The sequence below is a fragment of the Musca domestica genome, unplaced genomic scaffold (assembly GCF_030504385.1).
Source record: "Musca domestica strain aabys unplaced genomic scaffold, Musca_domestica.polishedcontigs.V.1.1 13, whole genome shotgun sequence".
NCBI classification, from domain to species: domain Eukaryota; kingdom Metazoa; phylum Arthropoda; class Insecta; order Diptera; family Muscidae; genus Musca; species Musca domestica.
Window position 1 is genome coordinate 7778756 of NW_026712172.1, and position 72089 is coordinate 7850844.

Here is a 72089-nt window from a genome sequence, read left to right on the forward strand (position 1 = left end):
AAAACTTTGCTGTGAAAAAGATCTGCCAATAGAACTTGAGTCGAACCTGGAGAGTTTCTAGTGTATAATTCGCATATGCTAATTTGCAATAAGTTCGAAATATATACTACTTTCCAGAGAACGGCCCTTGTAAGCCATCATCCACACAAAATATGCCTGATGAGCCGCTTAACCAACGGCGAAACGCGTCGCATAGTGGTGAGTGTGTGATAGTGTCTATCTGGCTTTCCTTTTCACTGCAAATTCCTGATCATTAAGCTCGTCTCGAAAGAGAAAACAAACACATAAATCATAAAACATATGATCTTCGCCTTAACAAGGCAAAACTCAAAAATTCAGCCGAGCCTGGCTGTGGGATTTGAACCGCGGACCTCGGTGTGCAGCCAACTAGAAGTTGCCGTCTCTACGTTCAGAGCCATTAACCCGTCTTCCTAAAGCAGCACTAAAACAAGTGTATGCATTAGAAGCAATGTAGTTGTTGTGGACAAAAAATCCATCACTACAAAAACAAAACTTTGCTGTGAAAAAGATCTGCCAATAGAACTTGAGTCGAACCTGGAGAGTTTCTAGTGTATAATTCGCATATGCTAATTTGCAATAAGTTCGAAATATATACTACTTTCCAGAGAACGGCCCTTGTAAGCCATCATCCACACCAAATATGCCTGATGAGCCGCTTAACCAACGGCGAAACGCGTCGCATAGTGGTGAGTGTGTGATAGTGTCTATCTGGCTTTCCTTTTCACTGCAAATTCCTGATCATCTCGAAAGAGAAAACAAACACATAAATATATTTTCTTTGGGGTTAATTTCTGGTACAGCCAAAGCACGAAATTCTTCATCAATCATTTGAGTTGCTGCATTGTTATCGTTTACGTTAAATGTGGCGTTGTATTCATCTTGTATTTGTAATAAGATTTCATCAAGTTCGCCTTCCGTGTATAACTCAAATTGTTGCCTATTTAATTCTATAGTTTCCTTTAAAGCAAGACATAAACTTTCATTGTCGTTCTGTAACAAATCATCTGCTTCATTTCTCCAGGGCAAATACAGCATTACCGTTGAACGAAAGTAATCTTCTCTGTTTGCATCGACATTGAACTTTGGAAATCTTACAATAGCCGCATTGTTTCTTTTATATACGTATCCCGAATTATTTTTTAGTCGAAGGGGAGCGCCAACTTGATCTAAATTTTTGTCATCGTTCTCAAAAAAAAATCATCTTCTTCCTCTTCATTGGAACGAGATTTTCTCAATCTTCGTGAATATGTGTAATACGATGCAAAATAAGCCAAACATATATTTTCTAATATATCTGGACGTTGTATGTAATGATCCAGAATGTTAGCTTTGAATATATCAGTTGATTCCCTTTCGAGGTTTTGCAGTTCTTGCCTTGATTTTAGCATCCGCACTCGTTTTTCGGGTGGGAAAGTATTCACATAAACCTCTGTAGTACTACATTGCGACATACTCATACCCAGTATATTGTAAGATGCCTCTTGAGCGGACACTTCGGAGGCGTTAATAAATTTGTGTCCTATATGCTGAAATCTCTCTTTGACAGAATAATTTCCCTCTCGTATTTCATGCATAGTTTCTTGCAGTAATCTGGAAACACCCCTATTGGACTTATTTATATAATTTACAATATAAGTGAGACATGCATATGCATCTAGAATGAATTGTATGTCCATATTCGATTTTGAATTGTTAGGATTCTTGGATTGAATGCATTGATGGATCTGTCTTTGAATGTCCTTTTCAGAAATATTTGGGGCTTTTTAATTGAAGATCTTAGTGCTAAAATGTATTCGTCCCTATTTAAATTAATTCTTCTGTCAGATAAGAAACTGTCAAATTTCTGAAATTCATTAATATCTTCATCTGAAAGATTTGCGTTGAGCAATGTATGAATTTTGTCAAAATTATCTTTGTGTATCTTCAGTATGTCGAGATCTGTGCCTTCGGACAGTGGAAACAGTAAGTCTGTGGCTGGCATTGGAGGGGGTGGAATGTAGAAACGACAAAACTTTTGACCCCTTATTTCTCGTTAACATGATCTTGTGTGATTGTGACGTTGGACGTTAATAATACTTTCGACATTTCTAATATTAGAATCTGTTGAAATGAATTTATCCACAAACTCTATAACGGGTGGGAAAGATGTAGTATCTGATATATTTAACTGAGGTGCATTGTTCAGCCAATATATGCCATGCAAATGTGGAAATTCTCGCTGCTGAAACTCTATTCTCCAACAATATTTAATAACGTTACACTCATCGAATATACCACCATAAGATTTGAAATATTTGAATAAGTGCCTAATTCGCTGATCAAAATATCGAGAGCATGTGATAGGGTCCTCCCGTATGAGATCATACTTTCTTTGTGTAGAATAGGAATTGGCTTCTTCCTCCGAAATCTCTGTTCCTTCTTTTACAAGAACTACAATTAATTCTGGCCATTGAGATGTTATGAAAAACGTAGGTAATCCAAATTGCCTAATCATTGACAAAACTTTTTTCTTTTCACTTTCCCAGTGAGCTGGTGAAGACCGAATGCCCTTCAGGACGTGATACCCGTCATCATGTTGAACTAAATTTTGAACAAACCGCTCGTCTAATACATCTGCAGCTGTAAATTGTCTGGCTCCCATTTTTTTCTCAAACACGTTGATATTCTATTCTTAATACGTGAAAATTCTAGTTTTTTATATGAATACAAAACTTTATCCACTCGTGCGCAACGCCTATCAAATCGTCGAACCTCAGACTTTATTACTTTCCCAACAGTGGCAGTGCAATTCCTTTTGATACCACAGTAAATGGTAGGGTAAGAAAGTTCTTCGGAATCCTCATCAAGCAGCATGTCTAAGCGTCTTTGTCCTTCACCAGGGGCTATTGAAATACGTTGTAAGGGTATATTTTCCGCAGCTTGATTATCTAATAATGTTTCTTGTGGATTTAGCTCTTGAACTTCATCCTCTAAAACATTATTATTTATCAACTGAGAAACCAAGTCCTGATCATGTACATTCGAAACAAAAGGAATCTGCTCAGCTGAATTCATATTACTTAGCCATTCACTTAAAATTTGAATGTTATGTTTTCTATACAATTCCGTATTCACTAGGTATGAAGCTGCCTGAAAAATTTTGGCCGGGCGGATTGTTTCTGTCATAAAACTGTGTTCATAGGCAATTCTTCGCTTCAGATATACCTGAACCACTTCAGTCTAATCCGTTGATCGTGGAAGAACATTAACAGTTGTTGCCAAGTGAATAGGCACATTGACCACAGCACCTCTTACGGCACATTGACGGTTGTACCCAAGAGAAACAATTCACATAAACGGAATTCTTGGGGAAACAAATCTTTCTTCTAATGGTGTCAAACCACTTAAATCATGTGGGATGTCTGGAAAAGATAAGCCATTTGAAAGACAAATGGTAGAATTTTACCGCCACTAACAATCTTATGACTAGTATTACAGAATTTGTACTTATCATTAGCGCCGAATGGAGTGCTCAAGAGTGTTTCTTTCTTGTTCTAGCATTCGGTAGGATTCATCCTCTCTATGATGTTGATGACTTACTGCATCACGCTCTCGTTCCAAACTCTGGTATCGTCCTGTCTGCGAATGGCGTGCTGAAGCGTGTTCCTTCCTTGTTCCATCAATCTATAGGCTTCATCTTCTCTATGCTGTTGGTGACTTAAGGAATCCCTTTCTCTTTCGAATTGCCGGTAATTTTCATCCTGCCGATGAACTGCATGTTGGGAAGTGTTACGTAATTGTTCGACTCTTCTATTGAATGAAGACCTCCTCCTTTCTCGAGGATACACTCTATCCCTCGCACGCTCTTCTTCCCGAAAGTCTACATTCTGTCTTCTTGTAGGCAATGCACTTGCGTTTCTTAGCAGATCCATGGGATTTCGTTCACGATAGCTATTAACACGAGATGCAGTCAACCGTTGACGCTGCTGAGCAGATTGTTTGCGTAGTCTAGGCATATCACTGTTTCTTCGACTAAATTTATTTAAACACTGTCCACACACTACTCGCACTTCTTAAAATTAATAATAATAACATTTAGTTAGTTAGATATTTAAGCGAACCACCCACATACCAATTACATATTTTGTCTACCTATGGAATACTATATTTAATATATTGCTACCTGTTTTTGCTATATTGGTATTTAAAATAAACATCAAGGTGCAATATTCAGGTAGAATATACCTTTTAGGAAAACAATCATTATTATAAAATAGTGTAACAAGTTAAATATTTTCATATAATCAAACAAGTAATAAAAGCGTATTTATTGGAACAAACAAGGTAATAAAAGTTTATTTACTGAAACAAACAACGTAATAAAATGAGCCCTTTATGAAATAAATATTTGCAAATTTACCTTGCAGAATATTTAATATTTTACCGTTATATGGGAGATATACGATATTGTGGACCTATGTAGACAATTCTCTTCCAGGGTGTAAAGAACTCATTGTGTGGGTTCACATAATTCCATTGAAAATGTGGTTAAAATCATCAAAATAACGAATATCCCCGGGTACAGTTATCGGGCTGATTACGGTATCGTACACCTATATAGACAAGTGCCTTCCAGGGGGTAAAAGACTTGTAAAGAACTCATTGTGTAAAAGTTCAGACAATTCCAATAATAAAAGTGGCTAAAATCAATCAAATACCGAATATATGAGGGGACCGTTATATGGCGACTATACGATATCGTGGACCTATATACATAATCCTCTTTCAGTGGGTAAAGTACTCACAAAGAATTCCTCGTGTAGAATTTCAGACAATTCCATTGAAAAATGTGGCTAAAATCATGAAAATAGCGAATATCGGGGGGTACCGTTATATGGGGGCTTTACGATAACGTGGTACTTTATAGACAATTCTTTTCCAGGGGGTAATGTACTCACAATAAACTCCTTGTGAGTATTTTCACACAATTCCATTGAAAAATGTAAAAATCATGTAAAACCATCAAAATACCGAATATCGGAAGGTGCCTTATATGTGGTATATACGATATTGTCGACCTATGTAGATAATTCTCCTTTAGGGGGTAAAGTACTCACAAAAAACACCTTGTGTAGAATTTCAAACGATTCCATTGTGGCTAAAACCATAAAAAAAGAATAATGGGGGTACCATTAACTGAGGGCTATTCGATATTGTAGACCTATATAGACAATTCTATTTCTGGGAGTGAAGTACCCACAAAGAACTCCTTGTGTAGAATTTGAGATGATTCCATTAAAAAATGTGGCTAAATCAAAAAATACCGAATATCTAAATCGTCTTAGAATTTTACGCTGATCAAGAATATATATACTTTGTTGGGTCTAAATGATTATTTCGATGAGTTACAAACGGAATGACGAAGTTAATATACCCTCCATACTTTTTTGGTGGAGGGTATAAAAACAAGCATCATAATAAGAACAACAACAATAATGGAAGAAATAGCGGCGTCAGTAACTGTACCCAGAAAAAACAAGCCAGTTTCAAATGCTTCAATTGTGGCCGTCCTGGACATTAAGCTGCACAATGTAGAGACAGAAATCCAAAAGGAGAGAACAAAAGAGAGCCAAATAGAGCATTTTCAATATCGACGGAGAGCACACTCAATAGAAAAGTATGGTGTACTGATAGCGGCGCGTCTGCTCATTTGTGTTGTGACCGAAGCATGTTCAATAAGTTTGAAGAGCACTCGGAGGAGATTTTGCTCGCAGGTAACAACCGAATTCGATCGGCAGGCAAAGGAGATGTTTACATTAAACAAGCTGACAACACGCTAAAAGACGTACTCTTCATTCCGTGCCTGCAATGTTATTTTATTTCGGTTGGATAGCGGTTAGCTATGGTTGCGTTGTAAGCTTTACAAAGAAGTCCGTGACGATCACGAAGGGAACCAGCCGAATGCTCGAAGCGAAGAAGATCGGAAATTTATTTTTGTATGGTGCTAGTAGCAGCGAAATGTTCTTTGCTTGTAATGCGACTGATGAAGTCATGAAATGGCACAAAAGGTATGGACACACGAATTTTACAAGTTTGCGGCAGTTGGTAAACAAAGAAATGGTGGCAGATTTGAAACTGCATGTACATGAAGGTGTCGAATGTACCATTTGCATGCAAAGTAAATGTACAGTTAGATCGTTCCCAACATCGGAGAATAGATCGAGAGAGCTATTAGAAATTGTGCATACCGATGTGTGTGGGCCAATTAACACAAATTCATGTGGTGGTGCCAAATACATACTCACGTTCATCGATGATAAGAGCCGTTATGTCTGTGTGTACTTCATGAAGGGCCAATGAAAGTAGAGAGATGACGATAAGATTGCAGAAGCCGCAGCTAAGAGAGCACCTGGAAGACAGAGAATTGTACGTAGTGGTCGACCAGGTAGGCCTGCAAAAGAATTCAATACCGTGAATTTTATGTGCTCCGAGAAAGTTGTAGTACGGGAAACGATCTGGTGAATATGCGCAATATTGGTGGGATGCGATGGAAGCCGAGCATCAAACGCTTATTGATAACAACACATGGGATCTTGTGGAGCTACCTGAAGGGCAGAAAGCAATTGGTTGCAGGTGGGTGCTTGCTTTTAAGAAAATCAAGAACGGCTATATTGAGCGTTTCAAAGCAAGGCTGGTAGCCAAAGGTTGTGCGCAGATACGCAATTTTAATTACACCGAGACCTTTTCGCCCGTAGTCAGCTATGAATCAATACGAATGGTGTTTATTTCACACCTAGAACAATTCAAGAAAGGGAAGGGGATTAGGGGGCAATAAATTAATATTCTTGTGTACGAGCGTTCTTGTGTGTGTAGTAAGAAAACAAATCCTAGTAGTTTATGTTGTTACTAAATAGACATAGAGCAATCCAACATACATTTTTGAGTTGCGGTAAAAATGACGTGGGGTTAAATAATAATGTTTGACTTGTGTGTCGAGGTCCAGGTTGACTTGACAGGCAGAAGTTCTGTGTAATATTTACATTTAATCGTAATCGAGACTGCTGTTAGTGAACACATAAACTGAAAATTATTGCGATATGTCAATGATGTCATTTGAAAAGTATTTTATGCTACAAAATGCTTTTGATGATATGTTATATATGTTATAAGACATTTAAAAAAATTAGAAATATAATTTAAAAAAAAAAAAACATTTTTAAACTGTTCATAAAGACATGAATTGTTTGCAGGGGGAAGAAGAAAATACTAAAATAAATGCATTTATCAAGAGTATTACTAAAATATGTACATTCATTAGTTTTACATTTCCCAGAAAAAGAAAAAAAATGACGACACCCGCCACACATGTGCTTTCGTCGCTATCTTGTTGACGACTAAATAAAATGAATAGAAAAATCTTTTCTTCCAGTGTTATTTCGTCGCTCTCACCAATACTATTACATTGGGCATCTATGCTTTAAACAACTGTTTGAGTAGGAAGACTTTTTTTATACGTGTGACCAGAAGAGATTTCTTTTCACACGCGTGGGAACTAGAGCCAACCCAAGTGACCATTTTGAGTAAATATTGTTACATAGGAATGTTTACATATACGACCCTATCTAGGGAAAAAACATTCAAGCGTTTTTTCTAATTTTGTTTGTGTGTTTTTATTGATTGTGGTTAAATGTGCAGTATTATTTTCGAATGTTTTTTTTTAATAGTACAACATCAATAGACCGATCCCGGTCCTGTTGAAAAAGACTTGTATGCTGAAGAAAAGTGGCGTTCTTTTCTGCTGAGGTTATTGTTTTTACATACCTCACAGTTTTTTTTATCAACCCTTTATTTGTTTTTGCTGTTTTAACTAGAAAATTACGAGTGTTTTCTTTTCACACCTGCTTCAATAGGAAGACATTTCAAAGTTATTTTTAAGATGTGAGACTATTTTAAAGATTGAAATATTTCTTTCGTAAATATCATAAATTTTCATGAAATCATGTTTTTAATAATAGGTATCAAATTATCCATATGTGTATGCTAGTGTGCATTATTGTTGTAAACTGAAATGATTTTTTTCCTTTATTTCAAATGAAAATCTTCATTTTCTGTTGAGACTTCGACGAAAAACCACACTGCCTACAAATTTTTTAAATTTGTTCTCTGAATAAAAAAAAGGAAAAAAATCAAAAATGAATTCGATGGGTTTTAAATGCAATATTTGCGCTGTAGAATTTGTTAACAGCATGGAATATCAAAAGCATTGTGAACTACATAAGTTATGTAATTTATGTAATCAGATGTTTATAAATTCTCAAGCATTAGAATTTCATTATGGAACTCATCACAATCAGCAACAACAAGGTCAATATAATTTTGAGCAATATCGTCATGCTGGACAATACAATAATCATGGGCAATATAATTATTCTGGAAAATATAATCAACAACTACAATCATATCAAAATAATCGCTATCATCCATATCTTTTACATCAACAACGGAAGAAAGAACTTCATAGATCACAGCAGCAACAACTTGATCAACAACAGGAACAACACAATTTTCATCACCAACAATATCAAACAAACCAACAACAATACAATATTAATGAACAACAGTCGCAATATCACCATCATCAGCAAATGGAAAATATCGAAGGAAATGAGCAGCAACACTATAACCAACAACAATATCAAACCTCTCAACAACAACAAATGGACAATCACAAAGGAAATGAACAAAATATTCAACAACAGATGTCTGAAAGAAAGAGGCAATCATATGTCTTTATGTATTGATATTCGTGCAACATAAATGTGCGAAAAAATCTGTGGTTTAATCACTGTAGAACAAACTCTCACAAAGAAAAAAGTTGTACCGTTATTGATCCTAGAATGGTATTGATAAATAGTGGTTTTCAAAATCGCATTAAAACTTATCAATATAAGTGCGAAGAAACTACAATCAATATTGATGACTTCTTTTCGAAATCTAAAGATGCAATAACAAATATGATTAAACATGCTGTGGAAACGTACGCAGTTTTAAAGTTTAATATAGAAGTCGTTGTTGAATATGCAAAAATATTTGAGGATGAAATCAAGGTTGTAAGCATGGGGCATATAAACAAAATGAGTCAAATAACGCTCTCAGATGATGTTGACGAAATATTCAATACACATGCAGATTCTATAAAGAATAAGAGGTCTGAATTTCAAGAAAGGGATTCTGGATGGGCTCTATCTAAAATATTGTGGCTGGAGTTGAACCTAAATAAGTCTGTTCCAATTAAAGGATCGCAGTATATAAATACTCCTAAATCGTTGCGACATAAAAAAGCGTGCTGGAACTTAAAAAATAACGATAAATTCTGCTTCAAATGGTGTTTAATTGCAGCAATGGATAGTACTCCGAATAGAAATCCAACAAGGACTTCATCATACACAATTCCGGACATAAAGGCAGAAAAAATCACCCTCCGAAATGGTGTTACTCTCAATTTCGAAGGAATGAATTTTCCAGTTGAGCTGAAAAATATATCAGAGTTGGAAACCAACAATCCAGAGATAAGCATAAATGTATTCGGATACGATAAAGAAGTTGTTGGACCCTTATACTACACAAAAGCGGAAAAGGCGAATCATGTGAATTTAATTTTACTGGCGGAGGCAGATAAGGCTCACTTCATATTAGTAAAGCATGTTTCAAGGTAAATATAATATAAACAATGTATCAATTTGTGTATTTAACATGTTGGTTTCTTTCAGATTGATTAGGAGTCAGCTTACTACTTATAGAAGAAAAATATCAATTTGTAATAGCTGTTTCTACTGCACCCCCAGAGAAGATCTTATGATTATTCACAAAAAGTATTGTAGTCGTGTCGTCACAAAAATGCCCACAGTTGAGGAAAGTATTTTAGAATTTTGGAACTTTAGAAAACAAATGGACGTACCATTTGTTATTTATGAAGATTTTGAATGTGTTTTAGAGACTGTAACAGCAGGTGGGGAAAGAATTAAGAAGCATATTCCATGTACATATGGATTCAATATTAAATGTTAATTTGATAGTAGTTTAGATGTATATCATCACTATACTGGTGAGGATGCAGCTCAGAAATTTATAGAGCAATTAGATGTTTCCTGTAGAGAAATTTATAATAATTACTTGTCTCTTAATACGCCAATGAAACCGCTATCATCTATCGAGCAAAGTATATTTGACTCAGCACTAAATTGCCATATTTGTGATAAAAATTTATATGATGATAAAGTTCGTGATCATTGTCACGTAACTGGTAAATTTAGAGGGGCAGCTCATAATGTATGTAACATTAATTATACGGTAGCACAATTCATCCCAATATTTTTCCATAATTTTTCAGAATATGATTGCCATTTGTTTGTTAAAGAGCTTTTGACCACTATAGAGCGAAACACCACCATAATTCCTCTAACAAAAGAAAAATATATTTCTTTATCGCATACGGTGAATATGAATCCTTATGATAGACACAAGACGTTTGAATATAGATTTTTGGATTCAATTCGTTTTATGGCTAGTAGTTAAGATGCTTTAGCTAGCTACTGTACAGATGGAGATATGTTATCTATTGGAAAACATTTCACCAATGATAATGAATTCACTCTCATGAGGAAAAAGGGAATATTCTGTTATGAATATTTAAATTCCTTTGAGAAGTTGAACGACACTACTCTACTTCCAATCGAGTCATTTTATAGTACATTAAGTGATAAAAGGTGCTATATAGAAGAATATGAACATGCTATAAAAGTGTGGCAAACATTCAATTGTAAAACTTTACGTTATTACATGGAGTTATATTTAAAGGCTGACGTTCTACTTCTTACTGACGTTTTTGAAAATTTTAGAAAGTCATGTAAAAATGTTCATAAGTTTGATCCTTGTCAGTATTATACAGCACCGGAATTATCATTTGATGCTATGCTCAGGCAAACAAGAGTAGGTCTTGAATTATTAACCGATCTAGACATGTTTCATTTAATTAAGAATGGTATTAGAGGCGGTCTGACACAGTGCTCAAGGAGGTACACTAAAGCGAACAATAAATATATGAAAAATTTTGATCAAAACTCTCCATCAAGTTATTTATTATATATTGATGCGAATAATCTCTACGGTTGGGCTATGAGGCAATATCTCCCTAATGGTAATTTTCAATGGGTCAAAAATGAAGATATAATAAAAGATGCTAGACAAATACAGAACTTTAAGGCAAATTCAAACATTGGTTACATATACGAAGTGGATCTAAGTTATCCAACAACGTTACATGATAAGCATAATTATTTGCCTTTCTGTTCTGAAAACAAAAAAGTTGGGGGTTCAAAATATGACAAGCTGATTGCCGATTTTGATCCAAAGAAATCGTATAGCATACATTATATGACTTTAAAGCAATGCTTAGATAATGGTCTGGTTTTGGATAAAGTTCATCGCGTAATTTCCTTTGATCAGTCTCCATGGTTAGCTTCATATATAGATAAAAATACTGAAGAAAGACAAAAAGCGGCCAATGATTTCTTAAGGAATTTATTTAAACTTTTCAATAATGCAGTATTTGGAAAAACTATGGAAAATATAGATAAACGGAAAGATATAAAGTTAGTAAATCATTGGGAAACAACTAACCGAAATAAATTAGGAGCTCAATCTTTGATAGCTAAACCCAACTTCCATAGCGCTACACAATTTTGCAATGATCTTTGGGCAATCCAAATGGAGAGACTCTGTGTAACTTACAACAAACCTATACATTTAGGGTTTTGTATATTGGAATTAGCAAAATGGAAAATGTATGATTTCCATTACGGTTATATGAAAAATAAATTTGGTGAGCGCGTAATTCTAAATTATATGGATACGGATTCATTCATATATACTATATATACTGAAGATATCTATGAGGATATAAGAGCAGATGTTGATCAATACTTCGATACGTCAGCTTACCCTGAGGATAATGTGTATAACATAACATATTGTGGAAAAATTATGCTTGAATTTGTTGGCTTAGGCTCAAAAATGTACCCGTATACGGTAGATGATGGCGTGGAAGTTAAAAAAGCTAAAGGTGTAAAAAAATGTGTCATTAGGCGATATAACATAGAAGATTATAAGAATACTCTATTTAATGAAGTCATAGTTAGTGATACCATGTATACTTTTAAATTTATACAAATGAGTTATCTAAAATTGTATTAAGTTTTAAAGATACTAAAAGAATGGTTCGCCAAGATAAGGTGAACACATATGCTTGGGGTCATGTAGCTATAGAGCGTAAAAAAAATTTACAAATCCATTGAATGAAGCAACTGATATTGATAATTTATTTTTTAGTTAAGATTAATGTATTTCACATATATGTATATGTTTATATTTATATAAATAACGAAGAAATGAATAAACAATATAAAAAATATTTTTAAAATGTATTTTTTTTCATTATTAAATTATCAATTAATTAATGAAATGAATTAATTAATGAAATAATGAAATTAATAGAATATTACAACATATTTCGAACAATTCCATTTAAAGGATTATAGTCGATTAATCGATCATGAAGGATTAAGCAGTAAGCAGCTACACCAGCTGGAATTTGTGAATTAGTTTCAAATTCCACTTGAACATCTATTGGACCGCTTTTGACTACTTCGTTTTGGTGGCTTACATCAATTAGAACAATTGGGTTTTCTTTAAACTCTTCCCAAGATAATATTGGTTGTGGTTCCCTTAAAAAGTAGTTTTGTTGAAATTTCGCATACATATCGTAAAGTACGGCATATCTGTTTTCATCAAACTTCAGATTTAAATCATCGTACGGATATGCTTCTGAATTCAAATGAACTTTCACGTTTACCAAATTTAAGTGAATAAATTTTCCTTCTTTTTCTAGGGCGAGTAATATAAAGCGTGGACGTTCTCTATTAGTCGACAATTTTACATTCCAATGACATTTAGTTGCATCCTGAAACGTTGGATTAAATTGACAATCCCAACTTCGAAATGCAATAGGAAGAGGTTTTCCAATATTTATTATTCTCATAATCTGCAGCTTTGATGAATCTGCTAAGCTTACATGAGGTATCCTCCATGTTATATTATTTATTTCTACATTTAGGTTCTCGTTCGAATCGGTAGAATAACATGCATTTTGATTACTCGGACTACGCAGCATAATAAGATCATTTTTACTATTTAATATTACTTTATTATAGTCCTCTGCAAACCCCAACAGCATTTTAAGTGGAATGCAAAAATTAAACATGTTCCTATTTAAATCAGCACCATTAGTCCATCCAGCATTCTTCATAATATTACTCTCAACACTTGTAAGAGAAACAAAATTTTTATAGTGCTCGATGCTCCTAAAATAGCGTGTACGATCAATTTCGATACCATTTAATTCATATCGTATTTCATCAAATAAATATGCTACGCAGTTATTACGTAAACGAGCATTAGCCGTTAGTTTTCGGTCTGATGATGTTATTACACCTTCAACGTAGATGTAACTCTCACTTGGCAAGACATATAAATCTCGATTTTTGGCAAGACATATAAATCTCGATTTGAAGAAGATCGGAAATTTATTTTTGTATGGTGCTAGTAGCAGCGAAATGTTCTTTGCTTGTAATGCGACTGATGAAGTCATGAAATGGCACAAAAGGTATGGACACACGAATTTTACAAGTTTGCGGCAGTTGGTAAACAAAGAAATGGTGGCAGATTTGAAACTGCATGTACATGAAGGTGTCGAATGTACCATTTGCATGCAAAGTAAATGTACAGTTAGATCGTTCCCAACATCGGAGAATAGATCGAGAGAGCTATTAGAAATTGTGCATACCGATGTGTGTGGGCCAATTAACACAAATTCATGTGGTGGTGCCAAATACATACTCACGTTCATCGATGATAAGAGCCGTTATGTCTGTGTGTACTTCATGAAGGGCCAATGAAAGTAGAGAGATGACGATAAGATTGCAGAAGCCGCAGCTAAGAGAGGACCTGGAAGACCGAGAATTGTACGTAGTGGTCGACCAGGTAGGCCTGCAAAAGAATTCAATACCGTGAATTTTATGTGCTCCGAGAAAGTTGTAGTACGGGAAACGATCTGGTGAATATGCGCAATATTGGTGGGATGCGATGGAAGCCGAGCATCAAACGCTTATTGATAACAACACATGGGATCTTGTGGAGCTACCTGAAGGGCAGAAAGCAATTGGTTGCAGGTGGGTGCTTGCTTTTAAGAAAATCAAGAACGGCTATATTGAGCGTTTCAAAGCAAGGCTGGTAGCCAAAGGTTGTGCGCAGATACGCAATTTTAATTACACCGAGACCTTTTCGCCCGTAGTCAGCTATGAATCAATACGAATGGTGTTTGCGTTGGCAGCGGAATATAAACTTCATCTTCATCAGATCGACGTATCAACCGCCTACCTGAATAGTGAATTAGATGAAGATGTGTATATCACACAGCCGGAGAAGTTTGTAAACAAGAGCTATCCCAATCACGTGCTAAAACTGAAGAAGGCGTTGTATGGTTTGAAGCAGTCCGGCAGACAGTGGAATCGTAAGTTGAATTCCATATTAAACAACATTGGATTTTATGCCTACAAAAGAGAGCCGTGTGTATACGTAAAAAGGGATGGCAAGAAATTAAACATAATTGCAGTGTACGTAGATTACATTCTAATTGGATGCTCAGAGCTGAATGACATTGAACTCATCAAAGGGCTGATAGCACAAAGAGTGTAAATTGTCGACAAAGGCCCTGTAAATCATTTCCTGAGTATGGAAATTGAAAGAGAAAGCCCAACAAGTCCAATTGCTGTGAGTCAACGGGAGAATATCAAACATTTGCTGCAACGTTATGGTATGGAAAATTGCCGAGATATCGCAACGCCGTTGGAACCAAATCATCAAGTGGCGTGTTTTGATGAAAAGTGCAGGAAGGCGGATCAACTCGAATATCAGTCGCTTATTGGATCACTGATGTATTTGGGTATATGTACAAGGCCAGACGTAATACATTCAGTAGCAAAGTTATCTCAGAGAAATTGTGATCCGCATGTAGAGTACTTTACAGCAGCGAAAAGAGTGCTGAGATATTTGAAGAAAACGATCGATATACAACTCAGGTATGAAAGGACAGGCGAGCCAATGCTATGTTGATGCAGATTGGGGTGGAGACGCAAGTGATCGGAAGTCGTTCACAGGTCACACAATTATTTTGGCTGGAGGAGCAATTTCGTGCGAAAACATCAACGGGCACCTTTGTAAATGGTTATAAGAAAGGGAAGGGGGTTAGCGGTAATAAGTTATGACAAGTTCGGATCGATCTAGTTTTAAGTGAGGATTTATTTCACACCTAGAACAATTCAAGAAAGGGAAGGGGATTAGGGGGCAATAAATTAATATTCTTGTGTACGAGCGTTCTTGTGTGTGTAGTAAGAAAACAAATCCTAGTAGTTTATGTTGTTACTAAATAGACATAGAGCAATCCAACATACATTTTTGAGTTGCGGTAAAAATGACGTGGGGTTAAATAATAATGTTTGACTTGTGTGTCGAGGTCCAGGTTGACTTGACAGGCAGAAGTTCTGTGTAATATTTACATTTAATCGTAATCGAGACTGCTGTTAGTGAACACATAAACTGAAAATTATTGCGATATGTCAATGATGTCATTTGAAAAGTATTTTATGCTACAAAATGCTTTTGATGATATGTTATATATGTTATAAGACATTTAAAAAAATTAGAAATATAATTTAAAAAAAAAAAACATTTTTAAACTGTTCATAAAGACATGAATTGTTTGCAGGGGGAAGAAGAAAATACTAAAATAAATGCATTTATCAAGAGTATTACTAAAATATGTACATTCATTAGTTTTACATTTCCCAGAAAAAGAAAAAAAATGACGACACCCGCCACGCATGTGCTTTCGTCCCTATCTTGTTGACGACTAAATAAAATGAATAGAAAAATCTTTTCTTCCAGTGTTATTTCGTCGCTCTCACCAATACTATTACATTGGGCATCTATGCTTTAAACAACTGTTTGAGTAGGAAGACTTTTTTTATACGTGTGACCAGAAGAGATTTCTTTTCACACGCGTGGGAACTAGAGCCAACCCAAGTGACCATTTTGAGTAAATATTGTTACATAGGAATGTTTACATATACGACCCTATCTAGGGAAAAAACATTCAAGCGTTTTTTCTAATTTTGTTTGTGTGTTTTTATTGATTGTGGTTAAATGTGCAGTATTATTTTCGAATGTTTTTTTTAATAGTACAACATCAATAGACCGATCCCGGTCCTGTTGAAAAAGACTTGTATGCTGAAGAAAAGTGGCGTTCTTTTCTGCTGAGGTTATTGTTTTTACATACCTCACAGTTTTTTTTTATCAACCCTTTATTTGTTTTTGCTGTTTTAACTAGAAAATTACGAGTGTTTTCTTTTCACACCTGCTTCAATAGGAAGACATTTCAAAGTTATTTTTAAGATGTGAGACTATTTTAAAGATTGAAATATTTCTTTCGTAAATATCATAAATTTTCATGAAATCATGTTTTTAATAATAGGTATCAAATTATCCATATGTGTATGCTAGTGTGCATTATTGTTGTAAACTGAAATGATTTTTTTCCTTTATTTATTTCAAATGAAAATCTTCATTTTCTGTTGAGACTTCGACGAAAAACCACACTCCCTACAAATTTTTTAAATTTGTTCTCTGAATAAAAAAAAGGAAAAAAATCAAAAATGAATTCGATGGGTTTTAAATGCAATATTTGCGCTGTAGAATTTGTTAACAGCATGGAATATCAAAAGCATTGTGAACTACATAAGTTATGTAATTTATGTAATCAGATGTTTATAAATTCTCAAGCATTAGAATTTCATTATGGAACTCATCACAATCAGCAACAACAAGGTCAATATAATTTTGAGCAATATCGTCATGCTGGACAATACAATAATCATGGGCAATATAATTATTCTGGAAAATATAATCAACAACTACAATCATATCAAAATAATCGCTATCATCCATATCTTTTACATCAACAACGGAAGAAAGAACTTCATAGATCACAGCAGCAACAACTTGATCAACAACAGGAACAACACAATTTTCATCACCAACAATATCAAACAAACCAACAACAATACAATATTAATGAACAACAGTCGCAATATCACCATCATCAGCAAATGGAAAATATCGAAGGAAATGAGCAGCAACACTATAACCAACAACAATATCAAACCTCTCAACAACAACAAATGGACAATCACAAAGGAAATGAACAAAATATTCAACAACAGATGTCTGAAAGAAAGAGGCAATCATATGTCTTTATGTATTGATATTCGTGCAACATAAATGTGCGAAAAAATCTGTGGTTTAATCACTGTAGAACAAACTCTCACAAAGAAAAAAGTTGTACCGTTATTGATCCTAGAATGGTATTGATAAATAGTGGTTTTCAAAATCGCATTAAAACTTATCAATATAAGTGCGAAGAAACTACAATCAATATTGATGACTTCTTTTCGAAATCTAAAGATGCAATAACAAATATGATTAAACATGCTGTGGAAACGTACGCAGTTTTAAAGTTTAATATAGAAGTCGTTGTTGAATATGCAAAGATATTTGAGGATGAAATCAAGGTTGTAAGCATGGGGCATATAAACAAAATGAGTCAAATAACGCTCTCAGATGATGTTGACGAAATATTCAATACACATGCAGATTCTATAAAGAATAAGAGGTCTGAATTTCAAGAAAGGGATTCTGGATGGGCTCTATCTAAAATATTGTGGCTGGAGTTGAACCTAAATAAGTCTGTTCCAATTAAAGGATCGCAGTATATAAATACTCCTAAATCGTTGCGACATAAGAAAGCGTGCTGGAACTTAAAAAATAACGATAAATTCTGCTTCAAATGGTGTTTAATTGCAGCAATGGATAGTACTCCGAATAGAAATCCAACAAGGACTTCATCATACACAATTCCGGACATAAAGGCAGAAAAAATCACCCTCCGAAATGGTGTTACTCTCAATTTCGAAGGAATGAATTTTCCAGTTGAGCTGAAAAATATATCAGAGTTTGAAACCAACAATCCAGAGATAAGCATAAATGTATTCGGATACGATAAAGAAGTTGTTGGACCCTTATACTACACAAAAGCGGAAAAGGCGAATCATGTGAATTTAATTTTACTGGCGGAGGCAGATAAGGCTCACTTCATATTAGTAAAGCATGTTTCAAGGTAAATATAATACAAACAATGTATCAATTTGTGTATTTAACATGTTGGTTTCTTTCAGATTGATTAGGAGTCAGCTTACTACTTATAGAAGAAAAATATCAATTTGTAATAGCTGTTTCTACTGCACACCCAGAGAAGATCTTATGATTATTCACAAAAAGTATTGTAGTCGTGTCGTCACAAAAATGCCCACAGTTGAGGAAAGTATTTTAGAATTTTGGAACTTTAGAAAACAAATGGACGTACCATTTGTTATTTATGCAGATTTTGAATGTGTTTTAGAGACTGTAACAGCAGGTGGGGAAAGAATTAAGAAGCATATTCCATGTACATATGGATTCAATATTAAATGTTAATTTGATAGTAGTTTAGATGTATATCATCACTATACTGGTGAGGATGCAGCTCAGAAATTTATAGAGCAATTAGATGTTTCCTGTAGAGAAATTTATAATTATTACTTGTCTCTTAATACGCCAATGAAACCGCTATCATCTATCGAGCAAAGTATATTTGACTCAGCACTAAATTGCCATATTTGTGATAAAAATTTATATGATGATAAAGTTCGTGATCATTGTCACGTAACTGGTAAATTTAGAGGGGCAGCTCATAATGTATGTAACATTAATTATACGGTAGCACAATTCATCCCAATATTTTTCCATAATTTTTCAGAATATGATTGCCATTTGTTTGTTAAAGAGCTTTTGACCACTATAGAGGGAAACACCACCATAATTCCTCTAACAAAAGAAAAATATATTTCTTTATCGCATACGGTGAATATGAATCCTTATGATAGACACAAGACGTTTGAATATAGATTTTTGGATTCAATTCGTTTTATGGCTAGTAGTTAAGATGCTTTAGCTAGCTACTGTACAGATGGAGATATGTTATCTATTGGAAAACATTTCACCAATGATAATGAATTCACTCTCATGAGGAAAAAGGGAATATTCTGTTATGAATATTTAAATTCCTTTGAGAAGTTGAACGACACTACTCTACTTCCAATCGAGTCATTTTATAGTACATTAAGTGATAAAAGGTGCTATATAGAAGAATATGAACATGCTATAAAAGTGTGGCAAACATTCAATTGTAAAACTTTACGTTATTACATGGAGTTATATTTAAAGGCTGACGTTCTACTTCTTACTGACGTTTTTGAAAATTTTAGAAAGTCATGTAAAAATGTTCATAAGTTTGATCCTTGTCAGTATTATACAGCACCGGAATTATCATTTGATGCTATGCTCAGGCAAACAAGAGTAGGTCTTGAATTATTAACCGATCTAGACATGTTTCATTTAATTAAGAATGGTATTAGAGGCGGTCTGACACAGTGCTCAAGGAGGTACACTAAAGCGAACAATAAATATATGAAAAATTTTGATCAAAACTCTCCATCAAGTTATTTATTATATATTGATGCGAATAATCTCTACGGTTGGGCTATGAGGCAATATCTCCCTAATGGTAATTTTCAATGGGTCAAAAATGAAGATATAATAAAAGATGCTAGACAAATACAGAACTTTAAGGCAAATTCAAACATTGGTTACATATACGAAGTGGATCTAAGTTATCCAACAACGTTACATGATAAGCATAATTATTTGCCTTTCTGTTCTGAAAACAAAAAGTTGGGGGTTCAAAATATGACAAGCTGATTGCCGATTTTGATCCAAAGAAATCATATAGCATACATTATATGACTTTAAAGCAATGCTTAGATAATGGTCTGGTTTTGGATAAAGTTCATCGCGTAATTTCCTTTGATCAGTCTCCATGGTTAGCTTCATATATAGATAAAAATACTGAAGAAAGACAAAAAGCGGACAATGATTTCTTAAGGAATTTATTTAAACTTTTCAATAATGCAGTATTTGGAAAAACTATGGAAAATATAGATAAACGGAAAGATATAAAGTTAGTAAATCATTGGGAAACAACTAACCGAAATAAATTAGGAGCTCAATCTTTGATAGCTAAACCCAACTTCCATAGCGCTACACAATTTTGCAATGATCTTTGGGCAATCCAAATGGAGAGACTCTGTGTAACTTACAACAAACCTATACATTTAGGGTTTTGTATATTGGAATTAGCAAAATGGAAAATGTATGATTTCCATTACGGTTATATGAAAAATAAATTTGGTGAGCGCGTAATTCTAAATTATATGGATACGGATTCATTCATATATACTATATATACTGAAGATATCTATGAGGATATAAGAGCAGATGTTGATCAATACTTCGATACGTCAGCTTACCCTGAGGATAATGTGTATAACATAACATATTGTGGAAAAATTATGCTTGAATTTGTTGGCTTAGGCTCAAAAATGTACTCGTATACGGTAGATGATGGCGTGGAAGTTAAAAAAGCTAAAGGTGTAAAAAAATGTGTCATTAGGCGATATAACATAGAAGATTATAAGAATACTCTATTTAATGAAGTCATAGTTAGTGATACCATGTATACTTTTAAATTTATACAAATGAGTTATCTAAAATTGTATTAAGTTTTAAAGATACTAAAAGAATGGTTCGCCAAGATAAGGTGAACACATATGCTTGGGGTCATGTAGCTATAGAGCGTAAAAAAAATTTACAAATCCATTGAATGAAGCAACTGATATTGATAATTTATTTTTTAGTTAAGATTAATGTATTTCACATATATGTATATGTTTATATTTATATAAATAACGAAGAAATGAATAAACAATATAAAAAATATTTTTAAAATGTATTTTTTTTTCATTATTAAATTATCAATTAATTAATGAAATGAATTAATTAATGAAATAATGAAATTAATAGAATATTACAACATATTTCGAACAATTCCATTTAAAGGATTATAGTCGATTAATCGATCATGAAGGATTAAGCAGTAAGCAGCTACACCAGCTGGAATTTGTGAATTAGTTTCAAATTCCACTTGAACATCTATTGGACCGCTTTTGACTACTTCGTTTTGGTGGCTTACATCAATTAGAACAATTGGGTTTTCTTTAAACTCTTCCCAAGATAATATTGGTTGTGGTTCCCTTAAAAAGTAGTTTTGTTGAAATTTCGCATACATATCGTAAAGTACGGCATATCTATTTTCATCAAACTTCAGATTTAAATCATCGTACGGATATGCTTCTGAATTCAAATGAACTTTCACGTTTACCAAATTTAAGTGAATACATTTTCCTTCTTTTTCTAGGGCGAGTAATATAAAGCGTGGACGTTCTCTATTAGTCGACAATTTTACATTCCAATGACATTTAGTTGCATCCTGAAACGTTGGATTAAATTGACAATCCCAACTTCGAAATGCAATAGGAAGAGGTTTTCCAATATTTATTATTCTCATAATCTGCAGCTTTGATGAATCTGCTAAGCTTACATGAGGTATCCTCCATGTTATATTATTTATTTCTACATTTAGGTTCTCGTTCGAATCGGTAGAATAACATGCATTTTGATTACTCGGACTACGCAGCATAATAAGATCATTTTTACTATTTAATATTACTTTATTATAGTCCTCTGCAAACCCCAACAGCATTTTAAGTGGAATGCAAAAATTAAACATGTTCCTATTTAAATCAGCACCATTAGTCCATCCAGCATTCTTCATAATATTACTCTCATAGTGCTCGATGCTCCTAAAATAGCGTGTACGATCAATTTCGATACCATTTAATTCATATCGTATTTCATCAAATAAATATGCTACGCAGTTATTACGTAAACGAGCATTAGCCGTTAGTTTTCGGTCTGATGATGTTATTACACCTTCAACGTAGATGTAACTCTCACTTGGCAAGACATATAAATCTCGATTTTTGGCAAGACATATAAATCTCGATTTGAAGAAGATCGGAAATTTATTTTTGTATGGTGCTAGTAGCAGCGAAATGTTCTTTGCTTGTAATGCGACTGATGAAGTCATGAAATGGCACAAAAGGTATGGACACACGAATTTTACAAGTTTGCGGCAGTTGGTAAACAAAGAAATGGTGGCAGATTTGAAACTGCATGTACATGAAGGTGTCGAATGTACCATTTGCATGCAAAGTAAATGTACAGTTAGATCGTTCCCAACATCGGAGAATAGATCGAGAGAGCTATTAGAAATTGTGCATACCGATGTGTGTGGGCCAATTAACACAAATTCATGTGGTGGTGCCAAATACATACTCACGTTCATCGATGATAAGAGCCGTTATGTCTGTGTGTACTTCATGAAGGGCCAATGAAAGTAGAGAGATGACGATAAGATTGCAGAAGCCGCAGCTAAGAGAGGACCTGGAAGACCGAGAATTGTACGTAGTGGTCGACCAGGTAGGCCTGCAAAAGAATTCAATACCGTGAATTTTATGTGCTCCGAGAAAGTTGTAGTACGGGAAACGATCTGGTGAATATGCGCAATATTGGTGGGATGCGATGGAAGCCGAGCATCAAACGCTTATTGATAACAACACATGGGATCTTGTGGAGCTACCTGAAGGGCAGAAAGCAATTGGTTGCAGGTGGGTGCTTGCTTTTAAGAAAATCAAGAACGGCTATATTGAGCGTTTCAAAGCAAGGCTGGTAGCCAAAGGTTGTGCGCAGATACGCAATTTTAATTACACCGAGACCTTTTCGCCCGTAGTCAGCTATGAATCAATACGAATGGTGTTTGCGTTGGCAGCGGAATATAAACTTCATCTTCATCAGATCGACGTATCAACCGCCTACCTGAATAGTGAATTAGATGAAGATGTGTATATCACACAGCCGGAGAAGTTTGTAAACAAGAGCTATCCCAATCACGTGCTAAAACTGAAGAAGGCGTTGTATGGTTTGAAGCAGTCCGGCAGACAGTGGAATCGTAAGTTGAATTCCATATTAAACAACATTGGATTTTATGCCTACAAAAGAGAGCCGTGTGTATACGTAAAAAGGGATGGCAAGAAATTAAACATAATTGCAGTGTACGTAGATTACATTCTAATTGGATGCTCAGAGCTGAATGACATTGAACTCATCAAAGGGCTGATAGCACAAAGAGTGTAAATTGTCGACAAAGGCCCTGTAAATCATTTCCTGAGTATGGAAATTGAAAGAGAAAGCCCAACAAGTCCAATTGCTGTGAGTCAACGGGAGAATATCAAACATTTGCTGCAACGTTATGGTATGGAAAATTGCCGAGATATCGCAACGCCGTTGGAACCAAATCATCAAGTGGCGTGTTTTGATGAAAAGTGCAGGAAGGCGGATCAACTCGAATATCAGTCGCTTATTGGATCACTGATGTATTTGGGTATATGTACAAGGCCAGACGTAATACATTCAGTAGCAAAGTTATCTCAGAGAAATTGTGATCCGCATGTAGAGTACTTTACAGCAGCGAAAAGAGTGCTGAGATATTTGAAGAAAACGATCGATATACAACTCAGGTATGAAAGGACAGGCGAGCCAATTAAATGCTATGTTGATGCAGATTGGGGTGGAGACGCAAGTGATCGGAAGTCGTTCACAGGTCACACAATTATTTTGGCTGGAGGAGCAATTTCGTGCGAAAACATCAACGGGCACCTTTGTAAATGGTTATAAGAAAGGGAAGGGGGTTAGCGGTAATAAGTTATGACAAGTTCGGATCGATCTAGTTTTAAGTGAGGATTTATTTCACACCTAGAACAATTCAAGAAAGGGAAGGGGATTAGGGGGCAATAAATTAATATTCTTGTGTACGAGCGTTCTTGTGTGTGTAGTAAGAAAACAAATCCTAGTAGTTTATGTTGTTACTAAATAGACATAGAGCAATCCAACATACATTTTTGAGTTGCGGTAAAAATGACGTGGGGTTAAATAATAATGTTTGACTTGTGTGTCGAGGTCCAGGTTGACTTGACAGGCAGAAGTTCTGTGTAATATTTACATTTAATCGTAATCGAGACTGCTGTTAGTGAACACATAAACTGAAAATTATTGCGATATGTCAATGATGTCATTTGAAAAGTATTTTATGCTACAAAATGCTTTTGATGATATGTTATATATGTTATAAGACATTTAAAAAATTAGAAATATAATTTAAAAAAAAAAAACATTTTTAAACTGTTCATAAAGACATGAATTGTTTGCAGGGGGAAGAAGAAAATACTAAAATAAATGCATTTATCAAGAGTATTACTAAAATATGTACATTCATTAGTTTTACATTTCCCAGAAAAAGAAAAAAAATGACGACACCCGCCACGCATGTGCTTTCGTCCCTATCTTGTTGACGACTAAATAAAATGAATAGAAAAATCTTTTCTTCCAGTGTTATTTCGTCGCTCTCACCAATACTATTACATTGGGCATCTATGCTTTAAACAACTGTTTGAGTAGGAAGACTTTTTTATACGTGTGACCAGAAGAGATTTCTTTTCACACGCGTGGGAACTAGAGCCAACCCAAGTGACCATTTTGAGTAAATATTGTTACATAGGAATGTTTACATATACGACCCTATCTAGGGAAAAAACATTCAAGCGTTTTTTCTAATTTTGTTTGTGTGTTTTTATTGATTGTGGTTAAATGTGCAGTATTATTTTCGAATGTTTTTTTTTAATAGTACAACATCAATAGACCGATCCCGGTCCTGTTGAAAAAGACTTGTATGCTGAAGAAAAGTGGCGTTCTTTTCTGCTGAGGTTATTGTTTTTACATACCTCACAGTTTTTTTTTATCAACCCTTTATTTGTTTTTGCTGTTTTAACTAGAAAATTACGAGTGTTTTCTTTTCACACCTGCTTCAATAGGAAGACATTTCAAAGTTATTTTTAAGATGTGAGACTATTTTAAAGATTGAAATATTTCTTTCGTAAATATCATAAATTTTCATGAAATCATGTTTTTAATAATAGGTATCAAATTATCCATATGTGTATGCTAGTGTGCATTATTGTTGTAAACTGAAATAATTTTTCCTTTATTTATTTCAAATGAAAATCTTCATTTTCTGTTGAGACTTCGACGAAAAACCACACTCCCTACAAATTTTTTAAATTTGTTCTCTGAATAAAAAAAGGAAAAAAATCAAAAATGAATTCGATGGGTTTTAAATGCAATATTTGCGCTGTAGAATTTGTTAACAGCATGGAATATCAAAAGCATTGTGAACTACATAAGTTATGTAATTTATGTAATCAGATGTTTATAAATTCTCAAGCATTAGAATTTCATTATGGAACTCATCACAATCAGCAACAACAAGGTCAATATAATTTTGAGCAATATCGTCATGCTGGACAATACAATAATCATGGGCAATATAATTATTCTGGAAAATATAATCAACAACTACAATCATATCAAAATAATCGCTATCATCCATATCTTTTACATCAACAACGGAAGAAAGAACTTCATAGATCACAGCAGCAACAACTTGATCAACAACAGGAACAACACAATTTTCATCACCAACAATATCAAACAAACCAACAACAATACAATATTAATGAACAACAGTCGCAATATCACCATCATCAGCAAATGGAAAATATCGAAGGAAATGAGCAGCAACACTATAACCAACAACAATATCAAACCTCTCAACAACAACAAATGGACAATCACAAAGGAAATGAACAAAATATTCAACAACAGATGTCTGAAAGAAAGAGGCAATCATATGTCTTTATGTATTGATATTCGTGCAACATAAATGTGCGAAAAAATCTGTGGTTTAATCACTGTAGAACAAACTCTCACAAAGAAAAAAGTTGTACCGTTATTGATCCTAGAATGGTATTGATAAATAGTGGTTTTCAAAATCGCATTAAAACTTATCAATATAAGTGCGAAGAAACTACAATCAATATTGATGACTTCTTTTCGAAATCTAAAGATGCAATAACAAATATGATTAAACATGCTGTGGAAACGTACGCAGTTTTAAAGTTTAATATAGAAGTCGTTGTTGAATATGCAAAGATATTTGAGGATGAAATCAAGGTTGTAAGCATGGGGCATATAAACAAAATGAGTCAAATAACGCTCTCAGATGATGTTGACGAAATATTCAATACACATGCAGATTCTATAAAGAATAAGAGGTCTGAATTTCAAGAAAGGGATTCTGGATGGGCTCTATCTAAAATATTGTGGCTGGAGTTGAACCTAAATAAGTCTGTTCCAATTAAAGGATCGCAGTATATAAATACTCCTAAATCGTTGCGACATAAGAAAGCGTGCTGGAACTTAAAAAATAACGATAAATTCTGCTTCAAATGGTGTTTAATTGCAGCAATGGATAGTACTCCGAATAGAAATCCAACAAGGACTTCATCATACACAATTCCGGACATAAAGGCAGAAAAAATCACCCTCCGAAATGGTGTTACTCTCAATTTCGAAGGAATGAATTTTCCAGTTGAGCTGAAAAATATATCAGAGTTTGAAACCAACAATCCAGAGATAAGCATAAATGTATTCGGATACGATAAAGAAGTTGTTGGACCCTTATACTACACAAAAGCGGAAAAGGCGAATCATGTGAATTTAATTTTACTGGCGGAGGCAGATAAGGCTCACTTCATATTAGTAAAGCATGTTTCAAGGTAAATATAATACAAACAATGTATCAATTTGTGTATTTAACATGTTGGTTTCTTTCAGATTGATTAGGAGTCAGCTTACTACTTATAGAAGAAAAATATCAATTTGTAATAGCTGTTTCTACTGCACACCCAGAGAAGATCTTATGATTATTCACAAAAAGTATTGTAGTCGTGTCGTCACAAAAATGCCCACAGTTGAGGAAAGTATTTTAGAATTTTGGAACTTTAGAAAACAAATGGACGTACCATTTGTTATTTATGCAGATTTTGAATGTGTTTTAGAGACTGTAACAGCAGGTGGGGAAAGAATTAAGAAGCATATTCCATGTACATATGGATTCAATATTAAATGTTAATTTGATAGTAGTTTAGATGTATATCATCACTATACTGGTGAGGATGCAGCTCAGAAATTTATAGAGCAATTAGATGTTTCCTGTAGAGAAATTTATAATTATTACTTGTCTCTTAATACGCCAATGAAACCGCTATCATCTATCGAGCAAAGTATATTTGACTCAGCACTAAATTGCCATATTTGTGATAAAAATTTATATGATGATAAAGTTCGTGATCATTGTCACGTAACTGGTAAATTTAGAGGGGCAGCTCATAATGTATGTAACATTAATTATACGGTAGCACAATTCATCCCAATATTTTTCCATAATTTTTCAGAATATGATTGCCATTTGTTTGTTAAAGAGCTTTTGACCACTATAGAGGGAAACACCACCATAATTCCTCTAACAAAAGAAAAATATATTTCTTTATCGCATACGGTGAATATGAATCCTTATGATAGACACAAGACGTTTGAATATAGATTTTTGGATTCAATTCGTTTTATGGCTAGTAGTTAAGATGCTTTAGCTAGCTACTGTACAGATGGAGATATGTTATCTATTGGAAAACATTTCACCAATGATAATGAATTCACTCTCATGAGGAAAAAGGGAATATTCTGTTATGAATATTTAAATTCCTTTGAGAAGTTGAACGACACTACTCTACTTCCAATCGAGTCATTTTATAGTACATTAAGTGATAAAAGGTGCTATATAGAAGAATATGAACATGCTATAAAAGTGTGGCAAACATTCAATTGTAAAACTTTACGTTATTACATGGAGTTATATTTAAAGGCTGACGTTCTACTTCTTACTGACGTTTTTGAAAATTTTAGAAAGTCATGTAAAAATGTTCATAAGTTTGATCCTTGTCAGTATTATACAGCACCGGAATTATCATTTGATGCTATGCTCAGGCAAACAAGAGTAGGTCTTGAATTATTAACCGATCTAGACATGTTTCATTTAATTAAGAATGGTATTAGAGGCGGTCTGACACAGTGCTCAAGGAGGTACACTAAAGCGAACAATAAATATATGAAAAATTTTGATCAAAACTCTCCATCAAGTTATTTATTATATATTGATGCGAATAATCTCTACGGTTGGGCTATGAGGCAATATCTCCCTAATGGTAATTTTCAATGGGTCAAAAATGAAGATATAATAAAAGATGCTAGACAAATACAGAACTTTAAGGCAAATTCAAACATTGGTTACATATACGAAGTGGATCTAAGTTATCCAACAACGTTACATGATAAGCATAATTATTTGCCTTTCTGTTCTGAAAACAAAAAAGTTGGGGGTTCAAAATATGACAAGCTGATTGCCGATTTTGATCCAAAGAAATCGTATAGCATACATTATATGACTTTAAAGCAATGCTTAGATAATGGTCTGGTTTTGGATAAAGTTCATCGCGTAATTTCCTTTGATCAGTCTCCATGGTTAGCTTCATATATAGATAAAAATACTGAAGAAAGACAAAAAGCGGACAATGATTTCTTAAGGAATTTATTTAAACTTTTCAATAATGCAGTATTTGGAAAAACTATGGAAAATATAGATAAACGGAAAGATATAAAGTTAGTAAATCATTGGGAAACAACTAACCGAAATAAATTAGGAGCTCAATCTTTGATAGCTAAACCCAACTTCCATAGCGCTACACAATTTTGCAATGATCTTTGGGCAATCCAAATGGAGAGACTCTGTGTAACTTACAACAAACCTATACATTTAGGGTTTTGTATATTGGAATTAGCAAAATGGAAAATGTATGATTTCCATTACGGTTATATGAAAAATAAATTTGGTGAGCGCGTAATTCTAAATTATATGGATACGGATTCATTCATATATACTATATATACTGAAGATATCTATGAGGATATAAGAGCAGATGTTGATCAATACTTCGATACGTCAGCTTACCCTGAGGATAATGTGTATAACATAACATGTTGTGGAAAAATTATGCTTGAATTTGTTGGCTTAGGCTCAAAAATGTACCCGTATACGGTAGATGATGGCGTGGAAGTTAAAAAAGCTAAAGGTGTAAAAAATGTGTCATTAGGCGATATAACATAGAAGATTATAAGAATACTCTATTTAATGAAGTCATAGTTAGTGATACCATGTATACTTTTAAATTTATACAAATGAGTTATCTAAAATTGTATTAAGTTTTAAAGATACTAAAAGAATGGTTCGCCAAGATAAGGTGAACACATATGCTTGGGGTCATGTAGCTATAGAGCGTAAAAAAAATTTACAAATCCATTGAATGAAGCAACTGATATTGATAATTTATTTTTTAGTTAAGATTAATGTATTTCACATATATGTATATGTTTATATTTATATAAATAACGAAGAAATGAATAAACAATATAAAAAATATTTTTAAAATGTATTTTTTTTTCATTATTAAATTATCAATTAATTAATGAAATGAATTAATTAATGAAATAATGAAATTAATAGAATATTACAACATATTTCGAACAATTCCATTTAAAGGATTATAGTCGATTAATCGATCATGAAGGATTAAGCAGTAAGCAGCTACACCAGCTGGAATTTGTGAATTAGTTTCAAATTCCACTTGAACATCTATTGGACCGCTTTTGACTACTTCGTTTTGGTGGCTTACATCAATTAGAACAATTGGGTTTTCTTTAAACTCTTCCCAAGATAATATTGGTTGTGGTTCCCTTAAAAAGTAGTTTTGTTGAAATTTCGCATACATATCGTAAAGTACGGCATATCTGTTTTCATCAAACTTCAGATTTAAATCATCGTACGGATATGCTTCTGAATTCAAATGAACTTTCACGTTTACCAAATTTAAGTGAATAAATTTTCCTTCTTTTTCTAGGGCGAGTAATATAAAGCGTGGACGTTCTCTATTAGTCGACAATTTTACATTCCAATGACATTTAGTTGCATCCTGAAACGTTGGATTAAATTGGCAATCCCAACTTCGAAATGCAATAGGAAGAGGTTTTCCAATATTTATTATTCTCATAATCTGCAGCTTTGATGAATCTGCTAAGCTTACATGAGGTATCCTCCATTTTATATTATTTATTTCTACATTTAGGTTCTCGTTCGAATCGGTAGAATAACATGCATTTTGATTACTCGAACTACGCAGCATAATAAGATCATTTTTACTATTTAATATTACTTTATTATAGTCCTCTGCAAACCCCAACAGCATTTTAAGTGGAATGCAAAAATTAAACATGTTCCTATTTAAATCAGCACCATTAGTCCATCCAGCATTCTTCATAATATTACTCTCAACACTTGTAAGAGAAACAAAATTTTTTATAGTGCTCGATGCTCCTAAAATAGCGTGTACGATCAATTTCGATACCATTTAATTCATATCGTATTTCATCAAATAAATATGCTACGTAGTTATTACGTAAACGAGCATTAGCCGTTAGTTTTCGGTCTGATGATGTTATTACACCTTCAACGTAGATGTAACTCTCACTTGGCAAGACATATAAATCTCGATTTTGTATTGTAATTCTAATTTAATCATTATTCTTAAAAGAACGAATGTAGGGTACATAGCTGTGATAATCTTTTTTGATTATGCTGTCATCAGAATACGGTGCGTCTTCAACATTAAGTATTTCAGACATTTCCTTTAAGTGTAGTTTAACGGATTTCAAAAATTTTTTATTTTCCTCCGTCAGTCCTCGTGTTTTAGGTTTGATAACCTTTATAGGAATGCGAGACTCTTTCTGTGTTTTAATATATTTATTATTTTGATACAGGTCTCAAATGTAGCCGAAGAGTAGTTTCTTCACCGCGAAAATTAATCACGCGTTGTTCTTGATCAGTAATCCAAATTTTTAAGCAACTTATTTCTTTCACATTCACAGGTAAATAAATAAAATTACGAGGTATTTCATCTATTTTATATCCAGGAGAAACATTTATTCCGAATTCATGTAAAGTATGTACAGTTGTATTATTCATATATGCTCCCGTAGTTATATTACACTGGATTTTAATTGCGTTTACTCGCAAAATATTTACTGGGAGTTGTGAGCAATGTCTTCTACCTGGTGGTAAGATACCGCCCTCGAATCCAAATAGTAAGCTTATAAAGCTGTAGTGTGTTGTTATTAGCTACAATTTCACTGGATTTTGTATTGTTTTCGTTTTTATATGATGTTTTAATATAGTCAGCTATATCCTCAAGTTCATATGAACCAATAGGAATCTCTATTATTTGTCCTCCAATATGAAATAGATTATTATCATAATCAACAGTAGGTATAGAATTATATGAATGAAAATCAATTAAGGCACACTCATAATCTCCTATCACCTGAATTGGCGAAAAATAATCTGCCGTTAAAACGGATGATTTTCCCGTTAGAGCCAATGTTATTGACATTATGAGTGCTTGTTTATAAACTTAACTTTTTTCTTTTTTTTTATAATATATCATTTGTATTTATCCATGAGTTATGATGGTTTGTAAACCCCAACCATTTTACATATACCTTATCACCTTTTGATGTTAAGACCTTTTCTACCAGGTACGCATTTGGGAAACGCGTATGTTTAATTTCTTCGTTATAGAATCCTCCCTTGATAGGATTAGCCTCATAATCCTCCAAAATATATGTCACAGGATTTGTAATTTGAATCGATTTTATGCGAAAGATTAGTTTGGTGTATAACCCTTTTCAAATATATTTTTATATTTACTTATTCGAACATAATCTCCAACACGATACTTTGGTTTAGGAAATGTTTTAATGTGGTTGTAAGTTGAATCTAGCAAAATTTGTTCATTGCTTTTGGTTACATCAATGGGTCGCATATTTATAGTTCCATGTTTAGTTCGATTGTATTCATGAATCAGCTTTCTGTAGATATCAATCCAATGATATGTACCATTATAAGAAAATTCTCGAAGCATTTTATTTTTTAGGGTTCGGTTAAATCTTTCAACAATTGAGGCTTTCATAACACTATATGTAGAATAATGATTTATTTCGTATATATCTGCTAACTTCTTAAAGTCTTTGTTAAAAAACTCTTTTCCATCCGTTTGTAAGTTTTTAGGCACTCTGCCAGCAATCAAAATGTTTTAAATGCCGCGCATACATCTTTCGCGCTTTTTGTTTTAATCGCTTCAGCCCAGGCATATTTTGAGAAGGTACCAATAACAGTTAGCAAATATTTATATCCTTTATTAATGGTTGAATAAAGGCCCATTTCAACCAAATCTGCTTGCCATTTACTATAGTCCTTCTTCCCATATTTATTTATTAAGAATTTTATTCAATATAATACTGTATGGCATTGACATTGGCGATATAATGCTCTTATCATTTCCAAAATGTTTTATTTCCTTTTTTTAGGTGATTTATTTCATTAAATAAATTTCTTATCTCTGATATTTCTCTTCTTAATATTTCTTGTGAATGTAGGATTTTCTTTTGTACAAAAGCTTTGTTGACTGCGTCGTTGTCCGGCGTCAAGTTTTTATTTTTTTTTATTTTGGATATCGAGGTTGTAATGCTGGTCAATATCAATTCCAAAAACTTTTGAAGCATTTTTTCTCAAATTGAGTAGTGACCGAATTTATCGACGCTCATTGCATAATTGATACTTATTGCCCCCCGTCAGTATATTATATTGTTTTCTCTTAGCTCTTCCATTATTGATATTATTTCATTGTCCTGATTTGTATGACCAGCATTTTTGGAGGCTATTAATAATTTTAAACGTTCAACCAACTCATTTGGATCGTTCCAATAAATATAATTTGGTTTCTTTAGATTAACGTTCATTAATCCTTCACCTGTGTGAGTTGATTGAAACAGTTTTTTTATAATCTTTGTATACTTCGGACCTTTATTACCTCTAATTTGTCCGGTTGATTCATAATTTCTCCGGTGTACACACGTATTCTCTAGAATTTTCTTATATATATCTAATTCAAATTTATCAAAGCCAGTAGGAGTTTTGTGGAACAAAAGATTGTATGGACCGCTTGATAAGGCCCATGTTTGATTCCCAATTTTTATTTTGTCATCAACAAAGTACATTTTACTGATACCGAATTTCCAATCACCATTTTCGTCTTTCTGGGGACCGTATATATTATCGTATGTATTATTTTTAAATAAGGATGTAAGACTTTCCACCCCCTTCTTATACTGCCAATCTTCTCCTTTCTCCTCCTCCTCCTCTTCAGAATAGAATGTTTCATCATCGACATTAGAGTCATCTTTATGTTCACTTTTGACAACAAAGTCCTTTTCTAGTTTGAGTTCGTTTTCCTTTTTAATATTTTTTTCATTTATCGATTTTTTTGCTTCATTTAAATTTAAATGTGATAATTTAACCACATCATTTGATGGTTTTATAATGGGTTTAAATGTATACTGTAGTCGTCTTCCGATGTCATCCTCTCCTTTCTTAATAGATTGAAATTTTTTCCTCAGAAGACTCCTTGATTTAATGAGTTCTTTTAAATCATTCTCATCCATTGTTTTTCTTCCAGTCATTATTAAGATTTTTCAACAGAACAGAGGTAATCGTAAACTGATCGGCTTATGGTAAACAGATCGCTTTGTAGGGTAGGAACAGCAGAGTTTATGTAAACAGGGCGGTTTATTATAAACAGGTCAGTTTGAAACAGAATCGGTTTACAGTAAACAGGTCAGTTTGAAACAGGGTCGGTTTATTATAAACAGGTCAGTTTGAAACAGGGCGGTATACAGTAAAACGGTCAGTGTGAAACAGGAGCGGTTTATAATAAACAGGTCAGTTTGAAACAGGTTCGGTTTATAATAAACAGGTCAGTTTGAAACAGGGTCGATTTATAGTAAACAGGTCAGTTTGAAACAGGGTCGGTTTATAATAATCAGGTTAGTTTAAAACGGACTGCTTTCAAGGAGAACAGGTCTACTCTGAATGTGTTTTTTTTTTTTTTTTTTTTTTTGAAGCGTGTTCGATTGAATATTGTTGTGCTTTATTCGAGATATTATAAAGCACTAAATATGAATGAGGACGTTAAATCCATTTCTATAGCGACCGTTAGTTATGGTATCATCTTTACTTATAACCAAAAATCCATATTTATCGCTCCAACATTCTCTACATATAGCAGTAAACTTGTTGAATGACATATCGCCTCCAATGTGCTCATTACAAATGTGTTTCATGTTGATATTATCCTGTTTGAAAGCTATTATGAAGTTGGCATTATCTCTAATAAGATGTTTCGGAATTCGTGTACATGTTTGACATAAATAGAAGGAGTCTATATTTCTATGTCTACCCATACAAAAGTATGCGCGTATATTGTTTTGATTTTCACAAGCGACATCATCAAAGATCATTATCGAATTTTCCTCCGCCTCATTTGGTTGTAGAACGTCATTGTTTTCAGCATATGTGTGAAATCTCATTCCCTTAATGGGTGTAATTAACTCTTCCAAATACTTATATTTTGGTTGTTGAAGAGATTTTGAATATAAGTATATATTTTTAAATTTTAATCCGTTAGGGCTTTCAATTAAACTAATCAGGATTACAGCTCTAATGGAATTAGGTAATAAGGGACTATGTTTACGTCTATCGTTGTTACGATTATTAAAATCAAAGTTTTTCACATTAATATTCGTATCTTGTTTCACCAAACGCATTTTGGAGACTGTGTATTACTTTGAATGCTTCATAAAATTTATAAGATTTTTTTCTTTCAGATTACTGATTAACATATAAAATGGTTGTTTATTATAAAAACTTAATTAATTATAAACGAATCATTCGAGGAAGAGGACTATTGAATAACACTATTGACGCACTACCATTCGAGCTTCATTTAACTGGATATGAATTTTGTGGTCCCGGTACAAAATTGGAAAAAAGATTGAGAAGAGGCGATAAAGGAATAAATGGTTTAGATTCAGCTTGCAAACTACATGATATTGAGTATTCCAAAACTAATGATATAAACGCAAGGCATAAAGCGGATCAAGACCTAGCTGAAAGGGCTTGGCAACGAGTGCAAGCAAAAGATAGTAACTGGGGTGAAAAGATTAATGCTTTTTTAGTTAGCAATACTATGAAGGCTAAATCAAAATTAGGTATGGGTATAACTAAAAATGTTGAATGCAGAAAAAAGCTATTTTCTTCGATTGTTAAAAATGCAACTTCAATCCTTAGAAAGGTGAAACCACGCGATATTAATAGTGCCATAAAAATTGCTCGTAAAACAATAGGGCAAGCATTTAAGGGTAAAAAATCCAATATAATTATTCCCAGGGTTATACGAGTACCAAAAATTGGAGGATTTCTTCATATAATACCAATATTAACAGCACTGAGTGCTGTAGGTGCATTAGCTACAGGAGGCTCATCAATAGCGAAAGCAGTTAACTCAGCCAAGAATGCTCAGAAGAAACTTGAAGAAAACATTCGTCATAATAAATCTATGGAGAACATCGCCATTGGTAACGGCCTTTACCTCAAACCATTTAAAAATGGGATGGGTATTGTATACAAAAAGAAATCTTGGACAAAAAACTTCTAAGTCAGCTACCCAATAGACCTTTAACGGATAGATATTAAATTGTTTGGAAAGAAATATATTCCAAATTTTAGTGGAGTTTACATGCGGGATAAACTACCTTATAATCCACGTAACATAGAATCTGGAATTATAAATCTTGATTCTCATAATAGACCTGGCACACATTGGGTAGCATACTATAGAAATAAGACGAAAAAACTATATTTTGATAGCTTTGGTAATCTTCAACCTCCCTTGGAGATATTAAAATATTTAGGAACAGATGTATCTTATAATTATGTAAGAAAACAAAAATTTAATACATTTAATAGTGGTCATTTATGTTTAGAATTTTTATTGAATAAGAATGTTTCTAATTTATGTAATTAAAAAATATATATGTATTCTAGTCTAATGATAATTAAATGTAAAAAAAAAAGTTTTGAATTTTATTTAATATGAAATATATTAATGCACTAAAATTAATAATGATATAAGTGCTAACGCTGTTATAAAAATGCATAAGCATTTCAAGCTATTAAATTTCATAGATAGTTTTGTTTCTTTGAAATATAAATCTTTTGAAACATTATATTTATGCATTCCACATACATCATAACTTCTTTCTGGTAATAAACTGTTAAATTCGCTTTCACATATCGGTACATTATTGGTTTTACATCTTCTGATAAGAGGACAGCTGCTAGACCAACGCATATGTTCAGCAAGGGGTAAATCTGTTTCTTTCCAAGATATTTCAACTCGACAGAAATAGCATATAACTCTGTCAGCTTCGCCAGTATAATAATATCCAAACATTGCCATCTCGCTGGTGTTAGAATTTTTTAATGACCATGATTGAAATGTCTTTAATCGTTCATTTTCTTTATGGAAATACTTTTCTATGACATTTGGCGTTTTTAAATTTCCAATATTGAACCGATACATTTTTAATGGTGAGAGCTAAATTACGTACTAACTTTCTTTTACGGTAGAATTCAGCATTTATAGAAAAATCTATCATTACTACATAGCATTAAATAAAAATTGGTGTTGTTTTAAAATATATATTTCTTTTATTTACTTAATCTATGTGTTTACATTTTTTTTATTTCTATTCATGTATTAGATGCATATTGGGAGTAAAAAAACTCTGTTGGTAATATGTGTTGTAACTCCAACTTATATGACATATTGTCATTCCCTTCATGCAAATGTGTTTTTGTGATTGAAAATCCTCCTTGATTTAATTGTGTTATGGAATCATCTCCTAGGGAAAGGAATCTTGCAGGCAGATATATTTTAATTGCTCTATATTATTAGAAATAGACGAAATTAAATCTAGTAATAAATTATTTTGTTGTGGCTCAGAATCATTTCCGTTTGTCTCTGCACTGAATTGTATCAGCCATTCATCATCATACTGAATGGCTACCAACTGCTGTCCGTTTTCAAAGATCTCGTCTGCTTGACTTATTTCACCACCACGGTCATCTTCTATAGGATTAGAAGTGTTCAATATGTCTTGGGGAAGGAGGGGGGATAGTAATCAACAACACGTTGATAGACTTCTTGTGTTGTCTGATCTTTCTCGCAGGGCTCCCCAGAGAATGCTAAAAAGTCCTCTGACATATCACCTGATAAAAATATGTCATTTATTATGTGGAGGTCTTCATCAATTAAGTCTCCAATCCTTTCGTCCTCACGGAATTCAATCGAATCTCCTTCATTACAATTAAGCCCGCATGTAGGGGCTTCTTCATTTCTTCTGGCGACTCTCTCGTTTTCTTTTTTTAAATATTTTGCCACCTCTTCATCCACATCAAAGTCCTCAAAAAACTCTGCGTCACTCCACTCGCATTGTGAAAATTTCCTTGCTGCCATTATTGTATACGAAGAATGTTTTTGAAGACTGAATGACTTTCTACAAATTGTGCGCTGTTTTAAACGTCCTAGACGAAGCATTATTTCCGATAAAAACCCTGAATACAATTCTAATCTTACATTTTCATTTATATTATCTCAACATTGTATCATTTACAATTAGAATTTTATCCTATCAAATAAGGATAAAGCAAGTAACTATCCAACTGTAAATATAAACTAGGACGATTAGGATGAAGCACACAAACAAAAGTGGAAAAACACTTGAATGTTTATCCGTAGGCACAATCGTATATATAAACATTCTTATACAACAATATTTACTCAAAAATGGTCACTTGAGTTGACTCTAGTTCCCACGCGTGTGAAAAAAAATCTTTTCTGGTCACACGTCTAAAAAAATGTCTACCTAATTAAACAGTTGTTGAAAGGAGTCACTAGTAATTTTCTAGTTAACAACAACGTAAACAAACTGTAGGTGTGAAGAAAAACCTCACACACAAGTCAAACAAAATTATCTAACTCCATGTCATTTTTTACCGCAACTCAAAAATGTATGTTGGATTGCTCTATGTCTATTTAGTAACAACAAAACAACTAGGATTTACTACACACAACTCGAACACAAGAACATTAATTTATTGCCCCTAATCCCCTTCCCTTTCTTGAATTGTTCTAGGTGTGAAATAAAACCTCACTTAAAACTAGATCGATCCGAACTTATCATAATTTATTACCGCTTACCCCCTTCCCTTTCTTATAACCCTTACACAGAGGAGTTGTTTTCTTACTACACACAAATCGTACACAAGAAGATTAATTTATTGCCCCCTAATCCCTTTCCCTTTCTTGAGTTGTTCTAGGTGTGAAATAAATCCTAACTTAAAACTAGATCGATCCGAACTTGTCATAACTTATTACCGCTAACCCCCTTCCCTTTCTTATAACCCTTTACACAGGTGACCATTGATATCCCCCTCCCCTTATCTCATTTACGAAGGTGCCCGTTGATGTTTACCCCCCCCCTTATCTTATTTACACAGGTCTCCATTGATGTTTACCCCCCCTCCCCTTTTTCTTATTTACCTTATCTTATATTACCTGAGCCAGATGGTAGACCTCACATATACTAGTGAAGTGCTCCAGCAGGAGACAGCGGGTGTTGAATAAGAATGAATAAGTTTGTCTCCGCACTGAATTGTATCAGCCATTCATCATCATCCTGAATGGCTACCAACTGCTGTCCGTTTTCAAAGATCTCGCCTGCTTGACTTCTTTCACCACCACGGTCATCTTCTATAGGATTAGAAGTGTTCAATATGTCTTGGTGGAGGAGGGGGAGATAGTAATCAACAACACGTTGATAGACTTCTTGTGTTGTCTGATCTTCCACGCAGGGCTCCCCAGAGAATGCTAAAAAGTCCTCTGACATATCACCTGATAAAAATATGTCATTTATTATGTGGAGGTCTTCATCAATTAAGTCTCTAATTCTTTCGTCTTCACGGAATTCAATCGAATCTCCTTCATTACCATTAAGCCCGCATGTAGGGGCTTCTTCATTTCTTCTGGCGACTTTCTCGTTTTCTTTTTTTAAATATTTTGCCACCTCTTCATCCACATCAAAGTCCTCAAAAAACTCTGCGTCACTCCACTCGCATTGTGAAAATGTCCTTGCTGGCATTATTGTATACGGAGAATGTTTTTGAAGACCAAATGACATTCTACAAATTGTGGGCTGTTTTAAACGTCCTAGACGAAATGTTGAAATTCAGAGTGACAATCAAGGAGCACTACACCTGGTTAAAAACCCTGTACATCACCCACGCAGTAAACACATCGATATAAAGTATCATCACATCAGGGACTTATATGAAAATGGATTTATAAAATTAAAGTATTGTAGTACTATTTCAATGATAGCAGATATACTTACAAAGAACTTGAGTAAAATAAAACATGAAAATTGCTCTGAATTACTAGGACTTAAATGTATATAGTAAAATAAGTATATGTATATAGGATATAAATTATAGTAAATATTTTCATTGAGGAGGAGCATTGGTAATTGGTAGTCATAAGTACGCTAAGAATGCAACCCTGTATAACAATGTAAATATTTATAAACATGAACTGTCTGCTAACTCCGTTTTGAGTTTGAGTTGCAAATAAACTACTGAAGAGAAAAGACGTGCTTGTGTTTCATTTCCAATACTGTACGTCCAACACGACGAGAGGAACACAAAAGAAAATGTAAACAAACATCTCGTTTCTGGTTGCTAAAAGCAAATTTGCCGCATATCATAAATGTCATAGCGCCTTAAAGGCCAATTTTGACATTTGATGGTGTCACAAAGGTTGATTTGTTGCAGCAATTCGCCGATGCGAGTACCTGATAAAACCACCTTACGCCATCCAGAACTAGAGAGAGGGTGAGAGTGCGACAGTGTAAGAGACATATGTTGGAAACTCTACTCATAAAAAATACTCCTACATCGCAACCATGATCGAAGTAAATGGCCCAGCTATCAACTCATCTGAGTTGAAAAAAACATACAGCAAGCTATTCGAAATAAAAAAATTACAATAAAAATAAGTTTAATTTTTAAAAATAATGTTATTTGTATTTATTTAAAAGATTATACAATGAGAATATCCAAAATTTGCAAAATGAAAAGGGTTATTTTTTTCCGTCCCTTAATGATGGAAAAATGAACACTCTGTCAAGTGAAGTTTACACCCACATCACAGGTGTGTCCGAATCACTTTAGTATGAAACATGTGGTTAAATCGTTAAACAAATATAAATAGATTATTGCCTATCGCTGTTTCAGAATACCGACCACCACTGAAGAACATAAGTTATACTTCGAATTTGCGATATTTTGATGTGGATACATTAGCAGAGTCAGAGTCATCAAATTTTTACAGAAATAATCAGAGAACTCAGAAGAAATCGGCAATTGAAAATGTTAACGGAAATTTAATTTAAGTAATTAGCATTTTGGTCAAGCAATATTTCATTTTCACAAGTAATCCTTTTATTGCAATTAGTAACGCCTTTGTGGTTAATTGCATACTTTTTAGAATTATTACTAAAATAAGGAAATATTTTCATTAAATAGTTAAATACTAATTTAACTTATCTCATTTAGAAAAGCGATGGTTGCCGAATCCAACTAAACCAGAAGAGAAGACATTTATATTTGCGGATGATCCTCATTTATTAAAACTCGCAAGGAACATATGAATAATGATTGAATAATACGATTGTTAGGTCCAAAACCTTGGAACACAAACACAAACAAAACGGATACATCAATAACTTTTAAATTGACTGAAGAACGAAAATTCAATTTCAGTAACACAAAAGCTAAAGCTAGCGTTTCAGTTATTTTCAAAAGATGCTACTCTTTAGGTTTGTATAATTGCAATGCAGAAACAGCAGAATTTATTCAGATCAGTGGTTCGATGTGCACAATGAAGAATCGAGTACGTTTGGTATAACAAGAAAGGTAAATTGGTAAAATATAAATACATGACTTCCGTAAAAATTTATAGGACCCTTAAAAAAACCCAAAGAGATATCTTATGTCGAATTGTTTCAGAAGCCTTGAATTGTTTCTGAAAGGTATACTTATACCTTATATTGCAATTGAAAGCTCTATGAATAATTAAAAAAGTATGATATTAAGTATATATTTGCCAGACGGCCTGGATCAGAATACGCTGGAACATTTCTTTGAGACTAAACTGAGCAAGGTTGCTCGCAATGATCACCCTCTCCTCAAGATTTAAATATTGGATACGAAAATACATACTGTATTAAAATTATTATTATTGTCTTTTCAATACGTAATACTGAATTGCTTCCTGGCACGGGTGACGCTGATGCTACCGAATGAATCAATGCAAGCACGGACGACACGCCTATTTTCAACCAAAGTCTTTCCTACATAGGCCCCTCTCAAGATGATGGTTAGGAGGAGGTTTTGACTCAGACACCCGAAGTCGCGGGTATAAGTGAAACGGACATTAGTGGTATTGGTGTTCTTCAGGACAGGATTTGGATGTAAAAGACGAAAGTTGAATCTTGAAGAATTATATTTGGATATGTCACCAAAGGAAAGCAAACACAGTAAACCTCAAAAAAAAAAAAAAAAAAAAAAAAAAAGACCAGGAAACGCAGACCGACTAATATGCAAGTAGAAGTGGAAGGACATTTCCAGCGCCGTTTGTGTATTCCAAAGCTGTATCGATGGTGCAATAAATTTGTGTAAAAGAAGGAATCTTATGATCATCTCTTGAATTCATGCGTCAAGTAAATTACATTTCGTTAGATGATAAATTATGCGTTTTGTCATTTGACGAAATTAAAGTTACGGAAGCTTATGAGTACGACTTGCATAATGATATGTTACGGAAACCGGCAAATTATGTGCAAGCCATAATGGTCAGCGGGATTAAATACTCTTGGAAGCAACCACTGTTTTATGACTTAAATATTAATTAAATAATATAATGATTTTTTATCTTATTCCATTTAGAAAAGCCGTGGGGAAGATACGGTATTTATATTCGCGGATGTTCCACATTTATTAAAACTCGTACATTGGTAGATTTGATGAAACATAAACAAAATGGATACATCAAACATTTAAATTGACTGACGTCTTTCAGTCATCCCAAAGTTCACTAGAAACTTAAGTTTCAGGAACACAAAAGGAGAAATTAGGGTCTCAGTTATTTTCAAGTACAGCAGTCATAAGAAGACGCTACTCGTTAGGTCTGGATATTTACAATGCAGTGTAAATATCCAGTAAAATATATTGGAATATTCCATTTAATTCCATTTAAATTTATAGGAGCCTTTTGAAAATAAATTGGGAAACCAAAGAAATATTTTAGGTCGTATGAGCAAATTAATGTCGGTTCCAATTATACCCAACAAAGGAAGCCTTGAATTGTTTCAGAAAGGTATACTTATACCTAGTAGCGCTATTGAAATGCTCTATAAATACTAAAAAAGTATGATATTAAGTATATTTTTACCGGACGCCTGAATCATAATACATTGCAGCACTTCTTTGGAGCTAAACGGAGCAGGGGTGGTCTCAGTGAACACCCACTCAAGATTTTAAATATCGCATCCGAAAATACGTAATGGGCAAATTATTGTATACCCCCTTCAATTTTCAAATAAATAAGTATATATTGTCTTTTCAGTACGTAATACTGAATTGCTTCCTGGCACGGGTAACGTTGAAGCTGATGCTACTGAATGGATCAATGCAAGCACGGATGATACAACTATTTTCAACCAAAGTTTTTCCTACATAAGCCCCGGGGGACTCAGACACCAGAGGTCCCCGGTATAACGGATATTACTGGCATGGTCGGTGAAACGGATATTAGTGGCATGGGCGTTCTTTAGGAAGATGCTTTAGATTTATAAGACGAAAATTAAAGCTTGAAGAATACGAATGTCACGAAAATTCGTTTACTTGGATTGATCAGGTGTCAAAGTGATCGCAAAAAAACCATCAGAAGCATTCCTTTCGCGTGTTAAAATGATGGAAATACTTCTAAATAAATTACATGGGTGTGTGATACCCTACTCATCTAATCTGCGAAAACAGTTAGTGGACTAAAGAAAGCATCGACTTGGCCACCCATGCTAAGGAATTAGGACAAGATAGGACAAGTCGGGCAGATTTGCTAACCCAGTAGCAGCTGTCTCATTCCGAGTTGGGCAGTGGCAGAGTAAGTGCTCCACCGTCTCAGTTTCCTCCTCGTCCTGACAAAGCCAGCGTTATTCAGTGTCAATCTCTAGATCTATTTACTCTGATCCGCGTCTTTCCAATTCATCAGCCGATTTATTGCCAGATATGTTGCACTGTCCAGGGACCCTACAGAGTTTGGCAAACGACTTAACGTTTCCAGAGCATTCCTGCAATCCAGAACTGCCATAGATTTGATTGTAAAAGAATTTAGAGCCTTCAGGGCCGTTTGACTATCAAGATATATAGTAACCGGTCCATCCAGCTCATTGATTATGTCTGTCAGCAGCTTTACGGCCTTTCTGACAGCCAAGATTTCTGCCTGGAAAACGCTGCAGTCGTTATTTTGTTTGAAGGAATTTTGGATACTTAGGCTTTCACAGAAGACCCCAGCTCCCATTCCATTTTCCATCTTTGACCCATCAGTATAGCAGCTATACCATTTAAAAGTGGAATGTTGCGGGTCCAGACGTCTCTATTACGTATATGGATATCGAGTAATTCAAAGCTTTGCCTGGGTGATATATAATCACTGGCTATAGCCTGATTTCCTATGTTTTTCACATACTTGAGGACTGACTCATTTATGCATATTAACTAAGTAGTATAATCTTTTTATTTTTATTCAAGGTATACATACTTTTTACATATTAATACACCTTGAAAATAATGACATTATGATAAATTCATATGTATAAATATACACGTAATTTGCTGTCTAAAAATGAATGTTAAGCCAAATTTGACTATATTTTTGTATATATCTCGGAGTGATCTTAAAACCGGAATGCAGAATTCTACCACTTTTATACAAAATTTTATATACAAAATTTAGTACTTTTCGTACATGTTAAAGTTCCCATTTGAAAATCGTGTCACTATTTAAAACACATACACCAATCCTTATACCAAAATTTACATTTCTTGCTTTATTTCAACATTCCTACAGAATTTTGTAATTTCGTACACTTTATAGTACCGCTTTCCAAATTCGCCGCCTTATAAAACTAAAATTCATATATTATTCATATTCAATTTATACAGTATAGTACTTTTCGTATCTTATTTTACTAATTTCAAGAACGACCTCTTTCTATATTAAATTTCAATATTCCACCTTTATCCATTGACTCAATACCATATTTTACCAATTTTAGTACAGTTCTTAAGTTCAGTACACACTTCCAATAATTTAAATTTCCAAAAATATAGTACATCTATATCTTCGTTTGACTAATACAAGGGATTCATAGAAACCGTGCAATTTTGAACAATCTTAAACAGATTGCAAATATTTAGCCTTGTTATTCTCCTCTATGGCTTCGTTTGTGGGTTGCAACCTGGTTTGAATGGATCCGTATTGTTCAAATCTATCGGGAAACAAATCACGCACAAAGGTAAACCTAAACAACTTTTATGTATTGGTATCGATTTTGGTGATGCAAGCCAATGTATTGGTATCAGCAATGTGAACCACAAACACCCTCACGATATCAGCGACGGAAAGTCAATCTGGGATCCTTTGTATTCTTGATTTTGATCAAGGAATCCAGCACCAAGGGACCGCATTCACTCCAATTAATCTGATAAGTTTGCATATGGGGTTCATCTATTTTTGTTAGCTGCCCGAGATGAACGCACTACTGATGTACAGCACCAGTATGGCTCGACATTAAAATGACTTCGTTCACCAATATCTCAATAATGATACATTGAAATTGACAAAAATAAAATAATTCCTTTTTCATCTTGTTTTTTTTTTTTTTATAGACTATCGCAGCAGCTGTTACATTACATTGACAAAGTGAAGAGAACCAGACCTTCAAAAAACATTTTAACAGTGTTGGCGACCCTGTTGTGATTAGTGTCAAAAAATTGTTGTGCTCCGTGCTTTTGAAAAAAATTATTAGTTATATGTTTTATTGAATTAATTAATCTGGTAAAAAAGTGTATTAAAGTGTTCAATAGTGATTTTGTAACCCAAAGTGATAATTGGTGTAGTGTTTTAAAATCTTGTTTTGTCTTTTAAAGTAATATCAATTTTCAAATTGTGTAGTTTTACATTCTCCTTTTATCCTCTTTCTTTTGTTACATTAGCTAATTAGTTGTTGTAACATATCGTCTTGTTTTGTTTGTCATCTCATAAGAGTTGCCAACATTTAAAAAAAGAATAAAATAAATAAATAAAAAAAAAATCCAGCTACAGATCTAATCTTGAAAAATATAGTTGTAACTTGTGTATTAAAAAAGAAATAATTATAATTAAAATAAAAAATGTCGTGCCCTTTTGAATTGTGTAATATTATTGCAGAGGATGAATTGTGTGTTACCTGTTGGTTTTTTCTTAATCAATGGCATGCAAAATGTGCTAGGATTAATGCAAAAGTCGTAGACACAATTAGAAATAATGTTGGTGTTCGTTGGTGTTGTGTGCAATGTAGGAAACTCTCTGCAGACTTTTATAATTTTGTAAAGGATTTGCAGTCGGAATTGACATCGATGAAAAAAGATTTTTCCTCACCATCACTCCGATTTGAGAATTTCTCTACATTGTTTGAGAAATACCAAGAATTAGATGAGTTTGTGTCGTCACCGTCAGTTTCTGGCCAAAAACGCAAAAGGGCTGCGAAAAAGGCACCAACTAAGGGAATGCCTAGTCGCAAAGCAATAGTTTCTGTGGAGAACACTGTTCCCCAAACGGTTTCAGTTAATATCACTGATACAACTGAGACTGGACGTGAACAGTCGTATGCCAGTGTTGTTACACACCCAGTTCCGGTAGATAACAGCGGTATAGGTAAAGGGGTAAATAATCCTGAAGTTATGAGTATTGATAGTGAGGTTTCTAAGAAAACCTCACAATCTACTCGTGACATACAGAAATGATCACTTCCTTCACTTATCACTAGTGATCGTCCTGAGACTGCTACTGGCAAAACTCAACCTGTCCAAAGATCATTGTTTATGGCTCCCGCCATGAAAATGATATTTGCAACAAGGTTTGCGCCAGAAATAACGGCCGATGACATAATCTATTATATAAAATCAAAAATTGAGGGGGATTACTTTTTGAGATGTTATAAGCACCGATCTGCATTTTCTGAAAGTAGATCTTCTTTCAAAATCGTTGTGCCTGAAAATGTTTTTGATCTAGGCCTCGTGATGGATCCAAAATTAAATTTTAATAGCCATGTAATAACAATGGTAAATAAAGCAAATGGTGTTTTAGGTTTTGTTAAACGGTGGGCCAAAGAATTTTCTGATCCATATATAACAAAACAGTTATTTACGTCTATTGTTAGACCTATATTGGAATATGGTTCTGTTGTATGGGATCCTCAATATGCAATATACTCAGATAAAATAGAATCCGTGCAAAAACAATTTCTGATATTTGCCTTACGAGGTTTACATTGGAATAGTGATTTTGTTTTGCCTTCTTATGCTAGCAGGCTAAAATTAATTAGATTGCCTACACTTAAAAGCAGACGTATTATGTTGAACTCCATGTTTGTACTAACAATATTAAATGGTAATATACCTTCAGATTTCCTAATAGACTGACTTAGCCGGGTAAGAAATAGTAACTTATAACTTGGGTGATAAGTTCATTTTGATAGGAAGCCTCTGGGGTTTTTTTTTTTGACAAAGAACATGGGGATTTTCTCCATTTGTATTTTTACCATTAAGAATGTACGAGAACAAAACATATATAAAGGTCTAATTTCACATAATATTCTACCCAAGGGTAATTGGGGTGAATGTTAATCGGGCAGACGAGAGGCACATAATCGGGGTTTACACTAAAAGAGCTTCGTTGATGTCCAGGTCTTCAGAGACGGCTTAGTATTCCTTCGGGTTCGCAACTCACTGTGGATATGCTCGGGGGCCAATGTCTACCTGCCTTTGCAGTTGGATCGGAAATCGTCATCCCACTGTGTTCGGGTTTAGCTATATGGGTCGTCTTCAATCGCTAGAAAACTATTATAATTTGCCCTGCGGTTTATGACAACCTTTAACCCACTTCCAATGTTTGAGTTATTATACGGTAAAACGACTAGAATATAGTTTTTCGCTGATAAAAATATATACGGGTAGGCTACAAAAAAAAAAAAAAAAAAAAAAACAAGTAAAAAAAGCAGTAAGTTCGGCCGGGCCGAACTTTGAATACCCTCCACCATGAACAGTATTAAACTAAATGGAATAATTAGTTTAGCTCCACCGCCACGCCAAGGCTTATTCCGGGGAGGAGTAGAATATGTTAATTGTTGTATCGCATTTTATGGTGAATAAAATGTACTAATTAACATAAACCGAATGTAGTATATCGTTATGTTACTCAATATGAATTTTATGTTTCGAATAAATACATTTTTATGATCATGCATAAAAGTATATCCGAAACTTTGACATATTTTACAAAAATAAAAGGGAGAATTTAAATTTTTGAGCTTTGCCTTGTTAAGGCGAAGATCATATGTTTAGAATTTCATATTATATATTAAATATTTGTACACGTTTTTCCCTACATTGCGATTACTATGCCCTCCTGGTGGCTATGTGCAGTCGAATAAGTCTACAAATAATATTGTCGTGTGGTATATTAGAAAAAGCCCAATCTATTTGAGTTTCATGCTTTGATGTGCGCACATTTTTGTCTAGAAAGGAAAAAATTCTTTCGTACATAACAGTGTATCTGTTATGCTCTTTGTACTTCGCCTGCATATATTAAAGTCACCAATAACTATTATTTTTTCGTCGCGTTACCAATTTATTTCATTCAGTGACTCGAATAGCAATTGTCGAAAGGTCGTTTCTGGAAATGAAGAGTTTCTATATAAAATCATTAATATTATTTCTCTGTGTTTTAGAGCAATTATTTGAAAAGTCCGAGTTCCCTGACTATAATCTCTTTTTAAGATAATTCTTACGTCTTTTGCAATATTAGATCGACTAAATATTTATACCCTCAGCCATATGGCTACAGAGGGTATATATCATTTGATACGGCCAAAACGTGCCTAGCCGAAATAACGGTTTTAGACCCTAGGTCTCTTTGGACCAAATCCGTTTCAGAACATTTGGAGTCGATCTAGCGATGTCCGTCCGTCCGTCCGTCCGTCTGTCTGGCTGGCTGGTGCGCACGATAACTCTCGAAGGGAGTATCCGATTTGGTCCAAATTGGCTACAACGTAATATTTTTGTCAAACTTAGATCGAGTTCGGAGATGGGCAATATCGGTCCACTCCTTCTGGTACCTCCCCCACAAAAGGTCGAAATTTTCAAAAAATATATTTTTTGCACAGGAAGAGAAAGGATAATCCGAATTTGCTCCAACTTTGCAAATCCTAATATTTGCGTCAGTGCTAGGTCAGGTGTGAAAATGGGCAATATCGGTCCACTCCATCAAGTACCTCCCCCACAAATGGTCAAAATTTTGAATAATTACAACTCTCATAAAATGGTATGGAAGAGTCCGATTGTCTTCAAATTTCACACATCCCAATATTTATATTAACCCAAGGTCTGGTGTTAAGATGAACAATATCGGTCCACTCCTTCTGGTACGGCCCCCACAAAAGGTCGAAATTTTCAAAAAATATATTTTTTGCACAGGAAGAGAAAGGATAATCCGAATTTGCTCCAACTTTGCAAATCCTAATATTTGCGTCAGTGCTGGGTCAGGTGTGAAAATGGGCAATATCGGTCCACTCCATCAAGTACCTCCCCCACAAATGGTCAAAATTTTGAATAATTACAACTCTCATAAAATGGTATTTAAGAGTCCGATTGTCTTCAAATTTCACACATCCCAATATTTATATTAACCCAAGGTCTGGTGTTAAGATGAACAATATCGGTCCACTCCTTCTGGTACCTCCCCCACAAAAGGTCGAAATTTTCAAAAAAAAACAAATTTTTTGCACAGAAAGAGAAAGGCTAATCCGAATTTGCTCCGACTTTGCGAATCCTAATATTTGCGTCAGTGCTAGGACAGGTGTGAAGATGGACAATATCGGTCCACTCCATCAAGTACCTCCCCCACAAAATATTGAATTTTTGAGTACCCATGAAGCTCATAAATCGCCAAATTAACATCCGATTCCATTTAGACTTGGCATATCTGTCGAAATATTTACATCATATTTTGGGTCCGATAGGAAATGGGTAATATTGGCCCATTCCTTTAGATTTAATAAAATCAAAATTTAGCTTTAATTATACCCTCAGCCATATGGCTACAGAGGGTATATATATTATTTGATACGGTCAAAACGTGCCTAGTCGAAATAACGGTTTTAGACCCTAGGTCTCTTTGAATCAAATCCGTTTCAGAACATTTGGAGTCAATCTAGCGATGTCCGTCCGTCCGTCTGTCTGTCTGGCTGGTTGGTGCGCACGATAACTCTCGAAGGGAGTATCCGATTTGGTCCAAACTTGGTACATCGTAATATTTTTGTCAAACTTAGATCGAGTTCGGAGATGGGCAATATCGGTCCACTCCTTCTGGTACCTCCCCCACAAAAGTTCGAAATTGTCAAAATAATTAGTTTTTGCACAGAAAGAGAAACGGTAATCTGATTTTGCTCCAACTTTGCAAATCTTAATATTTGCGTCAGTGCTAGGTCAAGTGTGAAAATGGACAATATCAGTCCACTCCATCAAGTACCTCCCCCACAAATGGTCAAAATTTTGAATAATTACATCTCTTATAAAATGTGATATAAGAGTCCGATTGTCATCAAATTTCACACATGCCAATATTTATGTTAACCCAAGGTCTGATGTTAAGATGGAATATATCGGTCCACTCCTTCTGGTACCTCCCACACAAATGATCGAGATTTTCAAAAAAATATATATTTTCTGCTCAGAAAGAGAACCGATAATCCGATTTTGTTCCAACTTTGCAAATCCTGATATTTACGTTAGTTCTATATTAGGTGCAAAAATGGATAATATCGATACTATCCATCAAGTACCTCCCCCACAAAAGGTCGAAATTTTGAATATCCATCAAGCTTTTAAAACACTAAATTAACATCCGATTCCATTCAGAATTAACACGTCTCAATATTTTTATAAACGCAAGATCTTTTATAAAGATGATAGAAATCGGACCATTCGTTCTGGTACCTCCCACACAAAGGATGACAGTTTTGAATAATCAAAACGAGGAAAGAATCCGAAATAAACATCCGGTTCTCTTCATATTACACACGTCCCATTATTTCTACTAACTCAAGATCTGGTGTGAAGATGGGATATATCGGTCTACTCCTTCTGGTACCTCCCCCACAAAGGATCAAAATTTTGAGTATCCACGAAGCTCATAAAACACAAAATTAACATCCGATTCTATTCAGACTTGGAGCTTCTCAATATTTTCATCAACACAAGATCTGCCAACTTATAATTGTCATAACTTGCGAAACAGTTGGTGATTCTTAACAACTTGCTATATCTAAATATTTCTCTTAACCAGTATTCTGATATGAATATGTAATTTGTCGGAATTTATGATTTCGCATAAAATTGGATACGAATGTTCAATTTCCTTCAAATTTTGCACATACCAAAATATTTTATCTGTATTAGATGAAGTATGAAAATGGAATACTTCGGTCCGCCATATATGTTACCTGACGCATATTTCCAAAAATGTGCACCTATCTCATATAAAGTACAAGAAGTAGCCGATATATTCCAAATCTGTCACGTTCATAACTCAAGGCTGGGGGTGTACATTTGTCGGCAAAACGGACTGATACTATTTTACTTGTTATACCCTCCACCTTGGAAAGGAGGGTATATTAACTTTGTCATTCCGTTTGTAACATCCTTAAATATTCGTCGTAGACCCCATAAAGTATATATATTCATAATCAACATAAAATTCTAAGTCGATTTAACGATGTTCGTCTGTCTGTCTGTCTGTTGAAATCACGATACAGCCCACATTATTTGACGTAGAGCGCCAAAATTTAGCAGAGCAATTGGTATTGTGTTTAGGATGGTTGGTATTGAAAATAAGATATATCGGTCCACGTTCTGGTATAGTCCCCATATAACGGTACCTCCCGATATTCGGAATTTTGATGATTTATGCCACATTGTTTAACGGATTTGTCTGAAAATTGGTATTTGTAGTTCATTACGGGTCCCTGTATGTATGGCAAAACATAGCATGTGTAGGTCCACGTTTTGGTATAGCCTTCATATAATGGTACCTCCCGATATTCGATATTTTGATTATTTTTGCCACAGTTTGTAACGGATTTGTCTAAATATTGGTATTTGTTGGTCATAATGAGTTCCAGCTCCGGTGGCGAAACATTGCATGTATGGGTCCATGATTTGGTATAGCCCCCATATAACGGTACCTCCCGATATTCGGTATTTTGATGGTGTTTGCAAAATTTTTTCACTGATTTGTGTAAAAATTGGTATTTGTGAGTCATAATGGGTCCTAGTTCGTGTGGCGAAACATTGTATGTATAGGTCCACGTTTTGGGGATATATAACGGTAGCTCCCAATATTCGGTATTTTGATGATTTTTGACTGATTTTTTCACGAATTTCTCTGAAAATTTGGTAGTTGTAGAGCATAATGGGACCCAGTTCGTGTGGCGAGTCATTATAATTATAGGTCCACGTTTTGGTATAGCCTCCATATAACGGTACCTCCCGATATTCGGTAATTTGATGATTTTTGCCCCTTTTTTCACGTATTTGTCTGAAAATTGGTATTTGTAGGTCATAATGGGTTCTAGCTCCGTTGGCGGAACCTTGCATGTGTAGGTCCACGATTTGGTAGATCCCACATATAACGGTACCTCCCAATATTCGGCATTTTAATGGTTTTTGCCACATTTCTTCTAATGTTTCCTTTACCCTAAGGTGGAGGGTATTAAAAGTTTGGCCCGGCCGAACTTAATGTTTTTTACTTGTTTTTTGTTTTTATTTAATTTTTCCAGTTCTATTTTAACTGGGTCTGAGTTTTGAAAAGCTTTGGGAGGGTTGAAGGATCCAAATATTAACAACCCAGACACATTTGTAGCACGACTGCATGCAACATAAAGAGCTGCTCTGGTCATCCGACTACGAGTGTGCACAGCAACCTGTGCATAAGTCGCACCTTGGCTTTTATGAACTGTCATAGCTTCGTCCACGACCAAAGGAAATTGGCAACGCTCTATTGAAATTTGATCATTTCGTTTGAACTGAAAGGATCTGGTACACTTATCAATTGGAGTCCAGGGTGGCTCTGTTCTGTTCGTCGAGTTTCTCTTCCGACATTTTCATCTGAAAATTTCAACCAGAGTGTCTTTGGATTTGATGAATCACGTTCGAAATCAATACTCATCACAACTGCTGTTGCGCCATTTACTAAACCATCTGCAGTGTTAATGTTGATAGTTACCATGTATTTTGCGAATTTTTTCAATTGTAATTGAAAACAAACACCTTGTGTCTCAGATGTCTTCAATTTAGCAACGTTATTTATGATATTTATTCTTTGGTCAGGATTCAAAGTGTTGTATTTTACAATGTCTTATGCTTTCGAATAGAAAGCCTCTGAAGCTATTTGATTCAATTTTATAATGTTGTAGTTTTCAACCTCTTCATTGGATAGAAACAAATGAATAGTTTCCTTTGGAACATCTTTCACGTCACTAACAATTCGTGACTTAAAAATATCAACGTCTTCAGTCGTCATTTCCCCATTAGACATTCTACTAAGCGCTTGCGCAAACCTCACATCTTCTCATTGACGTATAATTTCCGTCAACTCATAAAATTGGAAAAGATCCCATAACCTAGAACCAACAATTAGTCCATAAGGATTAAAAGTATTTTCACTAAAAATCCATCTATCGCCTACCGATGGAAGTTGTTTGAAATCGCCAAACGCAATAATTGAAATACCACCAAATGGATTAGAGCACTAAATATTTTAGTAAATTTAAATATTTGTTTGAATCGAGCATCCAAGTGACCTAGCATCCTCGATCCTACCATTGATATTTCATCAATAATTATTTAATTTACATTTATTAATTTTGAAATTATTGTGTTAACCATGTCGCTACTAAGTGGCCGAAGTTCTACCGAATATTGGTTAACCGACAGGGAGAACAGAGCATGTAGAGTTGGTCCCCAAATACCAAATGCAGCTTTCCCAGTTGGCGCTGTCAGTAAAACTTTAGGCATTTCTGGATTACTTCCGGGAATAGAATTAAGTCTATGGGTGACAGATTGGAAAATTGATCTTATTAAACGGCTTTTTCCTACACCAGCACGCATGTATTCATAGAAAATTTGTTTTTCCACAACATTATGTAAAACATGATGCAAAGCACGTTGTTTAACATTTAGAGATATTATGTCCGAAAGAAGATCCTTTTCACTGACCAATGGAGGTAACTTTATAAATCTAATATTATCGTTAGTATATGACCCGGATACTAACGATAATATTAGATTTATAAAGTATATATTGTGATCAACATCGAAAATATTCATGTATTGCCAGGGCACGAAACTCATCATCCAGCATATAAGAAGGTAAGGTGTTATCAGCAATGTCATTGTTTTCGGCATTATCTTCATCTTGTACTTGTAGCAATATTTCATCAAGTTCTCCTTCCTTATATAACTCAAATTGTGATCGGTTTTCTTCAATGGTGCTCTTGTGGGTGAGACAAGTATTTTCATTGTAATTTTGTAATAAGTCATCGACTTCATTTCTCCACGGAAAATACAACATAACCAATGATCGGAAATAGCCCTCCCTAGTTCTTTCAACTTTGGAAGAAGGAAATCTTATAATTGCGAGCGCTTTCATTTTGTACACGTATCCCGAATTATTTTTTAGTCGGATGGGGGCACCAACTTGATCCAAATTGGTATCATCGTTCTCAAAGAAATCATCCTCTTCTTCTTGATAGCGCGATTTCTTTAATTTTCAAGAATAGCTGTAGTAAGCACCGAAGTATGCCAAACACATATTTTGAAATGAAATATATCGGGTCTTTGGATGTAATGATCAAGTATGTTTGTCTTAAATATATTAGTTGAATCTCTTTCGAGATTTTGTAACTCTTGCTTCGATTTTATCATACGTACTCGTTTCTCAGGAGCAAATGTGTTAATATAGATTTCTGCACTACTACATTGTTACAAATTCATGCCCAGTATATTATACGACTTCTCTTGAGCTGATACTTCAGATGCGCTAATGCACATATTTCCAACTAAATATTCATGTTAGAATTTTGCATTGCTAAAATATCTGGATTATATGCTTTTATTGTTTTTTCTGTAAATATTATTTTTAAGAAAATTTGTGGTTTTTTAATGGATGATGCATCTGTGGGATAAAAATGGATCAAAAATTTGGAGTCCGTCATCATTTGATAAATTGCCGTTAAGCAATGCACTTATTTTAGCGAACTTTTCTTTATGTAGGTTTAGTTCATCTGACTCAATATCTTCAGGAAGTGGGAGCAATATTTGTGTTTCAGGCATTGGAGGATAAGGAATACGAAAGCGACAAAATTGTTGACCTCTTACCTCACGTTGACAAGTCCTGGTGTGGTTGTGACGTTGAGTGTGCATAATGTTTTAAATGTCAGTAGAAGACGAATCAGCAGAAATGAGGTGGTTAATTAAGTTCGCCACTGGTTGGATTGTAGCATCGTCAGAAATATTTAATTGAGGTGCGTTGTTTAACCAGTATATTCCATGTAGATGGGAAGATCCACGTTGTTGAAACTCTATTCTCCAGTAATGTTTAATAACATAATGCTCTTTAAATATTCCAACATTGGACCTGGAAAATTTAAATAAATGTCTTATTCTATCATCAAATACCTAGAGCAAGTTATTGGATCTGTTTGGATAAGATCATATTTTTTCTGGGTTAAGTAAGATATTGCTTCTTCTTCAGTAATATCTTTACCTTCCACAATTTTTACTAATATAACTATTAATTCCGGCCATTTGGATTCAGCTGCGGAAAAAGTTATATAAAATGTCGGGAGTCCAAACTGTCTAATCATACCTTTCGCTTTTCCCCTTCCCAATGAGCTGGTGACGATCATTCGCCTTTCAATATATAATAGCCATCGTCAAGTCGCACAAGATTTTGAACAAGTTGATTATTTAACATTTCCAAATTTTTGTTCTCAAGCATGTGCCATGCAGGAGAATTCTAATTTTTTATAGCAATATAAAATTTTGTCCACACGTGCACTCCATCTGCCATAACGAGAACTTCAGACTTAATAATTTTTCCTATGGTAGTGCTGCAATTTCTTTTAACACTGCAGTATAATGAAGAGCAATCTTCAGATTCCTCATTCAAGAGCATATCTTATGGTCGTTGTCCCTCACCTGGATCAATGGAAATTCTCTGTAATGGTAAATTCTCGGCAGGATTATTATCTAATAATGTTTCTTGTGGATTTAATTCATCTACATCATCTTGTATGAAGTTGGTATTGATTAACCGCGATACTAACTCGAGATCTTCAACGTTAGAAACAAAAGGTTGCTCTTCTCTACAATCCATGCTATTTAACCAATCGCTAGAAAGAACTATGTTGTGTTTTTGTAGAGTTCCGTATTTACAAGATATCTTGCGGCTTCGTAAATCTTTGCCGGTCTTATCGTTTCAGTCATGAAACTGTGTTCGTATTGTAGTAAGCGTAGACTACAAGGTGAACTTGAATAACATCTGTTTAATTGACTGTCCGCGGTAGCACATTTACAGTTGTATTTAACTGAATTGGTACGTTAACAACGGCACCTCTTACAGCATATTGGTGATTGTATACTAGGGAAACGATTTTTTTTCTAACTGTGTTTATCCACGAAGGCCAGCTGGTATTTCTGTGAGATGTAATCCTTTTGGAAAGGCATATTGATGGTATTTTTCCGCCTTGAGCAATTTTATAGCATGGATTGCAAAATTTGTATGTATTATTTTCTGATGGAAAGGTTAAAGCTAGGAAGAAACTTCAGTTAGATGTGGATATTTCCGCAATAATGTGATCTTATTAATATTTTTAATTTGGGAAATTAACCAAGGCCCTCCGCAGCAAATACAAATTTCTGTTGGACCCCTTCTGAATATCTCGTAGAACTTGCTCAAGCGTAATGACCTATGTCTTATGGGTTCTGCTTATAACAATTCCCCGCGGGATTCTGAGGATAATTTTGCCTAATGGTAGCACTTACCTCGGACTGACGTAAGGATTTATCCGATGAATTAAGACACGGCAATGCCTAATCCTATTCTGCTTCTGAAATTCTAGACTAGCAACTCGTGGCGCTTCGCGACGTTGTTCAATTGTGCGATAAATTATATCACGTCTTCATTGCGAGGTTGTGAGCCCACTTCACGTCCGGTTTGTCTGTAGCTCTCATTACGTTGGGAACAACGATAAGTATGCCTCTCTTGCTGTACGTTTCATCCTGGCGACGAACTTGACGGTTGAGAAGATCTCTCTCTCGCTCTATTTCTCTGTTCACTTCAACTTGCTACGAGTCTGGTGGCTTAATGCGCCTCTCTTTCGCTCTGGAAAGTTTTGCATAATTTTTTGCACAAACGTTCGTCAAAAGCCAAGTTAGGTTTTTAAAGAAAAAAATATTGACCATGCCTACTTTTACGCCCACTATTTCGTTTTATCTAAAATCCTTATATTTGCCAAAATAATGCAGATATCGGTTTGAAACTTATTACACGAGATACTGTTGAATTCCCCTCCAACCCTAAGGAAGTATTTGTGTGCTGAGGAACTGACAACGCGGATTTTTTAATATTTATATATGCAAAGAAACAAATGTCGTTCGTTGGTAATGAATCAGTTGAGAAGGGCTGAACCGATTTGGATATTCGTCATACCACGACTTAGGGGATAGATAAATTTGGCATGTCTACTTTTGGCATTATAGTGCTTTAATTCTCAGAGTTTCTAAAACCTAAAAAATTTGATCATTTTTTTAACTAAGATACCATTGTAAGTATATAAATTGAAAAAGTTTGTCAAACAATTATATAGATTTACCTACGTTATTTTGATTTTAAAAGTCTCTCTCGCATTGTGATGCCGCGAATAAGAAGGATCAGTCAAGGCCGCAGGACTCGCAATGCTACAAGTCAGTTAAATTTTTGTTCTAATCAATCTGCGGAGCAAATCAATGAGCAAAATGTAATCGAACGGAATCGATTATCACAAATACGTGCAACACGTACAACAGAACAACGAGAGTATGCAAATGAAGAAGATATGGATCGGATTAGATGCAATCGCTCAGTAATATCGACCCGAGTTGTGGTAAATTCAAATGTTCGTGCAAGAAGACAAATAAATGTTGCGTTAAATACTCATCGTGCTGCATTTCATTACAATAGAACAATTGATTATAGTGCCGACCAATCAGTTGCTATTGTTCCGATAAGCGTTCTGTGTCCACATTGTAACGCATTGAGGTATAAAAATGAAACCCCAGGGATGTGTTGCGCAAGTGGCAAAGTGAAATTGACACCGTTGACGCCACCGCCAGATGCTTTGAATTCATTGCTTTCTGGATCAGGAAGAGATTCCAAACATTTCCTGGCACACATCCAAAAGTATAACAATTGTTTCCAAATGACTTCATTTGGCGCAACTAATGTTATTCGGGATATCTTCATGACTATTTTCAAGGTAATTTCAATCACATACAAAATTTGATTTTGTTTAAGCAAATGAAACATTGCAGATTCAAGGTCAACTATATCATCGAGCAGGTTCACTTTTGCCAGTTCCGGGTGATGACTATAAATTTCTGCACTTTTACTTCATGGTCAATGCCCCACAAGAAATAGATTAGCGTTGTGCACATAACACATCGGTTAAGAGATCAATTGTTGAGCAACTGCAATTTTTTTCATCAGCACAATCAATTGGTTACGTTGTTCAAAACTGCACTAGATCGCATGCCTTCTGATAACCATAAAATCGTTATCAAAGCAGATAAGACACCTGTGGGAGAACATACAAGACGTTACAATGCCCCAACCATTGATGATGTTGTCATTGTCGTTTTTGGGTGAAATTTTGGATTCCCGTGATATCGTTCTACATCGATGGAATAGTCAGCAACAGCGTGTTTCTAAAACCCACCGATCATACGATGTGTTACAATGTCCCATCATATTTTGGCAAGGTGAAGACGATTATCATTTCTCGATTAAAATGACAAATCCTCTTACAGGTGAATAAAAAATCTGAATTTTCTCTAATATAAGTATAATTCATTTTATTGGCGCCAGATTTAAATTACAGGTGCTGAAACAAACAAAAAAAGTGAGTTCAATGAACTATTATTCGTATCGACTCATGATTCGTCTAAATGAGGACAATCACATATTGAAATGTCGTTGTCTTTTTCACCAATATGCTGTCGATATGTATGTAAAAATTGAAACAGAATGACTGGCGTTTATCAGATTTAATCCGAAAAAACTTCGTTCCGAAGAATATATTCACATTCGTGATGCTATAAGTACGGACGGAAACGTAAATAACGTCGGCCGGACGACGATTCTTCCGGCAACGTACGTCGGAAGTCCGCGACATATGCATCAGTATGCTCAAGACGACATGACGTACGTTCGGCGAATTTATTTATAACTTTCACTTGCAATCCCCAGTGGATAGAGATTCGGCAAGAGCTGTTCCCTGGCCAATCACCAAGCGACCGTCATGACATCACCGCGAGAGTCTTCAAACAAAAATTAAAATCACTAATGAATTTCATTGTGAAGTACCGCGTGCGAGACGAACTGTTGGATGTATTCAGTAGAGTGGCAAAAACGCGGATTGCCACACGCACATATTCTTATTTAGTTAAAAGAGAAAAAAAGACCAAATGAAATAGATAATGTGATATCAGCTGATATTCCCGATGAAGTAGATGATCCAGGTTTGCATGAAAATATGATAAGAATATGATTCGTGGGCCCTGTGGATCATTAAATAACAAATCTCCGTGCATGGTTGACGGAAAATGTTCGAAGCGCTTTCCACGTCCATTAGTGGCGGAAACAATTACCGGAAATGACGGTTACCCACTGTATCGTCGTCGATCAACTTCAGACAATGGAAGATCCATAATATTGAAAGTGAATCAGCAGGACATTGAAATTGATATCCGCTGGATTGTTCCATTTTCCCCACTACTCTCCAAAACATTCAAAGCTCATATTAATGTCGAATATTGTCATTCCGTTAAATCCATCAAAAACATATGCAAATATGTGACCAAAGGCAGTGACATGGCTGTAATTGGGATCAATGCGGATAATTCCAACGATGAAGTCATTCAGTTTCAAATGGGCCGTTATGTTAGTAGTAACGAAGCAGTTTGGCGAATTTTTTTATTTCCAATTCACGAAAGGTATCCAACTGTAGTTCATTTAGCCGTACATCTGGAAAATGGTCAAAGAGTCTATTTTACTGAGGACAATGTATTACAACGAGTTGATCGACCGCCTTCTACGACATTGACCAGATTTTTTGAAATGTGCCTGAGTGATGAATTTGCTCGGACGCTGCTTTACTCAGAAATTCCAAAGTACTATACTTGGAATCAAGCGTCCAAAAAATTTCAACGGCGAAAACATGGAAATCCAGTACCAAATTACCCCAACATATTTTCAACCGACTCATTAGGTCGAATTTACACAGTCCATCCAAGAAACGAGGAGTGCTTCTAGTTACGTTTGCTGTTAGTCAACGTTCGTGGCCCAACATCATTCCAAGATTTGCGAACAATAAATGGTGAACAGTGTGACACATATAGAGAAGCGTGTCAACGTTTACATTTTTTAGAAAATGACACTCATTGGGTATATACCTTTGAAGATGCGGTGCTTTCGTCAAATCCTCATCAAATACGAACATTGTTTTCGATAATCTGCACATGCTACCCATCGAAATGATGATATTTTGCATCAGATGCGTATTGAAACATCGAATCCAAATTTGGAATTGAGCGACGAAATTAACAATGAAGCTCTGATATTAATTGAGGAAATGTGCTTGATGATGTCGAAAAAGACATTATATGACTTAGGCATGCCCGCTCCCAATCACCCAGTGCATAACACATTCAATCAAGAGTTGCGACGCGAAAAACAATATGACTGCGATGCCTTGAGGCAATTTGTTGGATCGAACGTTCCTCTGTTAAATCAACTCCAAAAATATGCCTATAACAGTATAATGCAAGTTGTGATGCGATGGAACTGGAGGGATTTTCTTTTTAGACGCGCCCGGTGGAATTGGAAAAACTTTTTTGCTCGCGTTGATTTTGGTAACGATACGCTCACAGAATGACATAGCACTTGCACTTGCTTCATCAGGAATTGCGTTGTTGAAAGGTGGCCGAACTGCACATTCAGCACTTAAGTTGCCATTGAATATGCAAATCAATATAAATCCAACATGCAACATTTCTAGGAATAGTGCGATGGCCAAAGTTTTGCAACAATGTAAACTGATTGTTTGGGATGAGTGTACAATGGCGCATAAAAAGTATTTGGAGGCACTTTTCTTTTGACAGGGGATTTTCGCCAAACATTATCAGTGATTCCATAATCAACTCCAGCAGATGAAATTAATGCATGCTTGAAGTCGTCCGGTTTGTGGAAATACGTCAAGAAACTTAAATTGACTGTAAACATGCGTATCGAGTTGCAGAACGATCAATCTGGAGAAGTATTTTCAAAACAACTACTGGATATCGGCAATGGCAAAATCCCGGTTGAATTTTCGACCGACTGTATTCAATTTCCGGTTGCTTTCTGCCAATTCACCGCATCAAAATCTGAACTTATCCAAAAAAAATTTGCAAATATTGCAGAAAATTACAAAGATCATGACTGGTTAAGTGAACGGGCTATATCGACGATTTGAATTTTGCAATTCAATCTGAAATCGCTGTCGAATCGGTGACGTACAAATCAATGGATTCTGTTACTTCCCAAGACGATGTCGTGAAATATTCAACTCGCTGGAATTACACGGATTACCACCTCACAATCTCCAACTAAAAGTCGGGTCGGTAATCATAAGAAACATAAACCAACCACGTCTTTGTAATGGCACCCGGCTTGCGGTAAAAAAGTTGATGAATAATGTCATAGAAGCAACAATACTAAAAGGAAAGTACAAAGGTGCAGACATTTTAATACCGCCATGCCATTTGATTTCAAACGCTTGCAGTTTCCGGTAAGGCTGGCATTTCCAATGACAATTAATAAGTCTTAAGGGCAGTTATTGCGTGTTTGTGGCCTTAACCTGGAAAATCCATGCTTTTCGCATGGTCGATTGTATATTGCCTGTTCGCGTGGCGGAACTCTATCTGCCCTATTTGTTTTTGCTCCAGAAAACAGAACAAAAAATACTGTGTATCATAGAGCATTGCAATGAACAAACATATGCTAAGCAGTTTTTTTGTTTTTTAAATTGATTGCACGATCAAATCTTCCAATCAAAATGTAAAATATCATAAGATGCATTGCATTTTTTTAAGTAGTAGTAACTACAAATTATTATCCAAAAAATATATAAAAACCGAATTGTTGGATTTTATAACGATTTATAAAAAGTTTTTAACAGCTTCTAACAATCCAAAAGTTATTGTTTTATTGATGCAGGGCAGCGTTTACTACCTACCCACTTTTTAATTTATCTTAGATACTGTGCTTTTGAGTCAAATGGATTGAAAAGCTTTCAATTTAGATCGACTTCAATTACAAACCATAATTTAGTTAAAAAAAAATTGAAAATAATCCTTACAAAGTAAACAGGAGGACAGCAACGCGGACTGGGTCAGCTAGTTTCTTTATACATGTCATCCTGCCGAAGAACTTGGTGACTATGGGTATTTCTTTCTCGTTCTAGTTCTCTATAAACTTCATCCGGGCGATTAACCTAGTGAATCTACTTGTAACATTTCCCTGCGGGATTCTGGGGATAATTTTGTCTAATTGTAGCACTTACCTCGGACTGATTGTCTGAAGTCCACGATTGTAAGGATTCATCCGATGGATTAAGACACGATAATGCCTAATAATTTTCTGCTCCTGAAATTCAAGACTAGCAGTATTACGAACTTGTTCAATTGTGCGACGTTGTGAGTCCACTTCATGTAGTTCTCATTACGTTGGGAACGATGAAAAGTATTACACTCTTGCTGTACGTTTCATCCTGCCGAAGAACTTGACGGTTGAGTACTTCTCTCTCGCTCTATTTCTCTGTCCACTTCATCTTACTACGAGCCTGGTGGCTTAATGCGTCTCTCTTTCGCTCTATTTCTCTATACATTTCATCCTGCCGAAGAACTTGGTGACTATGGGTATTTCATACTGCATCCCTCTCTCGTTCTTGTTGTCTATAAACTTCATCCTGCCGGAGAACTTGGTGATTGAATGCATCCCTTTCTCGTTCTAGATGATTATAAACTTCATCCTGGCGACGAACTTGGTGTCTTAATGCATCCCACTCTCTCCAATTGTCTATAGACTTCATCCTATCGACGAACTCGATGGCTTAATGTATCCCTGTCTAGTTGTAATTACCTCTGGGATTCATCTTCCCGACGAAAAGAGCGCTGTGTAGTATTCCTCTGATAATCTGTAGGTTTCGTCCTGACGACGAGCATGATGGTTCATAGCGTCTGTTTTCCGCCCTAATTGCCTGTGAGATTTATCCTATCTATGAAGTTGATGATTTAATGCATTTCGTGTACTCTCTGATTGCCTGTACCATACATCTTGTCGGCGAAGAAAAAATTTCTAAGCTTGTCAGAAGGAATATATATTATATATTCTTGATCAGCATAAAATTCTAAATCGATTTAGCCATGCCCATCTGTCTGTCTGTTGAAATCACGCTATCTTTCGAACGAATTGAGATAGAAGGCTAAAATTTTTCACCCGTGTTTATTTTTCCAGTGGGCAGGTCAAATTCGTAAATGGGCCATGTATCCATGTTTTCATATAGCCCCGTATAACGGTACCTCCCGATATTCGGGATTTTAGCGACATTATTCAACAGAATTGTTTCAACTTTGGTATTTGAAGTTCGAAGTAGATACTACAGTCTATGACAGAAAATTATCTGTGCAGATCCACGTCTTCGTATAGCCCCCGTATAACAGTACCTCCCCATATACGATATTTTGATGATTTTAGAGTCATTATTCAACTGAAATGTTTCAAATTAAGTATTTAGATTTCGTAATGGGAACTACAGTCTGTGACAGAAAATTGTCTATGCAGGTCCAAGTATTCTTTATGATCGGTATTTTGACGAGTTTAGAAACAATACCCACCGAAATTGTTTGAGATGTTGTATTTGAAGTTCGTAATGGATGCTATAGCCTGTGACAGAAAATTGTCTATGCTGGTTCAGGTCTTCGCACAGCTACGATATAACGGTACCTCCCTATATACGATATTTTGTTTATTTTAACTACATTATTCACCGTTTATTTCAAGTTTCGAATTTGAATAAGGTAATGGATTATGACAAACAATGCCTATGTAGGTCCACGTCGTGTAGACCCCAATATAACGGCTATATTCGGTATTTTTAAAATTTTAAGAAAAGTAAAATACCAAATTTATGTGGTAGCAATTATATGAGGCTATAGGGAAATGTGATCTTTATAAACAAAATGATGTCTCACAAAGGAAATGTCAGTATCGAACAATTGTCTAAGAAAATATGGCTTAGATTGACAAAATATTGAATATATGGAGGTACCGTTATATGTAAGATATAGGGCAATATGGACCTATATAGACAATGTTCGGTCACAAAAGGTAGAACCTATTACGAACTCAAAGTACCGAAGTTAGAAAATGTGGCCTATACTGGTATAATACCCAGTATTAGGAGGTACCATTATATGGGGCTATACGAAAATGTGAACCGACATGGCTGAACTTAGCCTGCGTACTTGCAAATGCACATGTGTGCAAAATAACATCTTTCGAAAAATAGCGAAATTATAACACACATACATCGTTAAATTGACTAAGAATTTTATGCTGATCCACAACACATATGAAGGGTTCACAGCTATACCGAACTAAGTCATAAAAACATAATTCGAAGATATTTAGAGGTAAAGTAAATGCACTGCCATTAATTTCTAGAAGGAATATTTCAGTCTACTAAAAGAAAATGTAAAAGTCTATATTCAAAATTAACTAATGATATAAATTTAAAAACAAAAATATATAAATATATTACTTAAAAAATATTTAAAAACAAAAAAATCTACTTTGGTTCATTATTATTCTGAATAAAATTTGAATGTTTCATAGCTAAAGCGAACCAAGTCAACAAAATATAATAAAGTGTTCGCTATATGACTAAATATAGTTGATGTTCCGCTTGTAATAAGCAACTGATGTTGATAGCTTTGGAAAAGGCAATGCTTTTTTGAGGTCGAAAGTACAGATATAGTGTTCATCAGATGGTACTTCTGTATTCAGTGAGTCTCGAGCTAGCTGTGCTGCTTTTAAATGAAGTTCCTGTTGCCAAATTAAATTTGTAGTTTCTTCTCCATCGAATTTTATTCTCATGTCAAGTACATCACAAATTCGACAGGTATCCTTATTCGGAGACTTAAAATGTAAATAGAATTTCGTGCTGAATACTTTATAATAAAAATACATTTTATTTAGCATAATCTGCAAGTTTCCAAAATGACTTCTCTGTCAGATTCATTCACCTGGCTGTTACATTTTATTTTACATCCACAATCATAATTAGGTATAAACGTTTTTGCGGAAATCGTAAGACCCTTCTGATTTGTGTATGCTTTTCCACTGTTGCAGCGAAGCTTACGCACATTGTGCTTCCACTTTGCCGGGATTATTCATCTTTTCAAAACGATTATACTTTTAAAAATTTTAAAAATAGCGAATATAGGGAGTTACCGTAATATGGGGTCTATACGAAAACGTGAACCTGCACAGGCAAGTTTTGTCATAGTCCATTACAATATTTAAATGGGAAACTGGAAAACATCCGGTAAATAATATCGCAAAAACATCAAATTTCTGAATACGAAAGTCACCAAAATACCGATCATTTTCAAACCCACATCTGAGTAAAATTTTATCAACCTACCTCAATTGGCTCGGAAGCTAGAGTGATTTCCACCGATTGATGGACATCGCAAAACCGACATTGAATTTTATGCTGATCAAGAATATATATACTTTGTAGAGTCTAAAATTTATATTTTGTGGTGTTACAAACGGAATGACAAACTCAATATGCCCTCCATACTATACCCTCCACGTACTATGGCTGAGGGTATACATACCTTTTAACTAGTTTTTATACCCTACACCACAAGGGTATTATGTCTTTGTGCATTTGTTTCTAACAGGTAAAAGGAAACGAGATAGACCCATAGTTCATTTTGATGATCTGCATAGAATCACATTCTGAGTCGATTTATGCATGTGCGTCCGTCCGTCTGTCCATGTATTTTTGTAAACAAAGTACAGTTCGCATTTATTGCCCTATCCAGATGAAATTTTGCACAAATCATTTGTTTGGCCCAAGGACGAACCCTATTGAAATCGGTCAACATTTAGATATTGCTGCCATATATTTCTTCGTCCGATTTGCCTTTTATTGTGCACCAAACGTGTAATATCAGCCCGAATAGTATGGAATTTTGCACGTACGATTAGATTGGACCTGAAAATAAGTATGCCAAATTTGATCGAAATCGGTTCAGATATAGCTATAGCTCCATATATATTGTTCATCCGATTTGTTATTTTTGTTCTCCGCAGACGTAATATGCACTCTGTAACAACAATGTTTGGGGAAATATATCAAATACAGCTCAGAAATACATTTGCTAAATTTTATCGACATCGGTTCAGATTTGGATATAGGTCCCATATATAACTTCGTCCGATTTATCTTTTATTTTGCACCAAACGTCAAATATTTGTCCAAATTAGATGAAATTTGGCACTTACGACCGAATTAAGTCTAAAAGCTGGTGTGTCAAATTTGGTGAAGATCGGTTAGATATTGCTATAGCTCCCATATATATTTTTAATCCGGTTTGTTATTTTTGTCCTCCTCAGCCGTAATATGCACTCTTTAACAACAATATTTGGGGAAATATATCAAATACAGCTCAGAAATATATTATTATATATGGATATAGCTCCCATATATACTTTTATCCGATTTCAAATTAATTGTGCAAATGGGCAATACAAGTCCGAATTTAAAAGATGCAAATGCTTCGGATTATTTAGTCCTTTGAACCTTAAATTTTAATTATAATCATAGCGTGTATGATTGAATTCTCACATCAAAAATTTTAATTGTTATGCGCAGCTCTACTAAATTAGCAAAGTGGTGTAGGGTACTGGTTTTTTTAATATTGCTGAAAAATGAACGGCAAAATGCACTTGCTCACTAATAGTACTGATTCAAAGTGAAACACATTGACTTGGTTCATTTTTGCTTTGAATAAAAACGAAAAGGACAGTCGTTGACTTAGGTTTTTTACCGTTATCTTTGGAACGAAGCACTTTTTGACATTGTGCTTTGCAGAGTAAATAGATTTGCCACATGCGGGGACATTGGCACTAGTTTCGGCATTTTTTATTTTTCATGACTTGGTTCGGTATAGCAGTGAGCCCTCCATATATACTTGTGTTATTTTGCAAAGTCTACCTTAAGTATTTCGAGAAGTAACAAACGGAATGACAAATTTAATGTACCTTCCATAGTCTAGCGGGGCCATTAAAATACCTATACGAAAACGTGGGTCTGCATAGGCAATTTTCTATCAAAGTCTGTAATACCCACTTCGAACTTTAAATACGAAATTTGAAACAGATTCGCCGTTAAAAGGGGACTACACGAAGACGTGGACCTGCATAAGTAATTTTTTCTTAAAGGATTAAACATTAATTAGGAACTTCAAATACGAAATCTGATCATCATCATGATCATCAAAATACTGAATATCGGGAGTACCGTTATATGGGGGCTATACGAAGACGTGACCTGCACAGACAATTTTAATATTTTTAATATATTGGGAGATACAAAAACGTGGACCGAAATGACTCATTTACGAACTTAACCTGCCTACTGACAAAATACACAAGTGTGGAAAATTTTAACCTTCTATCATATAGAATTTCATGCTGATTCAGAATATATATACTTTGTGGGGTCTAACATTAGTATTTCGAGGATTTACAGACGGAATGACAAACATATTATACCCTCAATAGTATGGTGGAGGGTGTAAAACGTCTAAATTTCCAACAAAAAAAAAAAAAAAAAAAAAAAAAAAATATATATATGTATGCATTTCCAATTTAATTCTAAAGTAAAGTAAATAGGGAATGATTGTGGCAACATTTTCATGACGTATTTCGTTTTGCCATATTTCAATTCATTTCTATACTTATATTGTCAGTATGCTTCAATGAGGTGACATTATTTTCTTCGAAAAAAAAAAAATACTTAAACCATGAACTTTTAATACAAATATCTACAGAATCTAATTAACAAATTATGATGAACGTTATGCAAATTTTTAAAATGTTTTATAGTTCCAGAGTTTAAAATTTTTTGTGGGGAAAGTAAAAAAGCACTCCATGACAAAAGCTTGTCACGCCATAAAGTATGCTACGGTTTATAAGCAAATATTAAATTTTGGGAGCTTCGTTCTTTCTTATTAAACTGGAACGCAAGGAGTTTATTAAAAACAAAGAATGTGCAAAAAAATAAAAAATGCGACATTTTTAAACATTCTTCGTTTTAATGGGAATACTTTAAGTGGAGTGTTACAGTGGGGAAACAAGAACCATGGTGAGTGTGAACTTAATTGAATTATAGCCATACAAGGACAAGCTTATGAAATAAAAAAACGCGAAACACAAGATAGCATTACACGTAGGCCATATCAGAATGAACGCCTTGAGCGTTAAATATTGCAGTGCATTTTGTGAAGTTATGTATTGTTCTATTAAAATCACCCATAAAGTCTTTAATCAACGACTACTGACAATCAGGAAGATTTTTCAATGAATCCAGCACATCTAAAAGACGTTGGGAGCCTTTGTATCGCTAGAGATCAACACAACTGATGGGGGATTCTGATCTTTCAATTTAGGCACAATTTTGTATACAGTTACTATTATTATAGACTCCCGCAGTATTGAAGGAAAACCATTAAATCTGATCTAAATTGGACCTAGACAGTTAAGAAGATTGCGCATTTGACTGTCAATGAGAACAAATGGAAAATAAAAGACAAGCTCATACATTACCAAGTTGGAACTTTAGATATTAATAAGTAAATATCTCACCCATACCGTCCTACTCGACTTAATATCGTTTTAGGGACCCACACGAGAGATAACCTAACTTTAATTTACAATAAACACGACAGGGGATTTGGCAATTCATTGTAAAAACAAATTAATTAATTTAACTAATGATTACAAACTTTGGATCTGATAAAAAAAAAAAAACAAGTTAAAAAGCAGTAAGTTTGGCCGGGCCAAACTTTGAATACCCTTCACCATTTGGAACGAATTTGAAAATTTAAAAAAAAAATAAAATACTTAAAAAATTCTGTTAAATTTTAAAAATACCGAATATACAACGTGGGCCTACATAGGCATTGTTTGAAATAAACGGTAAATAATGTAGCTAAAATCATCAAAATATCGTATATGGGGAGGTACCGTTATATCGGAGCTGTGCGAAGACCTGGACCAGCATAGGCAATTTTCTGTCACAGGCTATAGCATCCATTACGAACGTCAAATACGACATCTCAAAAAATTTCGGTGGGTATTGTACCTAAAATCGTCAACATACCGAATATAGGGAGGTATTGATATATGGAGCCTATATGAAGACCTGGACCCGAACAGACAAATTTCTGTCACAGACTGTAGTTCCCATAACGAACTTCAAATACTAATTTTGAACCACTTCCGGTGAATAATGTCGTTAAAATCATCAAAATGCCGAATATAGGGAGGTACTGATATATGGGGCCTATACGAAGACCTGGACACGCACAGACAATTTTCTGTCACAGCCTGTAGTTCCCATAACGAACGTCAAATACCAATTTTGAAACAATTCCGGTAAATAATGTCGCTAAAATCATCAAAATACCGAATATAGGGAGGTACCGTTATATGGGGGCTATACGAAGACGTGGACCTGCACAGACAATTTTCTGTCTTAGGGTGTAGTATCCATTTCGAACTTCAAGTACCAAAATTTGAAACAATTCCCGTGAATAATGTCGTTAAAATCATCAAAATACCGAATAACGGGAGGTACCGTTATATGGGGGCTATACGAAGACATGGACTTGCACAGACAATTTTCTATCTTAGAGTGTAGTATCTATTTGGAACTTCAAATGCCAAATTTGAAACAATTCCGGTAAATAATGTCGCTAAAATCATCAAAATACCGAATATAGGGAGGTACCGTTATATGGGGGCTATATGAAAACGTGGACCTACATGGCCCATTTACGAACTTAACCTGCCTACTGTAAAAATACACATCTATCTCAATTCCTTCGAAAGATAGCGTGATTACAACAGACAGACGGACAGGCAGACAGACAGACAGACGGACATCGCTAAATCGACTTAGAATTTTACGCTGATCGAGAGTATATATACTTTGATGGGTCTGACATGAGTATTTCGAGGAGCTACAAGCGGTGTTACAAACATAGTATGGTGGAGGGTATAAAAAACAAGTAAGCAACGCCTATTTTTCCATTTTGGAAGATTTCGTTTTTGATATGATGCGGTAGCCGTACCCTTAGCTTTTTGACCGGTGGCATTTCCAGAATATTTACAGTCTCCGTTGTGTTGTTAGGTATTCAAAACAATTTCACACGAAAGTTGTGTTCCATTTTACCGCTAAATATAATCCAATGGTCATCCAAAATGCTACACTTCCTTCCTGTATTTAACTCTCTTCTCATTCAAAATGTCGTGAGCATCGCACCATAATTGCGACCTGTATATATATAATACCCTCAACATATAGTGTTGCAGGGTGTAGAAAAACTTTAGCAAATGTTCATTTCAAAATTGTAAGTCAAATTGAAAAAATCGCATGCGATAAAAATATGACGAAAATTAAAAAAAAAATTAACAACAACTATTCACTTTTTTATTGCCATATTTTTACGCGAATTGATGAGAATTGTGAAAATCTGTCCAGCGGTTCTTGACTTATAAGCAGAATAACTAACATCTATTTTTATTACATATGCAGGGTGAGATAAAAAACTGCAACAAAGTCAAATGCCATATATTTTACATTTTTTTCTAAAATTTATTGAATGAAAACAGAAAATTTTGAAAATAGCATCCAATTTTAAAATAATTTGTCACCTTTGGCACGAATTATGGCCTTCAAACGGCCAATGAAACCGTCACACGCTGCTCGAATATTGCTCTGCTGTATTTTGGCCCATTCCCGGCGAAGTGCTTGCTTGAGGTGATCGACACTTTGGTATTTTTTAGTGCCAACCTTGCTTTCCAAAATATTCCAGACACAATAGTCCAACGAATTGGTATCGGGAGATTTTGGTGACCATTGTGCGCTGGAAATGAAGCGAGGAAACTCATTTTGTAACCATTCTTGGGTGGCGCGTGCTGAGTGCTGTTGGAGTGTAGTGTTGGAATGTACAAGGTCTGCGGCCAAAATGTTTGCGTGCCCAAGGCTTTAATACACCCATCAGAATATTTTCGCGATAATATTCCGCATTTATTCTGATGCCACGGTCGATTAATACGAGCGGAGAGCGACCATCGGCTGTTATGGCGGCCAACACCGTTAGTTCTGAGTTCTGGGGGCCAACCGAAGGTGCATATTTTCAGCTGACCTCTTTGGCATGTAAACACGATCATTTTGTTTGTTTACAAACTGCTGGACAACGAATGTTTTCTCATCGGAGAAAACAAAATTTGGCAGTTCGCCACCTTCGGCCAAGCGAAGCAACTCTTTAGCTCTTTTGAGTCTATTTTCTTTCTGTTGCCGTGTAAGTTCATGCACTTTTTGGAATTTCAATGGCTTTACCCCGAGCCCATTTTTCAATATTTGCCGAATGAAACATTGCGATATGTTCAGTACACGAGCCTTTTTTCGGCCACTGCGACGCGGGCTGCTTCTTTACTTTTCGAACTATTTCTGCTGATGTTGGTGTTTTTTTTTCCATCCACTACCTTGACTTCGGGCTACGCTACCATTATCACGGTAACGAGCGATGGAACAAGACACAAAAGATTTATTCACATTTAAATGCTAGATTGATCTAACGATAGCCACCTGTGGTTTTCCAGCCAAATATCACACTATTATATCTGGAAATATCTCACCAAAATGCTTTTGTGCGCTTGTAAACAATATAACGAACTGTCACTGGAATA

At 34.7% G+C, this 72089-nt stretch overlaps 3 protein-coding genes across 3 annotated transcripts; all 3 read left to right on the plus strand.

Annotated features, from left to right (window-relative positions):
- Positions 1-8192: 8192 nt before the first annotated feature.
- LOC131800878 (putative cyclin-dependent serine/threonine-protein kinase DDB_G0272797/DDB_G0274007) lies at positions 8193-8801 on the plus strand. Its single transcript, XM_059118731.1, has one exon. The coding sequence runs from the start codon at positions 8193-8195 to the stop codon at positions 8799-8801; it is 609 nt and encodes a 202-aa protein (XP_058974714.1).
- Positions 8802-14847: 6046 nt separating this feature from the next.
- Positions 14848-17435, plus strand: LOC131800879 (sex-determining region Y protein-like). Its single transcript, XM_059118732.1, has 2 exons — positions 14848-15058; positions 16960-17435. Exons 1-2 carry the CDS (start codon positions 14848-14850, stop codon positions 17433-17435), a joined length of 687 nt encoding a protein of 228 aa, XP_058974715.1.
- A 6019-nt stretch (positions 17436-23454) lies between these two features.
- Positions 23455-26043, plus strand: LOC131800880 (sex-determining region Y protein-like). Its single transcript, XM_059118733.1, has 2 exons — positions 23455-23665; positions 25568-26043. The coding sequence occupies exons 1-2, from the start codon at positions 23455-23457 to the stop codon at positions 26041-26043; spliced, it is 687 nt and encodes a 228-aa protein (XP_058974716.1).
- The last annotated feature ends 46046 nt before the right edge of the window (positions 26044-72089 follow it).

What these genes read in the sequence shown, in the direction of transcription:
- LOC131800878 (XM_059118731.1), top strand. Translation starts at nt 8,193, where the DNA reads ATGAATTCGATGGGTTTTAAATGCAATATTTGCGCTGTAGAATTTGTT.
- LOC131800880 (XM_059118733.1), top strand. Translation starts at nt 23,455, where the DNA reads ATGGAAATTGAAAGAGAAAGCCCAACAAGTCCAATTGCTGTGAGTCAA. An exon ending in TGGATCACTGATGTATTTGG is followed by an intron (nt 23,666 to 25,567) that starts GTATATGTACAA and finishes CTCAAGCATTAG; the next exon opens with AATTTCATTATGGAACTCAT.
- LOC131800879 (XM_059118732.1), top strand. Translation starts at nt 14,848, where the DNA reads ATGGAAATTGAAAGAGAAAGCCCAACAAGTCCAATTGCTGTGAGTCAA. An exon ending in TGGATCACTGATGTATTTGG is followed by an intron (nt 15,059 to 16,959) that starts GTATATGTACAA and finishes CTCAAGCATTAG; the next exon opens with AATTTCATTATGGAACTCAT.